This window comes from Natator depressus, chromosome 13, assembly GCF_965152275.1.
Source record: "Natator depressus isolate rNatDep1 chromosome 13, rNatDep2.hap1, whole genome shotgun sequence".
Lineage (NCBI taxonomy): Eukaryota > Metazoa > Chordata > Testudines > Cheloniidae > Natator > Natator depressus.
The window spans coordinates 32,691,247-32,763,335 of record NC_134246.1 but is presented as its reverse complement, the minus strand read 5'-3'; the positions used below and the strand labels follow the sequence as shown (position 1 = coordinate 32,763,335).

At 47.4% G+C, this 72,089-nt stretch overlaps 1 protein-coding gene and 3 pseudogenes across 1 annotated transcript; all 4 read right to left on the bottom strand.

The window, feature by feature from the left end:
* Positions 1 to 22,620: 22,620 nt before the first annotated feature.
* Positions 22,621 to 24,157, bottom strand: LOC141997910 (olfactory receptor 11H4-like; annotated as a pseudogene).
* Positions 24,158 to 37,369: 13,212 nt separating this feature from the next.
* Positions 37,370 to 42,421, bottom strand: LOC141997689 (olfactory receptor 11H6-like; annotated as a pseudogene).
* Positions 42,422 to 48,508: 6,087 nt separating this feature from the next.
* LOC141997572 (olfactory receptor 11G2-like) lies at positions 48,509 to 49,450 on the bottom strand. The gene has a single exon (XM_074969964.1). It carries the CDS (start codon positions 49,436 to 49,438, stop codon positions 48,509 to 48,511), a length of 930 nt encoding a protein of 309 aa, XP_074826065.1. The 5' UTR covers positions 49,439 to 49,450.
* Positions 49,451 to 56,707: 7,257 nt separating this feature from the next.
* Positions 56,708 to 58,146, bottom strand: LOC141997299 (olfactory receptor 11G2-like; annotated as a pseudogene).
* Positions 58,147 to 72,089: the final 13,943 nt, after the last annotated feature.

Sequence of the window (72,089 nt, the reverse complement as noted above, 5' to 3'; positions counted from 1 at the left end):
GCTTTTTACCCTTTTCTGCCACGAACAATCTAGGTGTGCACTTGGAGTTCTCACTCAGATGCACGGAGAAAAGAACCGCCCAGTGGCTTATTTCTCTGCCACTTTAGACCCTGTTGCCCAAGGCTTACCCCCCCTGCCTGCGTGCTATGGCTGCTGCAGCGCGCCTAGTCAAAATGTCTGATTCCCTTGTTCTCCGCTCTCCTCTTACCCTCCTGGTCCCTCACTGACCTCACCCTGCTCCAAGACTCTGCCCCAGAAACCGAGAAAGAATCCTGGGTTGCCCAAGGTTGCTCTCTACATCCTGATTCTTTTTGGCGCTCGCTTACTGGCACCTTTGTAGCCCCCTTTTCACTCTACCCATCTCTGGCTGCCCTGCTACATGGTGTTTCGCATGTCGGAAAGGAGGGGATGGTCTCTGCTGTAACTTAGACAGGATGGTGGGCCCCCCATTTTAGCTCTTTTGCAGCCCACCACTGTGCAGCCTGTAGCATTTGCCAAAGCCATAATATTGGTAAATCTGTAAAAGTGGCCCAGGGGTTCCGGGGCCTGCCTCAAGCACCGTTCTTGCATTGGCAACTTGATTTTGTACAAATGCCTAAGTGTCAACAATATGAATTTATATTGGTTATGGTATGTTTATTCTCTGATTGGATTGAAGCCTTTCCTTGTCACAAGGCTGACCACTGTCTGTTGCCAAATGTTTGTTAAATCATATTATGCCTGCCAAGGGAATTCTTGCTACTCTGTCCAGTGATCGGGGTACACATTTTACTGGACAACTTGTTCAACACTTGGACCATATATTGCATATCAAACACCTGTTGCACTATCCCTACCACCCACAGAGTGCAGGTGCAGTTGAAAGACGAAATGGTGTACTTAAGAATAAGCTTGCTAAAATTTGTGACTCTACAGGATTAAGCTGGCCAGTAGCCTTACCATTAGCCCTTATGGACATGAGATCCACTCCATCCCAAAGGCATAAATTAAGTCCCTTTGAAATTGTTATGGGACGCCCTATGCGAGCTATGACTACCATTACTCCCGTTCCAGATTTGAACTTGACTCACAGTGCGCTCCTTCAGTATTGCAAGGGACTAATGCAAGCTGTAAGTCACTTTCATTCACAGGTTCGAGTCGCCTGGCCCATGGAACCCTCCTCCGACGCTTGCCACAACCTCGAGCCAGGTGATTGGGTCTACGTACAGTGCCATCATCGAAAGCACGCCTTGGAGCCCCGGTGAAAGGGTCTTCGTCAGGTACTGCTTACTACACAGACGGCTGTTAAACTATCTGACTTATCACTATCTGGGTGACTTTAATTTTCCTGATATCTGCTGGGAGAGCAATACAGCGGTGCATAGACAATCCAGGAAGTTTTTGGAAAGCGTAGGGGACAATTTCCTGGCGCAAGTGCTAGGGGAGCCAACTAGGGGGGGCGCTTTTCTTGACCTGCTGCTCACAAACCGAGTAGAATTAGTGGGGGAAGCAAAAGTGGATGGGAATCTGGGAGGCAGTGACCATGAGTTGGTTGAATTCAGGATCCTGACGCAGGGAAGAAAGGTAAGCAGCAGGATACGGACCCTGGACTTCAGGAAAGCAGACTTCGACTCCCTCAGGGAACGGATGGGTAGGATCCCCTGGGGGACTATCATGAAGGGGAAGGGAGTCCAGGAGAGCTGGCTGTATTTCAAGGAATCCCTGTTGAGGTTACAGGGACAAACCATCCCGATGAGTCGAAAGAATAGTAAACATGGCAAGCGACCAGCTTGGCTTAATGGTGAAATCCTAGCGGATCTTAAACATAAAAAAGAAGCTTACAAGAAGTGGAAGGTTGGACATATGACCAGGGAAGAGTATAAAAATATTGCTCGGGCATGTAGGAATGAAATCAGGAGGGCCAAATCGCACCTGGAGCTGCAGCTAGCAAGAGATGTCAAGAGTAACAAGAAGGGTTTCTTCAGGTATGTTGGCAACAAGAAGAAAGCCAAGGAAAGTGTGGGCCCCTTACTGAATGAGGGAGGCAACCTAGTGACAGAGGATGTGGAAAAAGCTAATGTACTCAATGCTTATTTTGCCTCTGTTTTCACTAACAAGGTCAGCTCCCAGACTGCTGCGCTGGGCATCACAGAATGGGGAAGAGATGGCCAACCCTCTGTGGAGATAGAGGTGGTTAGGGACTATTTAGAAAAGCTGGACGTGCACAAGTCCATGGGGCCGGACGAGTTACATCCGAGAGTGCTGAAGGAATTGGCGGCTGTGATTGCAGAGCCCTTGGCCATTATCTTTGAAAACTCGTGGCGAACGGGGGAAGTCCCGGATGACTGGAAAAAGGCTAATGTAGTGCCAATCTTTAAAAAAGGGAAGAAGGAGGATCCTGGGAACTACAGGCCAGTCAGCCTCACCTCAGTCCCTGGAAAAATCATGGAGCAGGTCCTCAAAGAATCAATCCTGAAGCACTTACATGAGAGGAAAGTGATCAGGAACAGTCAGCATGGATTCACCAAGGGAAGGTCATGCCTGACTAATCTAATCGCCTTTTATGATGAGATTACTGGTTCTGTGGATGAAGGGAAAGCAGTGGATGTATTGTTTCTTGACTTTAGCAAAGCTTTTGACACGGTCTCCCACAGTATTCTTGTCAGCAAGTTAAGGAAGTATGGGCTAGATGAATGCACTATAAGGTGGGTAGAAAGCTGGCTAGATTGTCGGGCTCAACGGGTAGTGATCAATGGCTCCATGTCTAGTTGGCAGCCGGTGTCAAGTGGAGTGCCCCAGGGGTCGGTCCTGGGGCCGGTTTTGTTCAATATCTTCATAAATGATCTGGAGGATGGTGTGGATTGCACTCTCAGCAAATTTGCAGATGATACTAAACTGGGAGGAGTGGTAGATACGCTGGAGGGGAGGGATAGGATACAGAAGGACCTAGACAAATTGGAGGATTGGGCCAAAAGAAATCTGATGAGGTTCAATAAGGATAAGTGCAGGGTCCTGCACTTAGGATGGAAGAATCCAATGCACCGCTACAGACTAGGGACCGAATGGCTAGGCAGCAGTTCTGCGGAAAAGGACCTAGGGGTGACAGTGGATGAGAAGCTGGATATGAGTCAACAGTGTGCCCTTGTTGCCAAGAAGGCCAATGGCATTTTGGGATGTATAAGTAGGGGCATAGCGAGCAGATCGAGGGATGTGATCGTTCCCCTCTATTCGACACTGGTGAGGCCTCATCTGGAGTACTGTGTCCAGTTTTGGGCCCCACACTACCAGAAGGATGTGGATAAATTGGAGAGAGTCCAGCGAAGGGCAACAAAAATGATTAGGGGTCTAGAGCACATGACTTATGAAGAGAGGCTGAGGGATCTGGGATTGTTTAGTCTGCAGAAGAGAAGAATGAGGGGGGATTTGATAGCTGCTTTCAACTACCTGAAAGGGGGTTTCAAAGAGGATGGCTCTAGACTGTTCTCAATGGTAGCAGATGACAGAACGAGGAGTAATGGTCTCAAGTTGCAATGGGGGAGGTTTAGATTGGATATTAGGAAAAACTTTTTCACTAAGAGGGTGGTGAAATACTGGAATGCGTTACCTAGGGAGGTGGTAGAATCTCCTTCCTTAGAGGTTTTTAAGGTCAGGCTTGACAAAGCCCTGGCTGGGATGATTTAACTGGGAATTGATCCTGCTTTGAGCAGGGGGTTGGACTAGATGACCTTCTGGGGTCCCTTCCAACCCTGATATTCTATGATCTGGCATCACAGCGTGGATACATGCTTCACAGTGTAAGAAGGCACCATCCCCAGAGAACCAATCATCATCTCAGGACAATGCAGAGTCAATTTTGACTCCAGAAGAAGACGTAGAGGAACAGTCTGCAATGCCTTACAATCTACACTCTCGTAACAGTTGCCAGAAGCAGACGAGAGGAAAAAAAAAAAAACCTGGTAGGCATAAAACCGTGACTGCGGTTCCCTCAGTTGCGGTTGTCAGAACCAGAAGAGCCTTGCCTCCAACATGTGCCTCTGCCTGTTCCTTGGCTGCTGGTATCTTACGGTCTGGGGAGACCACAATGACAATTCTTTTATCCAGCAGCAGGTGTGGATAGCTCAGACCCTTAATATTTCTAATTGCTGGGTCTGCAGCCACATCCCAGCCCACTCTCAAACTGGTGTTCCTGTCCTGGCTATCCCACTCAAGTCCCCACACCTCACTGGAGGGCCTCGTCCGTTTAACAAAATATGGAACAGCAATGACACTTGGGAAGCGGTGGGAATAAATGCATCTAAATGGATAAGTGCGGTGGAGGGAAAAGGTCATTGGTGTTGGGTGTGTAATGGGACAGGGCTGGATCTGGGGAAAAGCCGTTGCCTTCAGCTTATTGTGGCCAATGGTGTATGGGATTATTCAAACAAAACTAAAAAGTGGCGAGCTGGGTAAATAACACCACTCCTCGTCAGGAGAATTACCCTGTACCCTTTGGGGGATACTCCTCCTCCTTTGCAAACACCTATATGACAAATGGGTGCAACCAACCCTTCCCGGCCTTAATAGGCCATCACTGGGTGTGTGGGACCAGAGCTTATACCACACTACCAGCTAATTGGTCAGAAATCTGTTATCCCGCCCGACTCTTCCCACAATTCCGAGTGCTAGGAACCTTCCCTCGAGAACACCTCCACAATTTCAGGCAAAAAAGAAGGGACTTAACAGATGCCCAATGGTATGTAAATAACATAAGCCCCTTAACCTGGGAAGAGGCCATTGGCGGTTCCTTCATACCATTAGGGGGAGTAATACACCATGCAAAAAGGCTCCTAAGGTTACAAGCAGTAGTTGAAATAATGGCAAATGAAACCGGAGAAAGTTTAAGAGCCCTAGCCAGAGAAACAGGGGCAATCCGACAGAAGGCCTTCCAAAACCATCAGGCATTGGACATAGTGCTGGTGGCAAAAGGAGAGACTTGTGCTCCCACTGGAAAAGACTGCTGTTTGTATATACCAGACAACACTAATGAGGTAATAGATCGTGCTAGCCACTTAGAACAAATCGCATATCTTCCCCACGAAGAGCCAAGTTCTTTATGGAAGTGGCTAAGTAACCTTTTCAATTTCTCTGGCATAGGAAACTGGTTGTTTCAGGGAGCCCTAACTCTCCTGTTTGGAATCCTAATAATTTTTGTATGTTTTCAGTTACTTTCCTGTTGTATCCAAAATTGTGTCAGGCATGCTACACAGATAGCTGCCCCAAACCAGAGTGCTAATTTGATTATTTTAAATATCACTGAGGAACAAAGAGATAAAGAACGATTGATATGTGGAACCCAGTCATTGTTGGTCATTGCGTAGCATGACCAAAAGGAGGGATTGTGAAAGTAGAATGAATTATATTGAAATTATAATTCATTAAAGAAATGCTACTTGAAGGGTTTGTTGAAATATAGTTGTCAGGAAGAGAAACATTAAGGAGTGTGAGACAATGGGTCCTCAAACTAATTAACTTAGAGCTCCTACTGAGCTAGGAGATTGGTAAACGTTACTATGCAAATAAGATATGTATGTATATTTGTCAGTTTCTGCTTCCTTTTGTCTCTTATGTTAAATTGGCTTTGGCTTATTTGTATAAATAAGTTAGCTTGAGCCTCAGAGAGGGACTCACATATCTGGGTGCATTGGCAAAGCGCTTTGCTAATAAACAGAGTGGTCTGACAAATGATGTGAGTCCTGAATCTGACTTTGACAGTGACAAGAACCAGGGAAGTGAAGGGAAAGCCTGTGACGTTGCACCCCATAATACTTTTTAGAAATATGCTTATGTGTGTAAATATGACATAACTGGATTATGTTTTATGCTAGATATGCCATATAACATATCTTTGCAAAGGTTATGTTCTACTGAATGTATCCATCCTATTTGTATGCATGTATCATACAAGCAGTACGCCTTCTCACTCTTATGATTCTCATGATTCTAGCAGCTTCTTAATTGGCTCCAGGTGTCCTAATTAATCTGCCTGCCTGAATTTGTTCCAGCAAGTTCCTTCTTGTTCTGGAACTGCCCCTGTTACCTTACCCAGGGAAAATGGACCTGCTTAATCTGGGTCTAATATATGTGCCTTCTAACACTCTCCTGTAGCCATCTGGCCCGACCCTGTCACAGCCATTAATGGTGGTTTGGAATCTCGATGGCTCCCATTAACCAGGACAATTGGTTGTAAATGGCTCTGTTTACTTGTAAGACTTCCTGTATACCTGTGTGCCAGCGAATGGGTAATGAAGTTTCACAGGACCTGTGATCATGTCGCCTGAAGTGGAATCCATCTTTAACCTGGTGCTTTTCCTTTTAGAAGGAGGGGTGGGAATCCAGAGAGAGACAAAGGACTCCCGCCTTGTGCCAAAGCTATTGAAGTGGGGAGAACAGACAAAGTGGTTACTGGTTTCTTATTTTCTGTTTGTTTATTTTGGGTGAGGGACATAATCACAATAAAGCAGGAAACTACCAGTGAGGCAGCTACAAAATTAGAGCTGGCCAGACTGGAAGCGGAAGAAAAGGCAAAGGACCGCAAGTTTCAAATAAGGCTCAAAGAAGCAGCTGAAGCCAGGGAGGAAGCTGCTCATAAAAGAGCCATCGAGTTAAAAGACAAAGAGCTTGAAGCCCAGAAATCTCCCAGGAGGAGAAGGAAAGAGAGAGGCAGCTAGTCCTGGAGTTAAAAGACAGAGAAATACAGGGCCAAATTGAGACCCAGTAGCATGAACTGGCTGTAATGGAGTGAAAGAGATAAAATCCTTCAGCAGCTGGCTCTACTTCCCCAAAAATCCACAAATGGGAACAACTACGCCAGCAGTATGATTAATCCAGTGATACTGCCGAATATTTCATCACCTTTGAGAGACTGTGCACTCTCCATGCGATTCCTGAAGATCAAAAAATGACCACTTTAGTTGAAAAAGTGTCTGGGAAAGCTCTGGACATATTCAATAAGATGCCTATTGCTGATGCTTAAAACTACGGTAAATTTAAGGAAATAGTTTTAAAACAATTCCACATTACACCAGAAACCTACAGGGTAAAATTCAGGAGTCTTAAGAGGGGATCTGGATTGAGTAATGTGGCTTATGTAAATGAAATGAGAGATTTGTAAGAGGGGAAAAGGCATTAATTACAAGCTTGGAAAAATGTGTGATTTGGTTACTCAGGAACAGTTCCTGAATATGTGCAGTAATGATGTAAAACAGTATTTGTGGGACAAAAAGGTGGATTTGGAGGGTGAATTAGCTGGGTTTGCAGACTCTTACGAGCAGTCACAAGCTGCAATTAAGCATAAACCACCGGCAGAAGGGTACGGGGCGGGGCGGGGCAGCAGAATCACCATTTTACCCCTGGGGAAAAGGAGGCGGGGCCTTCACCTCCCCATTCCCCTGTTACTCGTCCCCAGTCTCCAGTACACGCAGAGGAGCCCAGAAGGTGCTGTCATTGTAAGTCCACTGAGCACCTGAGGAATAAATGTCCTTGGCTGAGTGGAAACAGGCAGCAGGTAATACATGAAGCTGCTGCTTCTCAGAGCCCAGGGGTATCCCAGGCTACTGCCACTTACCACACAGGATTTGTAAAGGTTGTTTTTGCACAACCAGGCAGTAAGCATATGCATGCTGTTAAGCTTAATGGCAAAGTGCTCCAAGGATGGAGAGACACTGGTGCAGAAATTTGTGTGGTCAGGAAGAACCTGATCAAGGAGAAGAATTTGTTACCAGGAAAAATGGCAGAATTAGAATGATGGGAGGTTACAAAGTCCTTGCACCTTTAGCTAAGGTACACATGGAAACTGGTGATTTGCAGGCTGAACTTACTGTTGCAGCAGTGGCACACAATTTTGCACCGTTTCTACTGGGGAATGATTTTTTTGATTGGCAGAATCTGTCCCAGGGTTTGTTAGCAGCAAAAAGGAATTTTGTGTTAAAAGCCTCAGAGGGAAGGATGAAGTCACATGTGCTGCTGGGAAAATAGAAGAGTGTCTTTTTAATTTCTCAGTAGCAACAGGTGTGGTCCTAACCAGTTCCTGTAGCCCCAGGGCTCAAGGCAAGTCCCTGTGGGAGGGTCTGGATAGAGCCAGCTCCTATCCTGTGATCATCTCCCTGTGGGAGGGGAATGTTCCACCTTCTAACAGACTGGCCTTCCCAGCTGCTGACTGCCAGGAAGTTACAGGTCAGCAGGGGACAGGTCCTGCCCTGGGGTGCACAGAGACATGTATCCCGAAGATGAAAGTTGGGGTCCTGGTGACCACTGTGTTGGAAACAGACCCCAAGGGCATTGTAGCTGGAAGCAAGCCCAACCTGAGTGAAAGGGGGGTGGGGATTTTGCTGACCAGTGAAGGGTCTGTCATAACTGGTAGCTGTGAGCCCACAGCTAAATCAGGGTCAGCTTCCCTTTTTCAGGTCACAGGAGTGTCTGCCTCAGAGGGGAGTCCAGAGAGGGAAGTCCAGATGGAAGGTGAGGGGTGACAGGAGGGTCTGCCCACCTTTTGTAGGAAGGCTTTTCCCCGGGAGGAGGGTGAAGGATCTGCATCTGAAATGCCAAACCCCTCACTTGTGGATCACGTTTTAAGGGAAGACTGGGGGTCAGATGTTCTGGAGGGGCGAGTCCACCCAGCTAACCTTTTGGAAACAGAGAATGGGGTAACCAAGGGAATCTTACCAATCCAAAGCACTCCATTAAAAAATGTTGTTCCTGCTACCACTGTGAGAGATATCACTGTTTCTTCAAGGCTGTAAGAAGGAAAACTTTGCATTAGGGAAGCTTCACAAGGGGGTGGGGTCCAACACAAAGAGATTCCAGGGGGCAGGCATGGTTGCAGTGCACCCTTTCCTTGCCAAAGCCTCAAACACATGCCTTCTCCAAAGAGGCAGAATAATCTGTATCTGAGCACCTACCATGGTACACAAAGGGATTGGAAAATGGAATAGACACTGAACAAGCCAAACTGTGTGAACAAAGGCTGTCTGACATAAATTGGCTGTTAATCTTGTGTCTTTTGCTATTTCATCTATGGGTTAATACTAATGGTAAAACCTTTAAAGATGTGTAAGATACCTCATTTGTGGAAAATACTTTTGTACATGCTAGGGACAGTAACAAGACAGTCCCACAAGCATGTTCCTTTTCAGCTTATACCTGTAAACAGGATTGGAGCTTGGCACAGCAGCAGAAGCATAACAGGCCTACGCTGCTGTGTGGAAGGGGAAACTGAGGGACTCTGCCTCATGGCATTGGTGGCTGAATGCCAAGACACCTACATGTTAACAGATAGTGCTGTCTGCATTCTGTTAGCGATGCTACACGCCAACGTGTTTTCAGGCACCCAGGTACCAGTATCTTACACATCTTTAAAGGACTTTGCTAGGTCACCTGTGAATGACATCACAGAGTTTAAAGGTACTGGAAGAATGCGTAACCAAAGACAAACAGGGATTTTACAAGTACTGACTCTGCCATGGACAGTGTCCACGTCTCTGGCAGTAAGTTCAGGAGGAGGGTGTGATGTTGCACTCCATATTTTTATAAAAATATGTATAAGTGTAGATATGATGTAACTGGAATATGCTTCATACAAAAGGTCTCTTGTAAGGTATCATTACAAATCTTATAATCTACTGAGTGTAGACATCCTATTTGTTTGAATGTATCATTCTTGTATCTGAAACTAGAAATATGAAATATAACTCTGAGGTCCTACTGTCAGCTCATTAACCAGGACAATTAGTTGTAAATGGCTCTGTTTACTTGTAAGACTTCCTGTATACCTGTGTCCCAGTGAGCGGGTAATGAAGTCTCACAGGACATGTGATCATGTCACCTGAACTGGAATCCATCTTTAACCTGGTGCTTTTTCATTTAGAAGGAGGCGTGGAAATCCAGAGAGAGACAAAGGATTCCTGCCTTGTGCCAAAGCTATTAAAGGGGGTAGAACAGAACAAAAGGGGCTGCAGTCATGAGAAATCCCCTAGTTACCACCTGAGCTGCAACTAACAAGAACTGTACCAGGGGAAAGATTGGGCCCAGACTAGGAAGGAGTCTAGTCTGTGAAAGAAGCTTATTGGAACATCTCTGAGGGTGAGATTTACCTGTATTCAGTTTCTTAATGTATTAGGCTTAGTCTTGCATGTTTTTGCTTTATTTTACTTGGTAACTTACTTTGTTCTGTCTGTTATTACTTGAAACCACTTAAATCCTACTTTTTATTCTTAATAAAATCACTTTTGTTTATTATTGAACCCAGAGTAAGTGATTAATACCTGAGGGAGCAAAGAGCTGTGCTTATCTCTCTATCAGTGTTATAGGGGGCGGACTTTTTATGAGTTTACCCTTTATAAGCTTTATACAAAGTAAAACAGATTTATTTGGGGTTTGGATCCCATTGGGAGCTGGGTTTCTGGGTGCTGGAGACAGGAGTACCTGCAGAGTGGCTTTCAGTTAAAGCCTTCAGCTTTGGGGACGTGGTTCAGACCCTGGGTCTGTGTTGCAGCAGGCTAGCATGTCTGGCTCAACAAGGCAGGGTTCTGGAGCCCCAGGCTGGCAGGGAAAATGGGCTCAGAGGTAGTTTCAGTACGTCAGGTGACAGTCCCAAGAGGGTCTATGTGACTGAACCCATCACAGTGGGAATGGACTGGAAGACCCCTAGATGTCCCTTCCAACCCTACAGTTCTATGACTCTTTGTTTTATATCAGCGATGGTCTCAGAAGTTTGTTTTCTCCTTTTATTTATTTTAAAATTTCAACTATTTTTTTCAACACTCAAAACATCCCAACCACCTCAAGTCAGAAGCTAGCAAAAGATGATGCACAAAACTCCATTAAGCATCTTCTATCTTGTGAAGAATACTGGGGCTTGTTCTCAACCATGCATGCAAAATGTATGTACATTGCTATCAAGGACATATTTCTTTGGGGTGTTGAGCACGCATCTCTCATTGATCTCCCTGGGAAATGGTGAATCCAGCAGTTTGCAGGGTGAGGACTTATGGGCCTGATTCTCCACTGCCTTGCAGCTGGCATGGGCTTTTCCATCTCCCTAAAGCGGGTATTGAATGCTACAATAAGAATGTGACAGTTTGTTATATTTATTTGAATAACAGTAACATGTACAGGCACCAATCAAGATCCCAGTCCCAGTGTGCTCTGTACAGTCACACATGAGAGATAGTCCTTGCCTCTGAAGAGTTACAGTGTAAACAGACAAAGGGTGGGAGGGGAAATAAAACCAGAGTGGGGAAGGGACTTACTCATAGTCACACAGCAGGTCAGTAGCAGAGGAATCGAATGCAGATCTCCTGACTCCTAGCTCAGTTCCCCTATATGCTGGACAATACTTTGCAAAGGTGTAAATAATTACACCAAGGTGAAAGACGGGGGGTTGTAACCTAAGCCAGAGCTTCGCGAACCAGCTGAGCGGCGGCGAACCAGCTGAGCAGCGGGGGACAGCAGAGCAGCACACAGCAGGAGTTTGCCTGGGAGTTCGCCTGGAGTGAGCCCAGTGAGGCTTACAACTTGCCAACTTCTCCGAGGAAGCTCATAGTAGGAAGGTGATATGGAAGGGGGGGGGGGGTTCAGCTGTTGTGACCTGCACTGGATGTGCCATGTTTGTCTTTCTTCCACAGGACAGAAGCAACTTTGTCTGTACAAAGTGCAAGCTGGTCTCCATATTGGAAGAGAAGATTGAAGGTCTGGAGCAACAGATAACGACCCTGCGTTGCATACGAGAATCTGAGGATTTTCTGGACAAGCGTCAGGATATGGTTCTACGGGCGCAAAGCTCTAAAGATTTAGAGCAGGTTGCACAGCGGAGCCAAGAGGCCAGTGAAGAAGCTTGGCAACATGTGACCTCCAGAAGAAGAAGGGGGAATGTCCGAGTTCCAGCAACGCAGACACAGGTAACTAACCGCTTTCATGTTCTTTCCACAGGTACCGTTGCGGAGAGTGGACCAGACAATACGTCTGGGGGGAGAAAGCAGGAGACTCCGCTGGTTGGAAGGCATGAGATGCAATGTCCTGAGGTTGGGGGTTCCACGACCACCACTCCCAAGAGAAGGAGGCGGGTGGTGGTGGTCGGGGACTCTCTCCTCCGGGGGACTGAGTCATCTATCTGCCGCCCTGACTGGGAAAACCGAGAAGTCTGCTGCTTGCCAGGGGCTAAGATTCGCGATGTGACGGAGAGACTGCCGAGACTCATCAAGCCCTCGGATCGCTACCCCTTCCTGCTTCTCCACGTGGGCACCAATGATACTGCCAAGAATGACCTTGAGCGGATCACTGCGGACTACGTGGCTCTGGGAAGAAGGATAAAGGAGTTTGAGGCGCAAGTGGTGTTCTCGTCCATCCTCCCCGTGGAAGGAAAAGGCCAGGGCAGGGACCGTCAAATCGTGGAAGTCAACGAATGGCTACGCAGGTGGTGTCGGAGAGAAGTCTTTGGATTCTTTGACCATGGGATGGTGTTCCATGAAGGAGGAGTGCTGGGCAGAGACGGGCTCCATCTTACGAAGAGAGGGAAGAGCATCTTTGTGAGCAGGCTGGCTAACCTAGTAAGGAGGGCTTTAAACTAGGTTCACCGGGGGAAGGAGACCAAAGCCCTGAGGTAAGTGGGAAAACGGGATACCGGGAGGAAGCACAGGCAGGACCATCTGTGAGGGGAGGGCTCCTGCCTCATACTGAGAACGAGGGGCGATCAGCAGGTTCTCTCAAGTGCTTATATACGAATGCACAAAGCCTTGGAAACAAGCAGGGAGAACTGGAGGTCCTGGTGATGTCAGGGAATTATGACGTGATTGGAATAACAGAGACTTGGTGGGATAACTCACATGACTGGAGTACTGTCATGGATGGTTATAAACTGTTCAGGAAGGACAGGCAGGGCAGAAAAGGTGGGGGAGTAGCACTGTATGTAAGGGAGCAGTATGACTGCTCAGAGCTCCGGTACGAAACTGCAGAAAAACCTGAGTGTCTCTGGATTAAGTTTAGAAGTGTGAGCAACAAGAGTGATGTAGTGGTGGGAGTCTGCTATAGACCACCTGATCAGGGGGATGAGATGGATGAGGCTTTCTTCCGGCATCTCGCAGAAGTTACTAGATCGCACGCCCTGGTTCTCATGGGTGACTTCAATTTTCCTGATATTTGCTGGGAGAGCAATACAGCGGTGCATAGACAATCCAGGAAGTTTTTGGAAAGCGTAGGGGACAATTTCCTGGTGCAAGTGCTAGACGAGCCAACTAGGGGGGGAGCTTTTCTTGACCTCCTGCTCACAAACAGGGAAGAATTAGTGGGGGAAGCAAAAGTGGATGGGAATCTGGGAGGCAGTGACCATGAGATGGTCGAGTTCAGGATCCTGACACAGGGAAGAAAGGTAAACAGCAGGATACGGACCCTGGACTTCAGGAAAGCAGACTTTGACTCCCTCAGGGAGCAGATGGGTAAGATCCCCTGGGGGACTAACATGAAGGGGAAAGGAGTCCAGGAGAGCTGGCTGTATTTCAAGGAATCCCTGTTGAGGTTACAGGGACAAACCATCCCGATGAGTCGAAAGAATAGTAAATATGGCAGGCGACCAGCTTGGCTTAATGGTGAAATCCTAGCGGATCTTAAAAAAGAAAAAAGAAGCTTACAAGAAGTGGAAGGTTGGACATATGACCAGGGAAGAGTATAAAAATATTGCTTGGGCATGTAGGAATGAAATCAGGAGGGCCAAATCGCACCTGGAGCTGCAGCTAGCAAGAGATGTCAAGAGTAACAAGAAGGGTTTCTTCAGGTATGTTGGCAACAAGAAGAAAGCCAAGGAAAGTGTAGGCCCCTTACTGAATGAGGGAGGCAACCTAGTGACAGAGGATGTGGAAAAAGCTAATGTGCTCAATGCTTTTTTTGCCTCTGTCTTCACTAACAAGGACAGCTCCCAGACTGCTGCGCTGGGCATCGCAACATGGGGAGTAGATGGCCAGCCCTCTGTGGAGAAAGAGGTGGTTAGGGACTATTTAGAAAAGCTGGACGTGCACAAGTCCATGGGGCCGGACGAGTTGCATCCGAGAGTGCTAAAGGAATTGGCGGCTGTGATTGCAGAGCCATTGGCCATTATCTTTGAAAACTCATGGCGAACGGGGGAAGTCCCGGATGACTGGAAAAAGGCTAATGTAGTGCCAATCTTTAAAAAAGGGAAGAAGGAGGATCCTGGGAACTACAGGCCGGTTAGCCTCACCTCAGTCCCTGGAAAAATCATGGAGCAGGTCCTCAGAGAATCAATCCTGAAGCACTTACATGAGAGGAAAGTGATCAGGAACAGTCAGCATGGATTCACCAAGGGAAGGTCATGCCTGACTAATCTAATCGCCTTCTATGATGAGATTACTGATTCTGTGGATGAAGGGAAAGCAGTGGATGTATTGTTTCTTGACTTTAGCAAAGCTTTTGACACTGTCTCCCACAGTATTCTTGCCAGCAAGTTAAAGAAGTATGGGCTGGATGAATGCACTATAAGATGGGTAGAAAGTTGGCTAGATTGTCGGGCTCAACAGGTAGTGATCAATGGCTCCATGTCTAGTTGGCAGCCGGTGTCAAGTGGAGTGCCCCAGGGGTCGGTCCTGGGGCCGGTTTTGTTCAATATCTTCATAAATGATCTGGAGGATGGTGTGGATTGCACTCTTAGCAAATTTTCGGATGATACTACACTGGGAGGAGTGGTAGATACGTTGGAGGGCAGAGATAGGATACAGAGGGACCTGGACAAATTGGAGGATTGGGCCAAAAGAAACCTGATGAGGTTCAATAAGGATAAATGCAGGGTCCTGCACTTAGGACGGAAGAACCGAATGCACAGCTACAGACTAGGGACCGAATAGCTAGGCAGCAGTTCTGCGGAAAAGGACCTAGGGGTTACAGTGGACGAGAAGCTGGATATGAGTCAGCAGTGTGCCCTTGTTGCCAAGAAGGCCAATGGCATTTTGGGATGTATAAGTAGGGGCATAGCAAGCAGATCGAGGGACGTGATCGTTCCCCTCTATTCGACATTGGTGAGGCCTCATCTGGAGTACTGTGTCCAGTTTTGGGCCCCACACTACAAGAAGGATGTGGATAAATTGGAGAGAGTCCAGCGAAGGGCAACAAAAATGATTAGGGGTCTGGAACACGACTTATGAGGAGAGGCTGAGGGAACTGGGATTGTTTAGTCTGCGGAAGAGAAGAATGAGGGGGGATTTGATAGCTGCTTTCAACAACCTGAGAGGTGGTTCCAAAGAGGATGGTTCTAGACTATTCTCAGTGGTAGAAGATGACAGGACAAGGAGTAATGGTCTCAAGTTGCAGTTGGGGAGATTTCGGTTGGATATTAGGAAAAACTTTTTCACTAGGAGGGTGGTGAAACACTGGAATGCGTTACCTAGGGAGGTGGTAGAATCTCCTTCCTTAGAAGTTTTTAAGGTCAGGCTTGACAAAACCCTGTCTGGGATGATTTAGTTGGGGATTGGTCCTGCTTTGAGCAGGGGGTTGGACTGGATGACCTCCTGAGGTCCCTTCCAACCCTGATATTCTATGATTCTATGATTCTATGATCCGCTTCATTTGGGAGACAACAAAATGTGTGAGGAGCAATGTCTATTGAAATGAGTTGGAATGCCCACAAATGCTGACTCCTATCCATGCTGTTACTATCAGTGAATAAAAGAAAATAAATGTCTCTAAGGTATAATCTTCCTCTGGGTCTCACAGTGTAAATCAAGCTCCTAAGGATGGGCCATTGGGCAAGACCTGGCCACTGATCTGACCCTTTGTGTGATTCAGGCAGGGCAAAGAGTCCTTATATAAGTGGTAACTGGCCTTTGAACAGTGCCCCTGTCAGGGGAAGATCTTGACTGATAGAAAAGTGGTAGAGATGCCTCCCACCCCATCGCCCCCATCAGGCCCCTCAAGAGGTCACACATTGGGATTGGTTCAGGGACAAACCAGGGTGTCACCAGAGCACCAATACATTCCACTAGGGGTGGTTGGGAAATGGAATTGTGTGGGAAATACTTATATTTCAAAATCTGGTTTTGTTCTGAAATGAAAAGTCTAATGTTTAAATTTAATACAAAATGGAAATTTTGAAAAAAATCATTTTGGAAGCATCTAAACATTTTATTTTGATAACGTTCAAACATAATATTATATAGAGTACTACACCTAATATATGCAATATTAAATATAAAAGGCCATTTTAAATGTAGTGTATATAAAATATAATATGATAGTAAATATAGGATAAATCTCTAAACAATAAAATCAAAACGAAAAGTTTTGACATTTTGAAAACAAAACGTTTCAACATTATCAGCACAAAATGTTTCCGCATTCTCAAAATGAAATGAGAAAGATGAAAGAATTTGTGTTGACTTTCTCCTGAAAGTCCATTGAAATCAACACATTGCCTTGTAGAAAATGTCACTGAAATCAACACGTGTGTGTGTGATAGCTGTCATCTTGGTTGACACTGTGTTTGAACTGAGGAACCTCCAAACCTAAAAGCATTATTGGGTAAGAACCCTCCTTCCATATATAACCGGTATGTTTTAACCAGCTTTCTCTTCCACCAGTTCTTAGCTGAGCACCTGGTGCAGTCCCTTGAGATGGTTGGCTCAGTGAGGGCAGCAGCAGGTTTGGCTGGTTTCTGCTCCAGTTGCAGAGGGTAACCAGTGGGGGGTGAGTGTCAGGACAGTGGTCACGGGAAGATGGAAAGGATACAGATTGTGCATCTCTGAGATCCTGGAAAGGGGTGGACAGCAAGTGGGAAAATAAGGGAATGAGAGAAGAAGAAGAAGTGAGTGAGGCTCTCAGCTACCACAGTGACGAGGGTGGCATGAAACATAGATAGGTAGATAGTAAAATAGATAGATGAGATTATTTGTGGGGAGATAATGAAGGAGAAAGAAGGGGTAATAATGTGGGAGTACATAGAGGCAGTATCAGTAAGCGAGGAGCAGATCAAAATGGAGGATACATAGGATGAAGGGGCAGTAGAGGGAAAGGGCTTTGCAGTGATGGGATAAAATTGGACAGGACGGGGTGGGACGGCGAAGGGCAGGGCTTTCTTCTATATCCTATTAGTTCTATGATGGTAGCACCCAGAGTCTCCAAGTGAGATCAGGGCTCCATTGGTCTGGGTTTTGCACAGACACATAGTGAGAGATAGTCCCTGCTCCCAAGAGCTTGCAATCTAACGAGGACAAAGGAACAATGAGGGAAATTGAGGCATAAAGAGATTATGGGATTTCCCTCAGATCACAGAAGGAGTTTGTGGTAGAATCAGGAGTTTTACCCAGGTCTTCTGAGTGCCAGTCCAATGCCTTAACTCCCGGATCATCCCTTCCTCTCATCATTGTATTGTAGGCCTTGTGCAGCCAAGCAGTGGCTTCAATTTTCTAGCCACCGACCCCGTACTGCAACTGCTGACTGAGAGAGGAAAGATTCTATATCACATCCCCATACACTGATGAAATGTCCTCTTCATTCAGTGTTTAAATCCACAGGTATAGCTAGGGGCAGCCCTAGACTAGCTGCCGGCAACTGGCGTCTAAGTGAACCATGCAATCCCCAAACCTCAAGGGCAGATCTAGGCTGAGGTTTTTAGTAAACTGGGAAACATTTTGCCCCTTTTTTCCTTTTAATGTTTTTTAAGCAATTTTTTTAAAACAGAGGCTTATTTATTCTGTTTGTCCGTCCATCCGTCTGTCCAACCAATGTTCTGGGATCACAAAAAATAGAGACACAAAATTTTCAGAATAGATTTGTACATGACAGCTAGATGATATTTCAGTCGAATTTCAAATAAAAATGCATTAAAAATGTTAATTATAATTTTTATTGTTTCAAATCTAAAATCATCCATTATGCTATCGTGCTTTAACTGCCATTACCACCACATCCAATATAAAAATAAATAAGAAAAATCTTCAATGAACTTTAACCTGTATTTACAAAACACTCTGAATAAAAAACACTCTGGGCTCTTAAAACATGACTTTTCTTGCTTTAAGTTTTGAAAATTCAGTCACTAGTTCTTTTAGATCCAGTCTTCCAGCTATTTCATGCTCTGTTGACATTGTGGCAAGTCCAACAAGTCTCTCTTGCACCATTGTTGAACGCAGATATGTTTTTATCAATTTTAACATTGAGAAGCTACGTTCCCCACTAGCTACAAAAACTGGCAAAGTTAAAAGAATGCATGGAGCTATAAAAATGTTTGCAAAACTGTCTGTGAGTTTATTTTCACAAACAAACTTCAGTACTTCTTCAGGAGTGGAATGTTATGTGGTTGATGTCATTGGGGCCAGAGAAGGGCAGCCTATCCATGACCAGACTGTGGACCAGGATAATCAAGAAACCTCCAGCCCAGGAAGCCACCAGGAGATTGAGGCAGGTCTGGCTGTTCATGATGCCTGCATATCTCAGCAGGTTACAGATGGCCAGGTTACAGGCAAAGGACATGACTGCCAGGATCAAAACCTTGGTGAATCCTAGGAGGAAGCAGAAAAAGGATTGCATCAGATGGCTTATGAAGGAGATGGTCCTGGTTCCCAAAACAATGTTCACCCGCATCATGGGCACTGTGGCAGAGGTGATCATGAGCTCCAGGAAGGAGAAGTTGCTCAGGAAGAAGTACATAGGCAAGCGAATCTGATGGCTATTCAGCACCAGGGCAATTGTGAGGTTTCCTGCCAGAGTCAGGGTGTACATGAAGAGAAAGACAGTAAACAGCAGGAGCTCAATGGAGCGGATGCTCTCAAAGCCCAGGAGGATGAATTTGCTCACAGTGGTTCTGTTACCTGGGTGCATTATGTCACCTTTGGAAATAACATAGGGAATGGGTGCCCATGAATGGGATTCAAAGATGCTAGCACACTAAACAAGGAGCCAGTGAACCTAGCCAATAGGAAATTCCAAGGAGAGATATGTGACCTAAGCCTTGCACCTCAAAGGGAATTTGGCACCTAGTCTGAGCCATAGGGAGGAGCCTATATGCACTGACAAGTCACAGCTGTGATCACTGCAATCATAATGGTGCATTTCAACTATCCCCATGTTGAGTGGGTACTTGTCACTTCAGGACAGGATGCAGAAAGGAAATTTCTAGACATGACAAATGACTGCTTCTTGAAGTAGCTAGTCGTAAAACCCACAAGAGGAGAGGCAATTCTGTATTTACTCCTAAGTGGCACACAGTATCTGGGGCAAGAAGAGAATATAGATGAACCGCTCGGTAATAGCGACAATAATGTAAACAAATGTAACATCCTTGTAAGGGGGGAGGATGCAAAAGAAACCCACCACAGTAGCATTTAACATCAGAAAGGGGAACTACCCAAAACTGAGAAAAGTAGTTAAATGGAAATTAAAAGGGACAGTCACAAGAGTGAAATGCTTACAGGATACATGGAAACTATTTAAAAACAACATAATAGAAGTTCAAACTAAATGTACACCCCCAAATAAAAAAATAAATCAAGAGGATAAAAAAATACCACTATGGCTAAACAGCAGAGTAAAAGAGGTGATTAGAGTAAAAATTGGAAGTCAAATCCTAGTGAGGAAAATAGAAGGGAGCATAAACTCTGGCAAGCCAGGAGTAAAAAGTATAACAAGGAAGTATAACAAGAAAAAATTTGAAGGGTAACTATCTAAGGACACACACACAAAATACCTCTTCGTTTTTAAGTACATCTGAAGCAGGAAGACTGCCAGACAGTAAGTGGGGCCACTGGATGATAAAGGTGCTACAGAGCACTCAAGGAAGACAAGGTGGTTGTGAAGAAGTTAAATGAGTTCTTTGCATCGATCATCACTGCAGAGGAAGCAAGGGAGTTACACACCAAGCTATTCTTTTTAGGAGACAAATCAGAAGAACAGTCACAGACTGAGGTGTCAATCAAGGACATTTTGGAACAAATTGAAATGAAACAGTAATAAGTCACCAGGACCAGATGGTATTCACCCAAGAGTTCAGAAGGAACTCAAATATGAAATCGGAGAACTACTAACTATGGTATGTAATTTATCACTTAAATCAGCCTCTGGACCAGATGACTGGAGGGGTAATGTCTATTTTTAAAAAGAGGCCCTAGAGGTGATCCTGGCAATTACAGGCAGATAAGCCTAACTTCTGTACCAAGCAAATTGACTGAAACCATAGTAAAGAACAGAATTATCAGACACATGGATAGAACATGATTTGTTGGGGTAGAGTCAACACGACTTTTGTAAAGGGAAATCATGCCTCACCAATCTATTACAATTCTTTGAGGGAGTCAATTCATATGTGGACAAGGGTGATCCAGTCGATATAGTATATTGGACTTTCAGAATGCCTTTGAGAAGGGCCCTCAAGGGGAAAACACTTGTCCAGTTTTAAACTGGAAAGTTCTTTTTCTTCAGCTCTCAGAAAGCAGTGGGGTCTAGTAGGCTAGAGGGGAGGGATGGGTTGTCAGCACTCCTGGGATCTATCCCTAGCTCTGGAAGGACAGTGGGTTCTAGTGGGTCACAGCTGGGACAGGGGAGGAAGGGTAGTCAGCACTTCTGGGTTTTACCCATTGGTTTGGGAGGGGAGTAGGCAGTGAGGCAAGTAAGCTGGTACAGTTAGGTACACAGGACGATTAGGACTTTTTTGCCGGTATGCCATACTGGAAAGACACATTCGGTATCCACTGAACACCATGGCACTCCCAGGAACCACAGCAGCGAAAGGAGCAGAACAGGGGGGGGGGGGCAGCCCACCGGCAGCTCCTCCGGTACGGCTGTACCACCCACAGCCCTTCCACGCAGCTGTGTCTCCTGTCTGAGGTCTGTACAACCCAGCCGGAGGACAGGGCTGGGGGCAGTACAGCTGCACTGGAGGAGCTGCCAGCCCCATATGCTGCTCCTTTTGCCGCCACAGTTCCTGGGAGAGCCCTACGGTTCAGCGGATACCGATTTCTATCTGCAGATATCCGCATCCGCAGTATAAATTTGTATCCATGCAGGGTGACTCGTAGGAGGGGCACAAAAGGCCAAGTGACCCTCCCAAGGCTCAAGGCACTCTCCCAGGCAGCTGCTGTGCTGCAGCAGGCAGCAACCAGGAGTGACTCCAGGGCCTGGCTGCCAGGAAGAACTTGCCGGGGGGGCGGGGGGGGCAGGCGCAGTGGGAGGACAGAGCCCCCCTCCCTCCAGGTAACGTAGGATGGGGAGAGGACAGAGAGAGCTCGGGGTCACTGTTTCAGGGACGGGCCAGAATCACGTGGGGGGGGTCATGTGGAGGGGTCACATGAGGAGGTCACGTGCCCCCTTTAGCTGGTGCCCCCCTTTGTGTCCCTCCCATGAGTTGCTGTACCGGTAAGAGTTAAAATCTACTTGCACCATGGGAGTAGGAAAGTGGGTTCCAGGGGGTTAGAGCAGGGCTTGGGAGTCTGGACTCATGGGTCAGAGTTTAAGGCCAGAGGGAACCACCAGATCACCTAGTCTCACCTTCTGCCGATCACAGGCCACCAACACGACCCGCCGACTGAATTAGACCAAAGTAGGACAGCTCACAGGAGACCAAACTATTATGTGCCACAGGCAGAGAACAGCAGGGACCGACGTGCACCAAGAGAGATACACCCAGATAACCCTGGCGAGTGAGCTGCACCCCATGCTGCAGAGGAAGATGCAAAACCCCCAAGTCACTGCCAATCTGACCCAAGTGGAGGGGGGCAGAATTCCTTCCCACCCCACATATGGTGACCAGTTAGACCCTGCGCATGTGAGCAAGAACCAGCCAGCTGAGCACCCAAGACAGAATGCTTTGTGGCATTTCAGAGTCCTGGCCCACCCTGTCCGGTGTCCCATCTCCAGCAGTGGCCATCCCTGATGTTTCAGAGGAAGAAAACACCACCCCACAAAATAAAAATAGAATATATCTCTTCCATAAAACTAATTGTTTACCCTGACAGCTCCTATTTAGAGGTGGTTTCAGACGGTTAGAGACCTCCTCATTTCTGTCCCTTGCTATGGGAGAGGAGTGGGGTCTTGTGGGTTGGATTGGGGGAAATTGGATTCCTGGGTTCTATCCCTGGCTCTGGGAAGTGAACAGGATTGAGTGAGTTAGAACATGGTGCTAGGACTCCTGGGTTCTATCATTGCCTGTTGGAGTGGGACGTGATTCATTACACACAAATATAATGTCGCCATGATTTTGGTCCCAGCTGCACAAGTGTCCATCTATGGACATCACTGGAGTTTCAAGGAGAGCAGAACTTTTCCATCTGGCTCTAAGTGTGAACACACATTTATCCAGGTAACAATCGAGATGCGAGTGAGCCTCCCAGCATACACACTCAGTTTGCTCTCCTGCCCTCTGTAACCACACATTGAGCAGAGTTCCTTTCCTCCAGCAAGGACACATACACCCCCACACCTCCCGCCAGCCCCCCATGCGCTGGTTGTATCATCAATAAATGTTTATATTACGAGTGACCCCTATAGAACATGCAAAATGCTGTATGTGTTCTCCCTGCAGGATTACAGCCAGCATGCCCTAGAGGGGAAGGGCCCCATAACCCATTTCCCACCCCCTGACTGGCCAGTCCTTGCAGGCTGGGGCGAGAGCAGAATACCCTACTGCTCCCCCAGCAGGATCCTCCTCAGAGCCTTCTTCATCTACTTGTTTCTCAGGCTGCAGATCAGCGGGTTGAGCAGTGGGGTCCCCTCAGTGTAGAAGAGCATCACAACCTTCCCATCACAACTTTCACAACGGGTTGACGTAGGTGACCATGATGGAGCCGTAGAACAGGCCCACAATGGCCAGGTGTGAGCTGCAGGTGGAGAAGACCTTGTGCTGCCTGGCCCCTGAGGCAGCATCAAAACTGTTCTGAGGACTAGCCCATAGGAGGCCAAGATGAGGAGGACACTGGTGAAGATCATGAGGGAGGTCTGGGTGAAGAAGGTCTATTCAGTCTGGGGAGCTGGGGTGCAGGAGGCAGCCAGCAATGGGCCCGGGTCACAGAAAAAATGATCCAGGGTGTTGGGGCCGCAGAAGGAGAGCTGGGAGATGAGGATGATGGGCATCAGGAACCACAGGAAGCCGATGAATCAGCAGGAGGCCACCAAGGCCCAGCAGAGCCAGAGGGACATAAGGAGAGGAGAGCGCAGGGGGTGGCAGATGGGTAGGTACCTATCCAAGGCCATGGATGAGAGTAAGAGGCATTCAGCAGCCCCCGTGGAAAAGAAGAAGTAGAACTGCACAAAGCAGGAGATGGGGACAGCGGGGGACACCAGGTCAGAGAGCATCCGTGGCACCGTGGATGTGATGTAGCAGATCTTTGGCCAGGCAAAGTTCCCCAACAGGATGTACATGGGCAGGCATTGGAGGTGGGGGTCCCGCAGCACAGCCCACACAATGCACAGGTTCCCTACCAGCGTCCCAGCATAGGCGGAGGAGAGAAGGGCACAGAGGAAGGTGTGGCTCAGCAGGCCCAAGGAGGGGAAACCTAGCAAGATGAACTGGGTCACCAGGATGGTGCTCTTGGCTGGATTCATCAGGGGACCTTGGAGGTAAATGGAAACGATCAACAGGACGCCAAGGTTCTACCCAGAGATCTGGGTGGGGAAGTGTCTTTAGAGTAGTAGAGAACACGCACACACACACACAGAGTCACTCTCAGTCTCTCTTTCTCATACATATCATATGTCAAACACTGCCTGGTATCTGACACTCAGGCTGGGTTTATTCTTCCTTTGGAAACCCTCAGTACTGGATAAAGATCCTGCATTGAGCCATTTGGCCAGCTATCCTGCTTGGGCAATGAACTCTTGCTTCTCCTTCCATAGCTGGATCAGCTCCTTTGGACCAGTCTAGGATCACAAACCCCATCAGTTCTGGTCAAAACAGCAGATGATGCTCAGAGAAGCTGGGGGAGCTGATATAATGTTCCCTCCTCCCCAAACTTCAAGGCTAAAGTGAAATTGACTGGGCTAGGACTGTATCTTTAGGCACCTAAATGCATTTTGGAAACGAGATGAGACTCCTAAGTCACATTGGAAAATGTTACCCCAAACCTTTCCTCTTGTCTAACTAATGAGTGATACAGAGCTGAATCAAGAGGGTTTTTTAAAAATTCCTTGCCTTGAGTTTGGACTGATCTAAGGATGACATCAGTCATGGATTGGCCTAACGGCTCTGAAGAAGGAAAAGCTAGATCTAATATAGAAAAATCTATATTAATATAGCAATAAGATTAAACTCTACAAACAATCAGTACATGTATGAATGAATTTGTAGAGTCAATTGATAATTATACTATTTATTGATTATTTTATTATTTATTAATAATTGAGGTAACCCCTAGGAACCACAGTCACAGACCAGTTTTCAGAGTAGCAGCCGTGTTAGTCTGTATCCGAGAAAAGAACAGGAAGACTTGTGGCACCTTAGAGACTAACACATTTATTTGAGCATAAGCTTTCGTGGGCTACAGCTCACTTCATCGCATGCATAGAATGGAACATATAGTAAGAAGAGAGATATATATATACATACAGAGAAGGTGGAAGTAGCCATACCAATTGTAAGAGGCTAATTAATTAAGATGAGCTATTATCAGCCGGAGAAAAAAAACTTTTGTAGTGATAATCAAGATGGCCCATTCAGACAATTGACAAGAAGGTGTGAGGATACTTAACATGGGGGAAATAGATTCAACATGCGCAATGACCCAGCCACTCCCAGGCGCAGACCAGTCACAGACCAGGACCTCATTATGCAAAGTGCTGCACAAACACCGAAGAAAAAGACAGCCCCGGCCCCAACCAGTTTACACAATATATTTTCCAAATAAGATCAAAATGGTCGATTGAGTTACAGTTTATATTAAATTTGAGACTCAGAATGTAAAATTAATCATTGCATGCTATATAAATTCCTAGATTTGATTAACATGTAAAATTAATACCTATAATACAATTTTGATAAAAAAAACAAATAACTACCTAAGATATCAATTCCTATATTTAATTAAAATAAATCAATAACTATATATGCTATCCCTTACTACCTTCAATTTAAATAATAAATAATAATTAGATATTATCTTTATTTAAGTTTTGAAATAAATTAAGAATTAGATATTTTGTTCATTCCTACATCCAATGAAAATATTCACTTATTAATATTACTGAGTTAGTCATTAACATGACATACATATGTATGGCTTTCTAGATTCACTACACATGTTAAATTAATATTTACTTATCCTGTTAATTCCTAGATTTAATTAAAACCTTAAATTAATAAGTATATATTGTGATGATTTCCAGATTTGTTAAACATATTACATTGGTAATTACATAGGAAATGAATTCCTACTATGTTTACAATAATTAATATTCATAGATTCTTATTTTTCATTAACATAGTAAATTATGAATGATATATTACATTTGTCCATGTTTGATTAAAATCTTAAATTAATAAGTACATTTTGTACTATTTTACAGATTTGATTAAAATACTAACTTAATAATGATACATTGTAACTCCCGGACTTGGTTAAAATATTAAACTAATATGTACATAATTTTCTAGGTTTGATTAAAATATTCAGTTAACAGCTACATATATTTTTAGATTTTGCGATTCAAATATTGAACTAATAATTCTATATCTGAAAAATTTCAAGAATCAGTTAAATATTGGGTTAAGAACAGTATATTGTGCTAATTTCCATGTTAAAGTCAAATATGAAAGTAGTAAATATATATTTTATTAATACATAGATTAGATTTGTAAGATTCAAAGTGAGATAGGAAATGTTAAATCAATAGATATATTTTCTATGTATTTCTAGATTTCATTGTAATAGTCCCACATAAATTCTGGGATCCAGACAAACCCAGAGAATTATCTGCTCTGATCATTGGAGTACAGAGAATATACAACAGATCAGAATCTCTTTAGAAAGTTGATCTACAGAGGAATGGTAATGGATTTTTTCTTTTCTTGCTTCTTTATGAAAGAGAAAAAAATGTCCACCCACAATGTTTTAAAGCATTTTCTCCTTCTATTAAACATAGACATATCCAGTGCTTCATTTGTGCCAGAGATTGCCAGGGCTGAGCCCCGGCACCTCTGGGCTTGGCGGTTCATTGCCCCAGTACCTCTGGGCTTGCCGCATCAGTTATGAAATTAAAAGAATTGCTTGAGCCCCAGTACTTCTTTCATTACAAATTAAGGATTGGACATATCTATCTCTGTATCTATCTATCCTCACAATTACTTTTTAAAAATTATCTAGCAGTCTGCCTGTTAGTCTAAAATGTAAATCTACTTTTTGCTGAAGAACTATTGGACAGTATAAGAAAGTTTACTGGGCTCTCTTAACAATTTAGGCCTAAGCAACTGGTATAACTTGAATTGGCCTTTAAACGGGTATAATTAAAACAGCGTGTGGACACACTTACTTTGGTCTCAGAGAAGATGATTTCAGGTTAACTAAAACCTATTCCTAACTGATATAAACTAACCCAGAATAATCAGGTTTAAACTGAAGTAAGAATATCCACAACACATTTTGCATTCATTTAGCTATATCGGTTTAAATTCACAGTGAGTGATACTGGGTCAGGTTGAAATGGGTAAGGCTGTAAAGCAGGGGTCAGCAACCTATGGCACCTGTGCCGAAGGCGGCACGTGAGCTGATTTTCAGTGGCACTCTGCTGCCGGCTTGGGGTCCCATCCGCCGGCCCCCTGCAAACTGGGGTCCTGGCCACCAGCCCCGGGGACTCCGTTGCCGGTCTGGGGTCCTGGCTGCTGGCCCCGCTGAGCCCGCTGCCACTCTGGGGTTCTGGCCGCCAGCCCCTTGCCAGACAGGGTCCTGGCCGCCAGCCCCACTCAGCCCGCTGCCGGCCTGGGGTACCAGCCACTAGCCCCTGCCAGCTGGGGTTCCATCCACCGGCCCCACTCAGCCCACTGCTGGCCTGGGGTCCCAGCCGCTGGCCCAGGGCTCTACTCCTGGCCTTGGCCTGGCGCTCTGCAGCCGCTCCCAGCTTTGGCCCACTGGCCCCAGCCTAGGGCAGTGAGGGGTGCAGCCAGGGGCAAGAGCAGGCTTAGCTCAGCACCCGCACCTTAAAAATTGTTCCAGTGCCACTGGGATATTTTTAAGTTCTGATTTGCTGCTTATACCATGCCACGTGGAACAGCGCACTGCGTTTGATGGTGTGCGTGCCGTCTGTCACGATTTTTTTTCTCACTGTGAATTGAGGGGTACATTTGACAAAATGCCAGCTCCTAAGAAAGCAAAGTTAGATGTCCATTCATTTCAGCCTTCTTGGACAGACACATTTGGATTTATTCAAAAGAAGGGCCTTGCTGTTCGTGCTTTCTGTTGTGAAAGTGTTGTTTGTCGCACATCAAGTGTTCAACAACATTTTGAAACGAAGCACGAGAAAACCTTTCTTGATGAAGCAGACAAGGCAGAATCGATCAAAAAGACAGTAGCAGGGTAGGAGAAGCAAAGCAGTGTTTTTAAATGCTTAAGTGTAAGTAAAAATCAACCTACAGAACGAAGTTACAAGATTGCACAGTGCACTGCAAACAAAGGAAAGCTGTTTACAGATGGGGAATATATAAAAGAAGTTTTTCTCAGCAGTTCGGAGGTTTTGTTCAATGATTTGCCAAATAAAGATACGTGAGTATCTAGAATAAAAGAACTGCCTGTCTCTGCCAGAACAGTTGAGAGACTCATAAGCGAGATGGCAGAAAACATTACAAAAAGCAGACGACTGCATTAAAAGACACAGCAGTGTTTAGCATTGCAGTTGATGAGAGCGTGGATATAAATGAAGTTCCACGTTTGGCAGTTGTTGCAAGATATTGTGCTTCTGATGAAATCCCAGGGGAACTTTGTTGCCTAAAACCACTGCATGGCACAACAAAGGGGGAAGATATAGTGGAAAGTTTTGTAAACCATTTTAAAGAACGAGGAGTTGACATCAGAAAAATATTTTGTGTGACAACAGATGGTGCTCCTGCCATGGTCGGAAAACAGAAGGGAGTTGTAAAGTTATCTGAAGATCAAATTGGCTGCCCGACAGTCAAATTTCACTGTATCATCCATCAAGAAACCCTGTATGCTAAACTTTCTAATTCAGAGCTTAAGAATGTGATGAATGCAGTGGTGTGAATTGAGAATTTCCTTGTTGCTCGATCTGCTTTGACTCACAGACAGTTTCAAGCACTGCCAGAAGAGATGGACAGTGCTTATAATGACATTCCACTTCATAGCAACATTCGGTGGCTAAGTTGTAGCAAGGTTTTGGTGTGCTTTGTAAACTGTTTTGATACAATCGAGGCCTTTTTGTCTGAAAAAGCACAAAACTACCCCAACCTAGATGAGTGGCCTGGCTGTGGGAGTAATTGATGTGGGGGGGTCAGAAGCCTGGCTGGGATGGAGTGTGGGTGAGGGCCTTGCTGGGGGGATGGGAAGAGTGGGGCTGAGGGGTGTGGCTGGGGGGCTGGGTGGGGTGAGAGGACTGTGGGTGGGGGGGCTGGATGGAGTGAGGATCAGGTGCCTGGTTGTGGTGCTGGATGTAGTGCGATTGAGGGGCCAGCCTGGGCAAGGGTCTGGCTGGGGTGGGGGTGAGGGGCCTGGTTCTGGTGTCTGGGCCAAGTGGGGTTCCGGGGCCTGGCTGGGTGGGGATGAATGGAGGGCGGTGGGCACCTGGGGTGGGTGGACAAATATGGAGAGCTCAAAATGGGGCTGTTCCCCCTACAGAGAGGGACTGATGTGAACAGGCTGCGAGGCATAGACAGGGGACCTCAGAATGGGGCGATCCCCAGCAAGGACAGGGACAGAGATTCCCCTTTTGCCATGCTCTGTCTGCTTAATTTGGTCCCATCTTCCCTTGCACTCAGCTAGACCCATGCTCTGCCCCCTGGTACCCCAATAAACCCACCCAAAGGTCTGTTCCCAGGTTTGAAGAAATCTCACTGGGATAAGACAATGTTTCTCAACCTTTCCAGATGACTGTACCCCTTTCAGGAGTCCGATTTGTCCTGCGTACTCCCAAGTTTCACCTCGAACTGGATAATGGCAAATTATCAATCTACTTACAATCTACTTGATTACAAAATCAGAAATATGAATACAAAAGTGTCACAGACACACTAGTACTGAAAAATTCCTTCTTTCTCATTTTTAGAATATAATTATAAAATAAATCAACTGGAATATATTGTACTTACATTTCAGTGGATAGTCTATAGTAGCAGTTCTCAAATTTTAGCAACTTGATGACCCCCATTTTCATTTAAAAAATGTTGCGGACCCCCAAGCCAGCTTCTAATTTTCTGCAGGGGTACTTAATCCCCACTCAGCCCCAGACCCTGCCCCCACTCCACACCTTTTATCCAAGGCCACCCCATCTCTTCCTGCCCCCATTCCACCCCTGCCCCTCCTCTTCCCCACCGCTTTTCTCCCCCTCCCCTGAGCGTGCCCCATCCCCGCTCCTCCTCCTCCCTCCCAGCTCCTCCTGCACACCGCTGAACAGCTGTTCCTCATCGTGCAGGAGGCACTGTGAGAGAGGGGAAGGAGTTGATCAGTGGGGCTGGCAGCCCAGGACATGACTCGTGGACCCCCTGGAGCTGGCCATGACTCGCAGACCCTGTAGAGTACCCTCACAGACCCCCGGGGGTCCACAGACCCCAGTTTGAGAAACATTGATCTATAGAGCAGTATAAACAAGCCATTGTCTCTATGAAATTTTAGTTTGTACTGACTTCAGTAGTGCTTTATTTATAGCCTGTTGTAAAACTAGGCAAATATCTAGATGAGTTGATGTCGCTCTTGGAAGGCCTCTGCGTACCCCCAGGGGTATACGTACCCCTTGTTGAGAACCACTGGACTGGGAGACCGATACCAAGCACCTGGCTTGTATCTATACGTCTGGCAGGAGAGTGGGAAAGTGGGTCCAATGGGTTAGAGCAATGGGGTTGGGGTCTGGAAACCTGAGTTAGAGTTTAAAGCCAAAAGGGACCAGAACATCACCTAGGTTCATTGTCTGTAGATCTCAGGCTACCGACACCGCCTAGCAACTGAAATTAGACCAAGGTATTACAGACCTCAGGAGGCTAAACTGTGATGTGCCACAGGCAGAGAATAGCAGGGACTGATGTGCACCAGTCCCCACAATGACAGGGAAATGATTAAAGGACATACACCCAGCTAATCTTGGCAACTGACCCACACCCACATGCTGCAGAGGAAGACTGAAAAACCCAGGGTCACTGTCAGTCTGAGCTGGGGGGAAATTCCTGCCCCACCTCACATACGGTGACCAATTTCTGGCCAGTCGGGCTTGCTTGTCTTCATTATACCCAGCTGTAACACAAGGAACCACAAGCTCCAACTTTCTTCTTTCTGGTGGGTGTTCCACCCCTGCTGTGCCCCAAGAACCCACCCCCACTTCGCCCCTTCTCCCAAGGCCCCACCCTTGCTCTGCGCCTTCCCACCCTCTCCCCAAGACCCTGCCCTTTCCCTCCCCACCTGCGCCCCCTTCCCTGAGCATGTCCCACCCTTGCTCTGCCTCTTCCTACCCCAGTCTTCCCTTCCCCCCCAGTGCCTCCTGCCCACCACCAGACAGCTGATCAGAAGGTGGCTGGTGGGTGCTGAGCACCCCCTATTTTTTTGCATGGGTGCTCCAACCCCAGAGCACTCATGGAGTCAGCGCCTATGCAAGGAACCTACAGGCCTGTATCCTGTCAGACTTTAACTTAAGGAAGTTAGCATAAGTATAGTCAAGCCTTCCTGTGATGTCTGGTGTAGATAAATGCCCCACAGTTACCCTTGGATTTGGGGGAACTAGGGATAGCTTGCTTAATGGTAGAAGTTGGAACCTAACAGTAAATGGAAACCATAGGACCATGGAAGTGATAACCGCAAATCTGTCTCAGCAAGAGGCGACAGGCATGGTAATGAGTTAAATGGCCTTAATATATATTAAGATGGTAACCTATCGGATCAGTGCACCCCAATATTAGGGGGGTGAGGAAGTTAGATTTGGATATGGAAGGCTAAGCATAAGCATGAATATTCATGATAGTGCTCGGGGCAAACCAACCAAAATAGGGCAAACCAACCTGAGCTTTCCATCATTTGACCCTTCGGCTCTATTGTTATCTACCATCAATTTTGGGCATTGAGGAACCTCGACCATCGGACTTGTTTGGCATGTCAGAGACAGGGCTGGTCCTTTGTCACTTTCCACCAGGTCCTCAAGGAAGGGTGTAGTATTCAAATCAAAGATCCTATGCTCATACTGATACAACAGATATCCCCCGTACTGTATTATTTCTATCTGTTCATGTGGCTTGGAGCTTTTCTGGCTTTTATACTGATTTTAATAAAGATCTCCAAGGCTTTGCTTTGCTCTACACCTTTAGGTTCCCTACAAGATATTGAACTTATTGGTTTTAGTTCAGGGTAGCCTGATTCTGGGACAAGAACCGTCTGACACCCAGTTCATTAATCAGATCAACTGGCAACCAATACAAGTATTATTGACCATTAAAAGGATCAGGCAACAAGTTTGACCCTGAGCATGTGAGCAAGAATTGCCAGCCAAGCACCTGAGAGAGAGTTTGGCTCAGTACCACATAGGAGCCCTGACCCACCCCACCCAGTGCCCCAGCTCCAGCTGTGGCTGTCCCAGAGCTTCAGAACAAGAAGACAATACAAACAACCCCCTCCCTTCCAAAATAGATATTTTGTGGGGTGGAATCCCTTCCTCACCCCTGCAGGTGACTAACTGAAACCCTGAAGATTTTAGGAACATAAGACATGAACCACAAGGAACCTTCAGGGCTGCCAACACCACCATACAATACCACTCATTAATTTATCTGATGATCCATTTAAACTCATTAATTTCTTTAACCCCCACCACTCCCTTTGGGAGGTTGCTCCAGGACCTTACACATCTGAAGGTTGGAGACCTTCTCATTTCTGTCTCTGGCCATGGGAAGAGAGTGGGGTCTACGGGGTTTGATTGGGGGGGGAGGGGTACTGGGACACCTGGGTTCTAACCCTGGCTGTGGGAGAGAAGTGTGGTCCATAACATACAAATGGATACTCTCATAAAAAACCAACCTTCCACACAAACTTCCTCGTGGCTGGATTTTACTAAAACTAGACAAGCCATTTACAACGCACACTTTACTTCTCTACAAAAGAAAAAGGACACTAAACTTTCTAAACTACTACAGGCTACAAGGGGCCACGGCAATGGTTCCCTCAACCCACCCAGCAATATTGTTAACCTATCCAACTATACTCTCAGCCCAGCAGAAGCAGCTGTCCTATCTCGGGGTCTCTCCTTCTGCCCCTCCACCCCCTCGAACATGATACAGTTCTGTGGTGACCTAGAATCCTATTTTCGACGTCTCTGACTCAAGGAATATTTCCAAAATACCTCTGAACAACATAATGATCCACAGAGGCCTGCCTACCAACATTACAAAAAGAAGGATTCTAGGTGGACTCCTCCTGAAGGTCGAAACAGCAGACTGGACTTCTACATAGAGTGCTTCCGCCGACGTGCACGGGCTGAAATTGTGGAAAAGCAGCATCACTTGCCCCATAACCTCAGCCGTGCAGAACACAATGCCATCCACAGCCTCAGAAACAACTCTGACATCATAATCAAAAAGGCTGACAAAGGAGGTGCTGTTGTCATCATGAATAGGTCGGAATATGAACAAGAGGCTGCTCGGCAGCTCTCCAACACCACTTTCTACAAGCCATTACCCTCTGATCCCACTGAGAGTTACCAAAAGCATCTACAGCATTTGCTCAAGAAACTTCCTGAAAAAGCACAAGATCAAATCCGCACAGACACACCCCTGGAACCCCGACCTGGGATATTCTATCTACTACCCAAGATCCATAAACCTGGAAATCCTGGGCGCCCCATCATCTCAGGCATTGGCACCCTGACAGCAGGATTGTCCGGCTATGTAGACTCACTCCTCAGGCCCTACGCTACCAGCACTCCCAGCTACCTTCGAGACACCACTGACTTCCTGAGGAAACTACAATCCATTGGTGATCTTCCTGATAACACCATCCTGGCCACTATGGATGTAGAAGCCCTCTACCCCAACATTCCACACAAAGATGGACTACAAGCCATCAAGAACACTATCCCCGATAATGTCACGGCTAACCTGGTGGCTGAACTTTGTGACTTTGTCCTTACCCATAACTATTTTACATTTGGGGACAATGTATACCTTCAGATCAGCGGCACTGCTATGGGTACCCGCATGGCCCCACAGTATGCCAACATTTTTATGGCTGATTTAGAACAACGCTTCCTCAGCTCTCATCCCCTAACGCCCCTACTTTACTTGCGCTATATTGATGACATCTTCATCATCTGGACCCATGGAAAAGAAGCCCTTGAGGAATTCCACCATGATTTCAACAATTTCCATCCCAACATCAACCTCAGCCTGGTCCAGTCCACACAAGAGATCCACTTCCTGGACACTACAGTGCTAATAAACGATGGTCACATCAACACCACCCTATACCGGAAACCTATTGACCGCTATTCCTACCTACATGCCTCCAGCTTTCACCCTGACCACACCACACGATCCATCGTCTACAGCCAAGCTCTGCGATACAACCGCATTTGCTCCAACCCCTCAGACAGAGACAAACACCTACAAGATCTCTATCAAGCATTCTTACAACTACAATACCCACCTGTGGAAGTGAAGAAACAGATTGATAGAGCCAGAAGAGTTCCCAGAAGTCACCTACTACAGGACAGGCCTAACAAAGAAAATAACAGAACGCCACTAGCCGTCACTTTCAGTCCCCAACTAAAACCCCTCCAACGCATTATTAAGGATCTACAACCTATCCTGAAGGATGACCCAACACTCTCACAAATCTTGGGAGAAAGGCCAGTCCTTGCCTACAGACAGCCCCCCAACCTGAAGCGAATACTCACCAACAACCACATACCACACAACAGAACCACTAACCCAGGAACCTATCCTTGCAACAAAGCCCGTTGCCAACTGTGCCCACATATCTATTCAGGGGACACCATCACAGGGCCTAACAACATCAGCCACACTATCAGAGGCTCATTCACCTGCACATCCACCAATGTGATATATGCCATCATGTGCCAGCAATGCCCCTCTGCCATGTACATTGGTCAAACTGGACAGTCTCTACGTAAAAGAATAAATGGACACAAATCAGATGTTAAGAATTATAACATTCATAAACCAGTCGGAGAACACTTCAATCTCTCTGGTCATGCAATCACAGACATGAAGGTCGCTATCTTAAAGCAAAAAAACTTCAAATCCAGACTCCAGCGAGAAACTGCTGAATTGGAATTCATTTGCAAATTGGATACTATTAATTTGGGCTTGAATAGAGACTGGGAGTGGCTAAGTCATTATGCAAGGTAGCCTATCTCCCCTTGTTTTTTTTCCTACAAACCCCCCCCCAAGACGTTCTGGTTAAACTTGGATTATTGCTGTGCACATTGTAAGATGAGCTATTGCCAGCAGGAGAGTGAGTTTGTGTGTGTGGTTTTTGGAGGGGTGTGTGTGGGGGGGGGGGTGAGAAAACCTGGATTAGTGCTGGAAATGACCTACCTTGATTATCATGCGCATTATAAAGAGAGGTTTCAAAGAGGGATGGGCTATTACCAGCAGGAGAGTGAGTTTGTATGTGTGTGTGTGGGGGGGGAAGGGTGAGAAAACCTGGATTTGTGCTGGAAATGGCCCTACTTGTTGATCACTTTAGATAAGCTGTTACCAGCAGGAGAGTGGGGTGGGAGGAGGTTTTGTTTCATGGTCTCTGTGTGTATATAATGTCTTCTGCAGTTTCCACGATATGCTATGCATCCGATGAAGTGAGCTGTAGCTCACGAAAGCTCATGCTCAAATAAACTGGTTAGTCTCTAAGGTGCCACAAGTACTCCTTTTCTTTTTTCTATTTACGAATACAGACTAACACGGCTGTTACTCTGAAAAATATAATGTAGAGTAACAAGAAGGGTTTCTTCAGGTATGTTGGCAACAAGAAGAAAGCCAAGGAAAGTGTGGGCCCCTTACTGAATGAGGGAGGCAACCTAGTGACAGAGGATGTGGAAAAAGCTAATGTACTCAATGCTTTTTTTGCCTCTGTTTTCACTAACAAGGTCAGCTCCCAGACTGCTGCGCTGGGCATCACAAAATGGGGAAGAGATGGCCAGCCCTCTGTGGAGATAGAGGTGGTTAGGGACTATTTAGAAAAGCTGGATGTGCACAAGTCCATGGGGCCGGATGAGTTGCATCCGAGAGTGCTGAAGGAATTGGCGGCTGTGATTGCAGAGCCCTTGGCCATTATCTTTGAAAACTCGTGGCGAACGGGGGAAGTCCCGGATGACTGGAAAAAGGCTAATGTAGTTCCAATCTTTAAAAAAGGGAAGAAGGAGGATCCTGGGAACTACAGGCCAGTCAGCCTCACCTCAGTCCCTGGAAAAATCATGGAGCAGGTCCTCAAAGAATCAATCCTGAAGCACTTACATGAGAGGAAAGTGATAAGGAACAGTCAGCATGGATTCACCAAGGGAAGGTCATGCCTGACTAATCTAATCGCCTTTTATGATGAGATTACTGGTTCTGTGGATGAAGGGAAAGCAGTGGATGTATTGTTTCTTGACTTTAGCAAAGCTTTTGACACGGTCTCCCACAGTATTCTTGTCAGCAAGTTAAGGAAGTATGGGCTGGATGAATGCACTATAAGGTGGGTAGAAAGCTGGCTAGATTGTCGGGCTCAACGGGTAGTGATCAATGGCTCCATGTCTAGTTGGCAGCCGGTGTCAAGTGGAGTGCCCCAGGGGTCGGTCCTGGGGCCGGTTTTGTTCAATATCTTCATAAATGATCTGGAGGATGGTGTGGATTGCACTCTCAGCAAATTTGCGGATGATACTACACTGGGAGGAGTGGTAGATACGCTGGAGGGGAGGGATAGGATACAGAAGGACCTAGACAAATTGGAGGATTGGGCCAAAAGAAATCTGATGAGGTTCAATAAGGATAAGTGCAGGGTCCTACACTTAGGATGGAAGAATCCAATGCACCGCTACAGACTAGGGACCGAATGGCTAGGCAGCAGTTCTGCGGAAAAGGACCTAGGGGTGTCAGTGGACGAGAAGCTGGATATGAGTCAGCAGTGTGCCCTTGTTGCCAAGAAGGCCAATGGCATTTTGGGATGTATAAGTAGGGGCATAGCGAGCAGATCGAGGGACGTGATCGTTCCCCTCTATTCGACACTGGTGAGGCCTCATCTGGAGTACTGTGTCCAGTTTTGGGCCCCACACTACAAGAAGGATGTGGATAAATTGGAGAGAGTCCAGCGAAGGGCAACAAAAATGATTAGGGGTCTAGAGCACATGACTTATGAGGAGAGGCTGAGGGAGCTGGGATTGTTTAGTCTGCAGAAGAGAAGAATGAGGGGGGATTTGATAGCTGCTTTCAACTACCTGAAAGGGGGTTCCAAAGAGGATGGCTCTAGACTGTTCTCAATGGTAGCAGATGACAGAACGAGGAGTAATGGTCTCAAGTTGCAATGGGGGAGGTTTAGATTGGATATTAGGAAAAACTTTTTCACTAAGAGGGTGGTGAAACACTGGAATGCGTTACCTAGGGAGGTGGTAGAATCTCCTTCCTTAGAGGTTTTTAAGGTCAGGCTTGACAAAGCCCTGGCTGGGATGATTTAACTGGGAATTGGTCCTGCTTCGAGCAGGGGGTTGGACTAGATGACCTTCTGGGGTCCCTTCCAACCCTGATATTCTATGATTCTATGATTCTAATGTCCCCATCATTTTGGCAACAGCTACACAGATGCCAGTGTCTGGACATCACTAGGGTTGCTCCTGATTGCCAGCAGAAAAAAGGAGAGCAGAATGTTGCCCTTTGTGATTTAAGTGCAATAACACATTTATCTCGCTGCACAAAAATACACCTGCACAAAAAGGGCAGAGATGGGAGCCAGCCTCCCTGCACACACACTCGGTTTGTTCTCCTATCCCCTACACACACACACACTGAGCTGGGCTCATTTCCTCCAGCAAGGACACATACACCACCACACCTCCCTCTGCTCCCATTGTGTTCTGTCTGTATCAACAAACAGTCATTTTTAATATTACAAGTGACCCCTACAGATCATGTAAAATGCTGTGTGTTTCCCCTGCAGGATTAAAGCCAGCACCCCCTGGAGAGGAAGGGCCTCATATCCCAGTGCCTACCCTCTGACCAGCCAGTCCCTGCAGTCTGGGGCCAGAGCAGATCCCCCTACTGCTCCCCCAGCAGGGTCCTCCTCAGAGCCTCCTTCACTTCCTTGTTTCTCAGGCTGTAGATCAGCGGGTTGAGCAGCGGGGTCCCCACTGTGTAGAAAAGTGTCACAATCTTCCTGCTGCTCTCGGAGGCTGACGGGTTGACGTAGGTGACCATGATGGAGTCATAAAACAGTCCTACCATGGCCAGGTGTGAGATGCAGGTGGAGAAGGCCTTGTGCCACCTGGCTCCTGTGGGCAGCCTCAGCACAGCCCTGATGACAAGCCCGTAGGAGGCCAGGATGAAGAGGATGGTGGTGAAGATCATGACGGATCTCAGGGTGGAGCAGATCTGTTCAGTCCAGGGAGCTGGGGTGCAGGAGGCAGCCAGCAATGGGCCTGGGTCACAGAGAAAATGATCCAGGGTGTCAGGTCCACAGAAGGAGAGCCGGGAGATGAGGACGATGGGCACTATGAACCACAGGAAACCAGAGAGTCAGCAGGAGGCCACCATGGCCCAGCAGAGCTGGTAGGACATGAGGACGCGGTAGCGCAAGGGGTGGCAGATGGCCAGGTACCTATCTAAGGCCATGACCAAAAGTAAGAAGCACTCGGTGCTTTCCAGAGAGAAGAAGAAGTAGAACTGCAGGAAGCAGCCGTGGAAGGAGATGGGGAGGCCAAGGGACAGCAGGTCAGAAAGCATCCGTGGATGTGGCGTAGCAGATCACCAGCCAGGAGAAGTTCCCCAGCAGGATGTACATGGGCAGGCATTGGAGGTGGGGGTCCCGCAGCACGGCCCACACAATGCACAGGTTCCCTACCACCGTGTCGGCGTAGGCCAAGGAGAGAAGGGCACAGAGGAGAGTGCAGCTCTGCTGACTCAGGGAGGGGAAACCCACCAGGGTGAACTTGTTCTCCAGGATGGTACCATTGGCTGGATTCTTCAGGGGTCCAAGAGCTGAAAGGAAATAATCAACAGGGTAGCAAGGTTCTATCCAGAGATCTGGGATAGAAGTTGTAGTAGGGAATAGCAGACACACACACACACACAAACACACAAAGTCACAGTCAATCTCTCTCTCTCATACATATCACATTCCAAACTACCTGGGATCTGATGCTTAAACTGGGTTTATTCTGCCTTTTGAAACCTTTTTGGTTGGATAAAGCTCCTTCTATGAGACATTCAGCCAGCTGTTCTTCTTGGCCAATGAACTCTTGCTCCTCATTCCATAGCTGGATCAGCTTCTCTGGACCAGTCTAGGATCACAAACCCCATCTGTGCAGGTCAAAACAGTAGATGATGCTCAGAGAAGCACAGGGAGCTGATTTAACATTCCCTTCTCCCTGCACTTTGATGCTAAATTGAAATTTCTTGGGCTTGGGCTGCATCTTTAGGCACTTAAATCCCTTTCACATTTTGACCTCAAATCCCTTTTGGAAATGGGATTAGACTTAAGCACCTAGGAAAATTTTACCCCAAACCTTTCCCCATATCTAATTAATGAGTGACACACAATTGAATCAAGAGGACTTTTAAAAATCCCTTACCCTTTGTTTGGATCCAAGGACAACATCAGTCATGGACTGGCCATGAAGGCTCTGCAGAAGGAAAATCTAGATCTAATATAGTAAAATCTATATTAATATAGTGATATGATTAAACTCTACAAACAATCAGTAGATGTGTTTTAATGTATCGAGTTGGTTGATAATTATACTATTTATTATTTTATTGTTTATTTATATTGAAGTAACCCCTACGAGCCCCAGTCACAGGCTACAATTTTATTCTGCTAATTGCTGCACAAACACAGAAGTAAAACAAGGTCCCTGCTGCAGACAATTTACACATTATGTTTTCCACATTAGATTAATGTGGTAGATTGATTGAGTTGCAATTCATATTAATTTTGAGACTCAGAATGTAAAAATCCTAGATTTGATTAAAACATACAATTAATAACTATATTATAATTTTATTAAAATAAATCACTACCTAAGATATCAATTCCTATATTTAATTAAAATAAATTAGTAACTATATATGCTAACCATTTCTATCTTCAATTTAAATAATAAATGAATAACTATATATTATATTCATTACTTGTGTGATTAAAATAATAAATTAAGAATTCAATATTGTTTTCATTCCTACATTCAGTGGAAATACTTTCTCATTAATATTAGAGTTACTCATTAATATTAAATCCATACTGCATTGATTTCTAGATTCACTTCACATGTTAAATTAATATTTACATAGGATATGAATTCCTGTTATGATTAAAATAATAATAAATTCTTATTTTTCAAATTTTAACATACTAAATTAGGAATTATGTATTATTTTTGCCTAAATTTGATCAAAATCTTAAATTAATAAGTGCATTTTATACTATTGTCCTGAATTTATTAAAATGGTAAGTTAATAATGTTATGTTGTGGTTCCTAGATGTGGCTCCCCAGGCCACATATCAGTGAGACACTGGGCATCTGAGCAAGGACCACCCAGCCAAGCACCTGAGACAAGGAATGCTCGGTGCCACCTCAGAGCCCTGGCTCACCCCGCCCCCCCACCTCACCTCGTGTCCCATCTCCAGCTGTGGGCATCGCATGGTGCTTCAGAAGAAGCAGCTTAAAAACTAAAAAGGGAAAAAAAAAACCCTCTCCGAATACATGGGGTGGAGGTGTGGAAATTCCTTCCTGCCCCCTGCCAATGGCCGGCTGAAACCCTGAAGCATGAGCTTTAGGAACATAGAACATTAACTGGAAGTGAGCCCCGGGGCTGCTGAGACCTGCCCCGCCACCATCACAAGCAGCCCCATCATACAATCACACTCAAACATTGTGGGGGGGGGAGGGATAGCTCAGTGGTTTGAGCATTGGCCTGCTAAACCCAGGGTTATGAGTTCAATCCTTGAGGGGGCCATTTAGGGATCTGGGGCAAAAATTGGGGATTGGTCCTGCTTTGAGCAGGGGGTCGGACTAGATGACCTCCTGAGGTCCCTTCCAGCCCTGATATTCTATGATTTCTCTAACTCTCTCTAAAAAATAAGTTGCTCCCCCAACAACTCTTAGTGGGGGGCTGCTGCAGAACATCCCCCCTCTGATGGTTCAAAACCTCCTGTTAATTTGCAGCCTGAATTTGTGCATGGAGTGCTTAGTGCTTGGAGCAGGGAAGGGTGGGTGGTGGAACAATGCAGCAGCCACAGAAGAATCAAAGCAAGAATGAAGCTGTAGGTGAAAATTAGGGATCCTAGAAATCTGTCTTCCACAGAAAAATTAGGAAAAACACAAAATTTGCATTTTTGCAGAGAATTTTTAGGTTTTATATTTTGTAAAAAAAATAAAAACATATACAGCAGATGACATTCAATGTTGATAAATGCAAAGTAATGCACAGTGGAAAACATAATCCCAACTCTACATGTAAAATGATGGGGTCTAGATTAGCTGTTACCACTCAAGAAAGAGATCTTGGGGTCATTGTTGATAATTCTCTGAAATGTGCAGCAGCAGTCGAAAAAGGTAACAGAAAGTTGGGAATCGTTAAGAAATTGATAAGTAATAAGACAGAAAATATCATCTTGCCTCTATATACATCCATGATGTGCCCACATCTTGAATACTGTGTGCAGATGTGGTCGCCTCATCTCAAAAAAAATATATTGGAATTGGAAAAGGTACAGAAAAGGGCAACAAAAATAATTAGGGGGAACGGAACAGCTTTCATATGAGGAGAAATTAATAAGATTGGGACTTTTCAGTTTGGAAAAGAGACGATTAAGGGGGGACATGATAGAGGTCTATAAAATCATGACTGATGTGCAGAAAGTAAATAAGGAAGTGGTATTTACTCCTTCTCATAACACAAGGACTAGGGGGTCACCAAATGAAATTAAGAGGCAGGAGATTTAAAACAAACAAACGGAAATATTTCTTCACACAACGCACGGTCAACCTGTGGAATTCTTTGCCAGAGGATGTTGAGAAGTCCAAGACTATAACAGGGTTCAAAAAAGAAATAGATAAATTCATGGAAGATAGGCCCATCAATGGCTATTAGCCAGGATGGGCAGGGATGGTGTCTTTAGCCTCTGTTTGCCAGAAGCTGGGAATGGGCAACACTTGATGATTACCTGTTCTTTTCATTCCCTCTGTAATATCTTGCATTGGCCACTGTCAGAAGACAAGATCCTGGGCTAGATGGACCTTTGGTCTGACCCAGTCTGATTGTTCTTATGTTCTTAGTATCCTCTTTACCAGAGTCTCCATTATCCAGCTCTGTGTATTAACTGAACCAGGGATGAAGCTCTACGGATGATTGCAGTTTTTGATGATCCAATCTGGCTCCGGTCCCTATTAGATTGGATAAGCATGGTTACATTTTACTGGGGATAGGGAAACTAAAATTAAGTGTTCCATTTTAATCATGGAAAAGCACAGATTTTTATGTTTTTTTATCACAGAATTTGGGGTTTTTATCAAGGAAAACTAGGATCCCTGGTGAAAACCCACCTGTCAGTGATAACTCATCCTCCTCTCTCCCTGCCTCTTTTTTGAAGGATGCAGGGTGAGAGCGGTGTGATATCCGCTCTCTCAACTGCTGGGTCCCTGGGACTTGGTCTCTGGAGTGTTTAGGAGCAGCCAGATCTGGATTTGATCCCTGAAAGATCTGTGGACCCCCAGGGGAGTGCCAGAGAGAGCCCACCCAGCTTCACACACACACACACACACACACACAGATTTCCCCACACACATACACACAGCCCCCAGTCCCCACAAACAGGCCTTGGGGGTGTCAGGATGAGGCCACATTGAAAGACCCAGCACCAGCCCCTCGGTTACATGTTGAATCCCGGCCGGGGCTGGCATTACTAAGGCTGTGCTCTGTCTTCTCCCAGGTGCTGGGTTCTCTCGCTGTCTCCACACACAGATCAGGGGTCATTCCCTCCCTCAGACAGCATCAGGGACATACCGTGCCCTTCAGCACCAAGCGAGCCATCCGCTTGCGGCGCCCTTTTGTGGCTGCTCCCCTGCCATCCTTCCCCAGAGTTGGCTGCATCTCAGCACCAGGCAAAACATCTCCATGCAGTGTCGCTGCGTGGCTGTTACCAAGCTACCTTGCCCCAGAGCTGGCTGCATCTCAGCATCAGGCAAAACATCTTCATGCCATGTCACTCTGCGGCTGTCACCCAGCTGCCCACCCCAGAGCTGGCTGCATCTCACCTGTGCTGTGTACATTGAGTCAAATGGCAAAGATGTTTTATGAATACAGGCCAAGTGCAGACCTCGTGCTGTGGGGGCGATGATGTGTTTCTCCTTTGTCAAACCAAGGCAAAAGCATAATCCATTATGGGATCCCCATTGAGTGGGCCCTATACTCAGCCAGCACCTTATTAAACATTTTTCTTAATTAACTAGAAGGTCTCACACATCCCTGCTTCCCTAGGCCAAACTGTTCACCCAGCTGGGCCCTGTCCCTACTATGGCTGGCCTCTAGCCCCCACTCTGGCCAGAGCCCAATGGATGAGAGTGAAAACTGGAAAAACTTGCCCCTTAAAATCAGGCTTTTCCAGTTTTTTGCAAAAAAATAAACAGGGTAATCTCCTAGGGGTGGCTGGAGTGGTGGAGAGGGGCCTGGTGGGGGTGGGGGGAGCTGAATGGAGTGGGGGTAACAGTCCAGGCTTGGGGGCTGGATGACATTGGGATGATGAGCTGGGATGATGAGCCAGGCTGTGGGGATGGAGGGAGTAGGGGTGAGGGACCTGACTCTGGGGGTGAATGGTGTAGAGGTGGGATGGCTTGTTGTGGGGGCTGGGCAAAGTGAAGTTCAGGGGCCTTGCAGTGGAGGGAGGTTCTGGAAAGAGTGGAGGTGAGGGGCCTGGCTGGGGTGGGGGTGAGGAGTCTGGTTGTGGTGGCTGGACAGAGTGGGGTTCAGGGGCCTTGGTGGGTGGGGCTGGATGAACTGGGGCTGAGGGGCCTGGCTGGGGAGGCGGGGGCTGGAGTGTGGTGAGAGGTGTGGCTCTGGGGTGATGGATTGAGTGGGGGGGTGATGGGTGGCTGGGGGGAGGGCTGTATGGAGTGGGGAGTGGGGGGCTGGCTGGAGTGGGGGACAGGGACATGGCTGGGGGGGTGAGATGAGTGCAGTGAGAGGTGTGGCTTGGGGGTAATGGATGGAGTGGGGGTGAAGGCTGTGGTTTGTGTAGCCGTGCTGGGGGATATAGCTGTGGGAACTCAGAACGTGGCAATTCCCCCTGTGGAGAGCCACCTGGGGTGGAAGGCATATATGGGGAGGTCAGAACAGGGCTGTTCACCCTAGAGAGAGGGACTGGTGTGGCTGGGGTGCAAGGCATAGATGTGGTACCTTAGAATGGAGCGATCCCCACTATGGAGAGGAACAGAGATGCCCCTTTTCCCATGCTCTTTCTGCTTAAGATGGTCCCACCTCCCCTTGGACTCAGCTAGACCCAGGCTCTGCCCCCTGGACCCCAATAAACCAACTCCACAGGCTGATCCTGGGTGGGAATAAATCTCAGTAGGACTAGGAGACCCTTACCAAGCCCATCAAGGCCCCCTCCATCTGGACCTCTTCCCTATCACTGCAGGGCAGTAGTGACACCTGCCTGCTCTGTGCAGTGGGTCCTATGTGTTATGAGTGGGTTGGTTCCCAGCCGAGCAGGGATCCATGTGAATCTGAGCCTCAGTAGCTCTGCTCATTGCCAGAGACCAAGAGCTGAACAGATCCTGAAGACTCAGCTCCCCTCTCTGCCCGTGCCCCTCAGTCCTGATCACCATTCCCTCTAAGCTGAGCGTGTGTGCGCACTTGCACACAGATCTTAAACCCCGCACAAACAGCGAAACACTGAGCACAGAAATCGGAGCCAGGCCAAAATACCATTTACAGGCGACTTTTGACATTGTTCTCCTGCCATCTATCAACACAGCCAGATTCTACTAGCTGGCAAGGGGGGAAGGGAAAGGAGGGCAATGAATCGTACCCCTCCCCGCCAGCATTTCGAACATGTAATGTTGATCATGTCAGGACGGTCGGGACCCACACATCTCCACTTTCCTGCTTTTTTTACCCCAGATGCATGGACATGATCGGAGCTATGCACAAACTTCTGGTATCCTGATCTGAATGATCTCCCGTTTGCCCTTTTGCTGCGTCATGCTCTTAAGCGCATTGAAATGATAGTCATATAATAAAAGTTTTAATTTTAAATAAACCAGTCTGGTAAAAATCAATTCCAAAATGTCACTGTCTAGAGGTCTAATGTGTAAGAGAACAACAACTTCATTTAAATCTGGATGGCTGGATGAAACTATAGAGACGGTTATACCGAAGTCACATAGTGTAATGCTTCTTAAACTTTGTGAAATATTCACATATGATGAGGACAAAGAAGTGGTTTGTGCATATTATTGAGATGCCAGAGCTTTGGGAGAATTTTCAACCGGAAGAATGTGGAACGATGTATGGAAGTTGGATTTCTTAAAGAGTCATCTGTCAAATCCCTATATTCAAAATACAAAGACTTTGTTCCTGAAGAGATTGTTATAGTCAGTCGGTACAATGACTTCAAGTTTGCAGTAGCCAAAAGAATCAAAAGCCAATTGGTTTTAAATTTCCCAGATATGGTGACGTTTGCTCACCAGAACGAATAGTTTCAGGATCTTGCAAAGTTGATGGATATTGGAGGAACATTCCTAGCATCAAGTGCAGACTGTGAGCATGGCTATAGCTTAATGAACACTCTAAAAAACAAACTACGGAATCATTTACAAGTAGATCATTTGGACATGCTGATGTGTATTAAGAGTTACCAGCTGGATGGAGGACTGATAGATCTGGACAGAGTTTATATTGAATGGGCAAATGAAAAAAGATTGCAGGGAAAAACAGTAAGGTTAGTTTAGCAGTCTTGGACATTTCAACCAATAAGGAAATTAAAATGCATTTGTAATTGCATATCTTATTCTTGGCTGATAATTATTTATTGATATTTTTTTAGGAAAATTTTAAATTTAAAACCCAAACTCTTGTTTTTCTTTTTTTACTTATGATGTCTCTATCTGAAAACCCATATAAATTGACATAATGGCATACTTATTAAATTGTCTTTATTATATGTTTATCAAAATCTTTTTGGACATGTGTATAGAATGAAAGGTGAAAGTGGACACCAATGAGCAGAAGCCTATGGACTGATAATGATCATGATTAATATGTGCCTGATATATGCTCGTGATTGTCTATTAAAAAGATCATAAAGCGTAATGCTTAAAACTAACTTGTGCTTCATGAAGAATGGTTAAATTTCCTTTTTCTAAGTATTTAAAAATGACATTTATAAAATAACATGGTGTAAAACTATTATTATTACAAATTGCAAATTAAAACTTTTTAAATGTATAAGCATTTTACTCGTTTGCGCTTATTTGCCTCATGGCGCACAAATTTGAACTGTGCTTCAAAAATTTGCACAGAAGAAATTTTTTGCACACATGGCCTGTCAAAAATCCTGACCCACAGCTCCCACCCCTCGCTTAGCACTGGGATCTGTGCTGAGCTCTCTGACGAGATGAGATAACTTTTGCTTTGAATTGCCTGGCTCCAACTTTTCAAGCAGGAAGCAGTATCAAACTCTTTAATTGGCTTTGCCAGCAGCCCAAATCATCAATACCCAGAGCGAGAAATATTCAGACATCAAAACAAGCTAATTCCGCCAGGGGATTTGCAGTCTGAACTGTATGATTTATTAAGTGGCTCTAAGTCCCATGAAAGTTAGACAACCATCAGAGAAGGACAGCCTCTGTTAATGCCAAGAGTTGACACATCACAGGCAGAGGGTGTGAGGTCAGTGGTCAGAAGGCTGTACTGGAAACCAGGACTCTGGGGTTCTGTTACCAGATCTCAGAGGGCAGTGGGGTCCAGTAGCTTAGAGTGGGGAGGGATGGGTTGTCAGCACTCCTGGGATCTATATATTGCTCTGGGAGAGAAGTGGGAAAGTGGGATCCAGTGGCTTAGAGCAGGGTGTGGGAGTCTGGACTCCTGGGTTAGAGTTTAAGGCCAGAGAGGATCACCAGATCATCTCGTCTGACCTGTAGATCACAGGCCACTGACACCACCCAGCAGCTGAAATTAGACCAAAGTAGGACAGTGCTTGGAAGGCTAAACTGTGATGTGCCACAGGCAAAGAATAGTAGGGATTGATGTGCACCATTCTTTAAGGCCCCCGCAATGGCAGGGAAATGATTAAAGGAGATACACCCAGCTAGTCATAGAATCATAGAATATCAAGGTTGGAAGGGTCCTCAGGAGGCCATCTAGTCCAACCCCCTGCTCAAAGCAGGACCAATCCCCAATTTTTGCCCCAGATCCCTAAATGGCCCCCTCAAGGATTGAACTCACAACCCTGGGTTTAGCAGGCCAATGCTCAAACCACTGAGCTATCCCTCCCCCCATGGCAACTGACCTGCACGCACAAGCTGCAGAGGAAGATGGAAAAACCCACGGTCACTGCCAGTCTGACCAAAGGGGAATTCCTTCCCACCACACATATGGCGACCAGTTAGACCCTAAGCATGTGAGCAAGAACCAGCCAGCCAAGCACTCGAGACAGAGAATGCTGCCTCCGAGCCCTGGCCTACCCCATCCAATGTCCCATCTCTAGCCCTGGCCTACTCTGTCTGATGTCCCATCTCCAGCCGTGGCCATTCCTGATGCTTTGGAGGAAGAAAATGTCAATAGAAATTTTTTTTGGTGGGGGGAATCCCTTCCCGACCCCTGCAGGTGACTAGCTGTAACCCTGAAGCATGAAGCTGGAGGGCAACAAAAATTATTAGGGGGCTGGGGCACATGACTTATGAGGAGAGGCTGAGAGAACTGGGCTTATTTAGTCTGCAGAAGAGAAGAGTGAGGGGGGATTTGGTAGGAGCCTTCAACTACCTGAAGAGGTGTTCCAAAGAGGATGGAGCCAGGCTGTTCTCACTGGTGGCAGATGACAGAACAAGGAGCAATGGGCTCAAGTTGAAGGAGGGAGGTCTAGGCTGGATATTGGGAAACACTATTTCATTAGGAGGGTGGTGAAGCACTGGAATGGGTTACCTAGGGAGGTGGTGAAATCTCCATCCTTTGAGGTTTTTAAGGCCTAGCTTGACAAAGCCCTGACTGGGATGATTTAGTTGGTGTTGGTCCTGCTTTGAGCAGGGGGTTGGACTAGATGACCTCCTGAGGTCTCTTCCAACCCTAATCTTCTATGATTCTATGAGCTTTTAGGATCATCAGACATGAACCAAAAGGGACCTTATGGGTTGCCAAGCCCTGCTACCCCCTCCTCCCAATCACAAGAGACTGAATCAGAAAATCCCACACATAAATTTGTCCAGCTCATCCTCAAAATGAATGAAGTTGATTACTCCCGTAACTCCTGTTTGGAGGGTATTCCAGAATCCAATTCCTCTCATTGTTAGAGAGTGTCTTCTTCTTTCTGTTCCCTTTCTATGGGAGGGGAGTGGAGTCTAGTGGGTTAGATCTGGGTGCTGGGACTCCTGGGTTCTATCCCTGGCTGTGGGAGGCAAATGGGATTGAGTGGGTTGGATCGGGAGATAGGGGGTGTCTGGGACTCCTGGGTTCTATCCAAGGCTGTGAAAGGGGAATGAGGTCCATAAAAAAACAATATACAGCTGTCGTGATTTGCGTCTCACCTGTCCGTCTCTTGACATCACAGGGGTTGCTCCTAATTGACAGCAAAGAAAATGAGAACAGAATTTTTCTCTCTGGCTTTAAGTGTGAACATACATCTATCCAGGTAACAATCTTGAAATACAGCTGCACAAAAAGGGCAGAGATGTGAGCCAGCCTCTATACACACACACACACGCAGCAGGGCACATACGCCCACCTCCCCCCCCCCCCCACACACACACACACAAATCCCACCACCCAGCTCCCTTTGCATTCTGGTTGTATCATCAAACAGGCATTTTTTATACTGGGAGTGACTCCTACAGATCATGCAAAAAGCTGTGTGCGTTCACTCTCCAGGATTGGAGTGAGCAACCCCTAGAAGGAAAAGAACTCATATCCCATTGCACACCCCCCTGACCGGCCAGTCCCTGGAGGCTGGGGCCAGAGCAGAACCTCCTACAGCTTCCCCAGCAGGGTCCTCCTTAGAGCATCCTTCATCTCCTTGTTCCTCAGGCTGTAGATCAGTGGGTTAAGCAGGGGGGTCGCCAGTGCATAAAAGAGGGTCGCCATCTTCCCGCTGCCCCCTGCAGCTGACGGGCTGATGTAGGTGACCATGCCAGAGCCCCAGAAGAGGCCCACGACGGCCAGGTGCGAGGAGCAGGTGGAGAAGGCCTTGTGCCTCCCGGCCCCTGCGGGCAGCCTGAGCACTGCCCTGACGATTAGCCCGTAGGAGGTCAGAGTGAAGAAGGCAGCACCAAAGATGATGAGGGAACTCAGGATGTAGGTGGCCAGTTCAGCCTGGGGAGCTGGGGCGCAGGAGGAAGCCAGCAGTGGGCCTGGATCACAGACGAAATGATCCAGGGTGAGGATGCAGAAGGAGAGCTGGGAGATGAGGATGACGGGCACTACGAACCACAAGAAGCCGGTGACCCAGCAGGAGGCCGCCAGCACCCAGCATCTGTGGGGGGACATGAGGACGGGGTAGCGCAGGGGGTGGCAGATGGCCAGGTACCTGTCCAAGGCCATGGCCGCGAGGAAGCAGCACTCGGTCGTCCCCATGCAAAAGAAGATATAGAACTGCACAAAGCAGGCATGGGAGGAGATGGGGACCCCGGGGTTCATCAAGTCAGAGAGCATCCGGGGCATGGTGGTCGTGACGTAGCAGATCTCCAGCCAGGAGAAGTTCCCCAGCAGGATGTACATGGGCAGGCGTTGGAGGCGGGGGTCCCGCAGGACGGCCCACACAATGCACAGGTTGCCTGCCAGCGTCCCAATGTAGGTGGAGGAAAAAAGGGCACAGATGAGATTGCGGCTTAGCCGGCCCAGGGAGGGGAAACCCAGCAAGATGAACTTGGTCACCGGGATGGTGCCATTGACTGGATTCATCCGGGGGCCCTGGAGCTGAAAGGAAACAATCAACAGGATTCTAAGGGGCTGCTCAGAGATCTGGGACTGGAGAGGGGTCTAGTGGTTACCGCAGTAGGGACTCGCGCACACAGCCACAGTCAGTCTCTTTCATACATCTCACATCCCAAACTCCACCTCAGAGCCCTGGCCCAGCCCACAACATCCCATCTCCAGCCATGGGCATAGCCTGGTGCTTCAGAAGAAGCAGATTTAAAAACCAAACAAACAAAAACCTCTCAGAACAGATGGTGGAAATCCCTTTCTGGCCCCTGCCAATGGCCAGCTGAACCCTGAAGCATGAGGTTCAGGGACATAGAACATTTACTGGAAGTGAGCCCCTGGGCTGCTGAGCCCTGCCCTGACCCCACCATCACGAGCAGCCCCATCATACAATCACACCCATATATTTGTCCAGCTCACCCTTAAAACTAATTTGCTCAACTCCACAACTGCTACTGGGAGGCTGTTGCAGAACATCCCCCCTCTGATGGTTAGAAACCTCCTGCTAATTTCCAGCCTGCACTTGTGCATGGCTGGGTTAGTGTTGGAGCAGGGTGGTGCGGGCGGCAGAACAGTGCAGCAGCCAAGGAAGAATGGGAGCAAGAAGGAAGCTGTGTGTGAAAACCCACCTGGCTGTGAGATCTCAGCCTCTTCTCTCCGCCTCTGCTGTGAAGGGAGCTGGGCAAGAGGGGGCTGATATCTGCTCTCTGACCCACTGGGTCCCTGGGACTTGGTCTCTGGGGTGGGTAGGAGCGGCCAGGTTTGGATTTGATCCCTGTATGAGTGCCTGGGAGAGCCCCGCCAAGCCTTCCATACAGCACTAATACAAACATCCCACACCGATTTCCCCTCCCACATACACACAGCCTCCCCCCCACACTTGCTCTTCCTCACACACATCCCCACCCCCCAGCCCTCCCACAATACACACACACACACACACAGAGACCTCCACACACACAGCTCCCAACTCGCACAAACAGGCCTTGGGGGTGTCAGGATGAGGCCACATTGAAAGCTCCAGCACCAGCCCCTCGGACACATGACAAATTGAAGCCCAGGCTGGCAGTACTAAGCCAGTGCTCCATCTTCTACCAGGTGCTGGGTTCTCTCGCTCTCTGCACCCACTGAGCAGGGTTCATTCCCTCCAGTAGACAGCAGCAGGCACAGACACTACACCGCAGTGCCAGGCGAGCCATTTCCTTGCGGCATCCTTTTGTGGCTGTTCCCCTGCCATCCTTCCCCAGAGCTGGCTGCATCTCAGCACCAGGCGAGCCATCTCCATGCAGTGTTGCTGCGTCGCTGTTACCGAGCTACCTCACACCAGAGCTGGCTACATCTCAGCTGCAGGTGCGCCATCTCCATGTAGTGTCACTCTGCGGCTGTCACCCAGCTGCCCCATCCCAGAGCTGGCTACATCTCACCTGTGCTATGTACATGGAGTGGAAGGGTGAAGATGCTTTATAAACACAGGGCAAGTGTAGACCTTGCAATGCAGGGAGATGATGTGTTTCTCTTTTGCCAAGCCAAGGGAAAAGCAAAACTCCGAGCTTCCCATAGTGTGGGTCCTATACTTAGCTGGCACCTCATTAATCATTAACTAGAAGGTTGCACACTTCCCTGCTTCTCTAGGTCAAGCTGTTCACCAGGCTGGGCCCTGTCCCCACTATGGTCAGCCCCAAACCCCCACTCTGGTCAGAATCTAATAGATGAAGGTGAAAACTGGAAAACTTGCCACTTAAAATCAGGTTTTTCCAGTTTTCGCCAAAATAAACAGGGTAATCTCCTGGGGGCTGGCTGGAATGTGGAGAGCAGCCTGGCGGGGTGGGGTGGGGTGGGGCGGGAAATGGGGGGTTGGGCCGAGTATCAGCGAGGAGTGTGGCTGGGGGGCTGTAGAGAGTGGAGTTGAGGGACCTAGCTGGCGGTGTGGGCTTGATGGTGTGCAGCTGGGGGGCCTGGCTGGGCGCCTGGACAGATTGAGTGTGAAAAGCCTGGTTGTGGGAGCTAGACAAAGTGGGGGTGAGGGCCTGGCTGGGGGAACTGGATGGAGTGGGGTGTGAGGAGCCTAGTTGTGGGGCTGGAAATAGTGGGGTTCAGGGGCCTTCCTGGGGGGGGGCTGGATGGAGTGGGAGGTAAGGGGCCTGGTTGTGGAGGCTGCACAGATTGGGGTTCAGGAGCCTTCCTGCAGAGAGGGGGTGCTGGAGGTGAGTGGCATTGCTGGACGGGGGTTGGATAGAGTGGGGGTGATGGGCCTGGCTGGGTGCCTGGATGGAGTGGGAGGTGAGGGGGCCTGGCGATGGAGAATGGATATCTTGCGGGTGAGGGCATGACTGGGGGGTCTTGATTGGAGTGGGGGAGGGGCCTGGATGTGGGGGCTGGGCAGAGTTGGGATGAGGGGGCTGGGTGGGGGACTTGACGGGGTGGGCATGAGGGGCCTGCCAACGGGCTGGAGAGAATGGGTGTGAAAAGCCTGATTAAGGGAGCTGGACAAAGAGGGACGAGGGGGCCTGGCTGGGGAGGCTGCATGGAGTGGGGGTCAGGGGCTTGGTTTTGGGGCTGGAAAGAGTGGGGTTCAGGGGCTTTCCTGGGGGGGGGTGGATGGAGTGGCTGTGAGGGGCCTGGCTGAGGGGTATTGGCTGTAGTGGGTGTTAGGATATAGATATTCAGGCCTGTCCGTAAAGGCCTGTACTCTAAGAATTTAGGTGCATTCTTATCACTTGGCTAGTTCTAGAGGTATAAAAGAAAGAATCAAAATCACTGTCTGCCGGTGTAAGGTCCTTCTCTTACTGTGACAGTCTGAGGCCCTGTTCTTTGGCTAAGGCCTTTGGCTAAGCAACAGAGGCAGCCATATGCTGGGAAACGACCGGTCACATCCTCACATTCCAAACCCGTCACATTGAAATCAGGTGCTATTGGGCTGTTAGGAATACAGTCCTGTCCTGATAATGCCCATCGCCTCCAGAGAAAGGGAAGTGCCTAGAAGATGTAAAAGGAAACTTAGTTTGATAGCATCCTGTCTGGCAAGAACTCACTTATCAATAGCTGGGATGTGAAATCCTCACTTCTGTATTGTTTTTGTCATTATAGTTCCCACTTTGCCATTGTTTGTCTGTATAATCTCTGTCTGGTTCCATGATTGTTTCTGTCTGCTGTATAATTAATTTTGCTGGGTGTAAACTAATTAAGGTGGTGGGATATAATTGGTTACATAATCATGTTACAATATGTTAGGATTGGCTAGTTGAATTTCAGGAAAATGATTGGTTAAGGTATAGCTAAGCAGAACTCAAGTTTTACTATACAGTCTACAGTCAATCAGGGTGGGTGAGTGGATGGCTGGGGGGGCAATGGGAACAGGGAATGGAGGTAAGGAAATTGGAATCATGTTTGGCTAAGGGCAGGAATGGGAACCGGGACACAGGTGTAAGGCTCTGTGGTGTCAGAGCTGGGAAGGGGGACACTAAGGAAGGAAACTGGAATCATGCTTGCTGGAAGTTCACCCCAATAAACATCGAATTGTTTGCACCTTTGGACTTCGGGTATTGTTGCTCTCTGTTCATGCGAGAAGGACCAGGGAAGTAACTGGGTGAAGGAATAAGCCCCCTAACAATGGGGGGTAAGGGGCTTGGGTAGCAAGGCTGGCTGCAGTGGGAGTGAGGGGGTGACTGGAGGGGCTCGACGGGTTGGGGTAAGGGGTCTGGTTGTGGGGGGTATGTCTGGGGGGCACTGGATGGAGTGGGGGTGAAGTGCCTGGTTATGGGGGCTGGACAGATTGGGGTTCAGGGGCCTTGCTATGGAGAGGGGGTCCTGGAGGTGAGGGGCCTAGCTGGACAGGGGTTGGACAGAGTGGGGGTGATGCCTGGAGTGGGTGAAGGGCCTGGCTATGGGGACTGGATACAGTGTGGGTGAGGAGCATGTCGGGGGGGAACGGTTGATTGGAGTGGGGGGAGGGCCTTGAATGTGGGGGCTGGGCAGAGTTAGGGTGAGGGGTCTTTTTGTGGGGGTTGGACAGAGTAGGGTTCAGGGACATTGCTGGGTGGGGCAGGACAGAGTGGGGGTGAGGGGTCTGGATGGGGGGCCTGGGTGAAGTGGCAGAGAGGGATGTGTTTGTGAGGGTGGATAGAGTGGGGTTCAGGGGCTTTGGGGCTGGAAGCAGTGGGCATGAGGGGCCTGGTTTTGGAGGCTGGAGGGAGCAGGGGACAGGAGCCTGGCTGGAGATTGGGGGGGTTGGATCAAATGGAGGTGTGGGGCCTAGATGAGGTGGCTGGCTAGAATGGGGTTCAGGGGCCTTGCTGGCGGGGCTGGATGAAGCAGGGTGATGGATGGAGTGGGAGTGAGGTGACTAGCTGTCGGGGAGGGGGGGGCTTGATGAAATGCAGCTGAGGGATCATCTGGCAGGGGAGCTTGAAGGAGTGGGGCTGAAGGGCCTGGATGGCGGGGAGCTGGATGGAGTGGGAGTCAGGGGCCTGGCAGTGGGGTGGGGTGGGGGGTGCTTGATGACATGCAATGGTGGGGCCAAGCTGGAGGGGGTTGGACAGATTGGGGTGATGAGGGGCCTAGCTGTCTGGGCTGGAGAGAGTGGGGTTCAGGGACCTTGCTGCGGAGGAGGGCTGTTGGACAGATGGGAGGTAAGGGGCCTGGCTTGCGGTGGAGGGGGGGCAAATTGGGAGTCAGAGTTCTGGCTCGGGAGACTTGACAGATTGCAGGTGAGGGACGTGGGGTGGGGCTGTATGGATTGGGGGAAAGGGGCCTGACTGGGGGGACAGGACAGATTGGGGGTGAGGTGCCTGGCTGTGGGTGCTGGATGGAGTGGGCGACAGGGCCCTGGCTGGTGGGGCTGTACTGAGTGGAGGTGAGGAGTCAGTATGTGGGAGCTGGTTGGAGTGGGGATGAAGGGTGTGGCTTGTGTGGCTATGCTGAGGGGTGTAGATGGGGGAGCTCAGAACATCGTGATCCCCCCTGTGGAAAGGGACTTGGGCACCTGGGGTGGGGGGCATATATGGGGAGCTCAGAATGGGGCTGTTTCCCCTACAGAGAGGGACTGGTGTGGCCGGGGTGCAGGGTACCTTAGAATGGGGTGATCCCCACTATTGAGAGGGACAGAGAGTCCCCGTTTCCCATGCTCTCTGCTAAAGATGGTCCTACCTCCCCTTGCACTCAGCGAGACCCAGGTTCTGCTCCAATATACTAACCGAAAGGGCTGATCCCAGGAGGGAAGAAATCTCACTGGGACTAGGAGACCTCTAGCAAGTCCATCAAGACCCCTCCACCCTCACCTCTTCCCTGCTGTATCACTGCCTACTCTGTGCAGTGAGTCCCATATAGAATGTGTGGGTTGGTTCCCAGCAGAGCAGGGGTCCAATTGAACCTGATATTCAATAGCTCTGCTCATTGCTAGAGACCAAGAGCTGAACAGATCCTGGAGGCCCAGGTCCCCTCTCTGCCCGTGCCCCTCAGTCCTGACCCTCAGCCCCACCCCTCTCCTAGCACTGGGATCTGTGCTGAGCTCTCTGAGGAGATGAGATAACTTTTGCTTTGACTTGCCTGGTTCCAACTTTTCAAGCAGGAACCAGCAGCAATCTCAGCTTAGCTCTTTAATTGGCTTCGCCAGCTGCCCAAGTCATCAATACCCAGAGCAAGAAATGTTCAGACATCAACACGAGCTAATTGCAGTCTGGTCTGTGTGATTTATTAAGTGGCTCTAATTCCCATGAAAGATACCAGAGGGACACCCCTCCTGGACAGCCTCCGTTAATGCCACGAGTCGACACAGCACAGGCAGAGGGTGTGAGCTCTAGTGGTCAGAGGGCTGGTCTGGGAACCAGGATTCCTGGGTTCTTTTTCCAGCTCTCAGAGGGCAGTTGGGTCTAGTGGCTAACAGCAATGTGGAGAGGGGGTAGTCAGTGCACCTGGGTTGTATCTATACCTCTATTCGACATTGGTGAGGCCTCATCTGGAGTACTGTGTCCAGTTTTGGGCCCCACACTACAAGAAGGATGTGGAAAAATTGGAAAGAGTCCAGCGGAGGACAACAAAAATGATGAGGGGACTGGAACACGACTTATGAGGAGAGGCTGAGGGAACTGGGGATGTTTAGTCTTCAGAAGAGAAGAATGAGGGGGGATTTGATAGCTGCTTTCAACCACCTGAAAGGGGGTTCCAAAGAGGATGGAGCTAGGCTGTTCTCAGTGGTAGCAAATGACAGAACAAGGAGTAATGGTCTCAAGTTGCAGTGGGGGAGGTCTAGGTTGGATATTAGGAAAAGCTATTTCACTAGGAGGGTGATGAAGCACTGGAATGCGTTACCTAGGGAGGTGGTGGAACCTCCTTCCTTTTAGGTTTTTAAGGTCAGGCTTGACAAAGCCCTGGCTGGGATGATTTAGTCGGGGATCGGTCCTGCTTTGAACAGGGGGTTGGACTAGATGACCTCCTGAGGTCCCTTCCAACCCTGATAGTCTATGATTTGCAGTCTGGTCTGTGTGATTTATTAAGGGGCTCTAATTCCCATGAAAGATACCAGAGGGACGCCCCTCCTGGACAGCCTCCGTTAATGCCACGAGTCGACACAGCGCAGGCAGTGGGTGTGAGCTCTAGTGGTCAGAGGACTGGCCTGGGAGCCAGGACTCCTGGGGCTCCTTTTCCAGCTCTTAGAGGGTGGTTGGGCCTAGTGGATAAGAGCAATGAGGGGAGGAGGTAGTCAGTGCTCCTGGGTTCTATCCCTGGCTGTGGGAAAGGAGTGTGGTCTGTAACATACAAATATAATGTTGCCATGATTTTGGTCCCCGCTGCATATGTGTCAGTTTCTTGACATCATCAGGGTTGCTCCTGACTGACAGCAGAGAAAAGAAGAGCAGAACTTTACTCTCTGGATCTAAGTGTGATAACTCATTTATCCATGTAACAATTGTAAAATACAGCTGTACAAAAAGGGCAGAGATACGAGCCAGCCTCCCTGCACATGCACTTGGTTCGCTTTCCTACCCCCTGCACACACACACTCAGCCGGGCTCATTTCCTAGAGCAAGGATACATATACCCCCACACCCTCCCCATTTCCCCTTGTGTTCTGGGTGATCATCAAACAGCCATTTTTTATGTTACATGTGACTCCTGCAGGTCACGTAAAATTCTATGTGTGTTCCCCCTGCAGGACTGGACCAAGCACCCCCTGGAAGGGGAAGGCCTCATACCCCATTGACCAATGCCTGACAGGCCGGTCTTTACAGACTGGGGCCAGAGCAGAACCCCCTACCGCTCCCCCAGCTGCATCCTCCTCAGAGCTTCCTTCATTTCCTTGTTTCTCAGGCTGTAGATCAGCAGGGTTCCCACTGTGTAGAAGAGAGTCACCACCTTCCTGCTGCTCCCCGAGGCTGCCAGTTTGACTAGATAGAGACGTAGAATAGGACCATGATCACCAGCTGCAAGTCCGTGTGCTGCTCAGTCCCTGAGGGCAGCCTCAGCACTGCCCTGTCAACTAGCCCACAGGAAGCCAGGATGAAGAGGATGGTGGTGAAGATGATGAGGGTGCTCAGGCCTGTTTAGTCCAGAAAGCTGTCGTGCAAGAAGCAGCCAGCAATGGGGCCAGGTAGACCTATTGCCTATAGCTGACCAGTTAGAGTCAGAGTCCAGGGAGTACCTATGCCAAGGAGCCCAGACCCCCGATGTCATATGGGCTGAAGCTTCAGGAAGCCCAGTAGGAAGTGACCCAGGGAGGTGGGGTACGTGGTATCTCCTACCCGTGTAAAGTCAGCGTGTTGCAGTTGGATTCTTTGCTGACCCAGTGGCAGACCACTCTGCCACTCCTTGGGTCAGAACCCGGTGGAGCTGGATGGACTCAGGTCCCCCTACCCCTGCCACCCCCCCGCCCCCCTTTTGGTGACAGCCCCCAGGTTTGGCCATTAGGACATGCTGCCCTGCATTCAAGGGTGCCTATATTGACTCTAGCCACTAGCCACACCACCCTAGGCTGGTAGGCAGCCATATTGTCTCGCACCAGGAGGCAACGCAACCCATAACTCAAGGGCCGCTGCTTTGATTCTGCCATTGGGCCACACTTTTCTGAGGTCCAAGACAGTCTGGCAGACTGTAACCATGGTGTCAGGGCACCCACAATCCACTCTGAAGTGGGACAGGATGTGCATACACCACCACAGGGCCCCAGAAGGAGAGCTGGGAAATGAGGACTATGTGCATCATGAACCACAGAAAGCTGGAGAGCCATCAGGAGGCCTTCAGGGCCCAGCAGAGCTGGTGGGACATGAATACAGGGCAGCACAAGGGACAGTAGATGGCTAGGAACCTATCCAAGGCCATGTCCGAGAGGAAGAAGCACTCAGTGGCCCTGTGGAAAGGAAGAAGCACTCAGTGGCCCTGCATGAAACAGGAACGGAAGGAGATAGGGATGCTGCAGTACACCAGGTCAGAGAGCATCCGTGGCATTGTGGTTATGACATAGTAGATCTTCAGCCAGGAGAATTTCCCCAGCAGGATGAATATGGACAGGCACTGGAGGCAGGGTCCTGCAGGATAGCCCATACAATGCACAGGTTGCCTGCCAGTGTCCCAGCGTAGGTGGAGGAGAGAAGAGCACAGAGGAGAGCATGGCTCTGCTGGCCTAGGGCGTGGAAACTGAGCAGGATGAACTTGTTCATTGGGATGGTGCCATTCGCCGGATTCATCAGAGGGCCCTGGAGCTGAAAGGAAACGATCAACAGGACTCCAAATTTCTACCCAGAGCACTGGGAGTGGAGAGGGGTCTAGTGGCTACAGCCATGGGGAATAGCAGACACACAACCACACACACACATTGTCTCTCTCTCATACATACCACATTTCAAACTCTGCCTGGGATCCGATACTCAAGCTGAGTCAGTTCTTCCTTTGGAGACTCTCAGTGTTGGATAAAGATGGATGAGGGTGAAAAGTGGAAACTGGAAAAACTCGCCAAGGATTTGGGGTGAAGGGCCTCACTGAGGGTGTTTGGATGGAGTGAGGCCACTTGTCCAGTTTTACACCAGACTATACTTTTTTTGGCTGCTTTCTCCCCCGTCCTGCTGGGGCAGGACAGTACACTGTTGAAAATGACATCACCCATGCAGCATGAAAAGTGCATAACCACTCTAGTCCCTCATCAAAGGCTCTTAAGCAAACTATGCAGTCATGAGGTAAGCCTCTCATGGATAAGTACCTGGTTGAAAGATAGGAAACAAAGAATTTGAATGAATGGTCAGTTTTCTCAATGGAGAGAGGTAAATAGTGCATCCACTGCTATACCACATATTTATAAATGATCTGGAAAGGAGGGTGAAAAATAAATTGGCAAGATTTGCAGAAAATACAAAATTACTCAAGATCATAGAATCATAGAATATCAGGGTTGGAAGGGACCTCAGGAGGTTATCTAGTCCAACCCCCTGCTCAAAGCAGGACCGATCCCCGACTAAATCATCCCAGCCAGGGCTTTGTCAAGCCTGACCTTAAAAACCTAAAAGGAAGGAGATTCCACCACCTCCCTAGGTAATGCATTCCAGCGTTTCACCACCCTCCAAGTGAAAACGATTTTCCTAATATCCAACCTAAATATCCCCCACTGCAACTTGAGACCATTACTCCTTGTTCTGTCATCTGCTACCACTGAGAACAGTCTAGAGCCATCCTCTTTGGAACCCCCTTTCAGGTAGTTGAAAGCAGCTATCAAATCCCCCCTCATTCTTCTCTTCTGGAGACTAAACATCCCCAGTTCCCTCAGCCTCTCCTCATAAGTCATGTGTTCCAGTCCCTTAATCATTTTTGTTGCCCTCCGCTGGACTCTTTCCAAGTTTTCCACATCCTTCTTGTAGTGTGGGGCCCAAAACTGGACACAGTACTCCAGATGAGGCCTCACCAATGTCGAATAGAGGGGAACGATCACGTCCTTCGATCTGCTGGCAATGCTCCTACTTATACATCCCAAAATGCCATTGGCCTTCTTGGCAACAAGGGCACACTGTTGATTCATATCCAACTTCTCGTCCACTGTAACCCTTAGGTCCTTTTCTCCAAAACTGCTGCCGAGCCATTCGGTCCCTAGTCTGTAGCGGTGCATTGGATTCTCCGTCCTAAGTGCAGGACTCTGCACTTGTCCTTCTTGAACCTCATCAGATTTCTTTTGGCCCAATCCTCCAATTTGTCTAGGTCCCTCTGTATCCTATCCCTACTCTCCAGTGTATCTACCACTCCTCCCAGTTTAGTGTCATCTGCAAACTTGCTGAGGGTGCAATCCACACCATCCTCCAGATCATTTATGAAGATATTGAACAAAAGCAACCTTTGGGGCACTCCGCTAGATACCTGCTGCCAACTAGACATGGAGCCATTGATCACTACCCGTTGAGCCCGACAATCTAGCCAGCTTTCTATCCACCTTATAGTCCATTCATCCAGCCCATACTTCTTTAACTTGCTTGCAAGAATACTGTGGGAGACCGTGTCAAAAGCTTTGCTAAAGTCAAGGAACAACACGTCCACTGCTTTCCCTTCATCCACAGAGCCAGTTATCTCGTCATAGAAGGCAATTAGATTAGTCAGGCATGACTTGCCCTTGGTGAATCCATGCTGACTGTTCCTGATCACTTTCCTCTCCTCTAAGTGCTTCAGAATTGATTCCTTGAGGACCTGCTCCATGATTTTTCCAGGGACTGAGGTGAGGCTGACTGGCCTGTAGTTCCCAGGATCTTCCTTCTTTCCTTTTTTAAAGATGGGCACTACATTAGCCTCTTTCCAGTCATCTGGGACCTTCCCCGATCACCATGAGTTTTCAAAGATAATGGCCAATGGCTCTGCAATCACATCCGCCAACTCCTTTAGCATTCTCAGATGCAACGCATCCGGCCCCATGGACTTGTGCTCACCCAGCTTTTCTAAATAGTCCCAAACCACTTCTTTCTCCACAGAGGACTGGTCACCTCCTCCCCATGCTGTGCTGCCCAGTGCAGTAGTCTGGGAGCTGACCTTCTTCGTGAAGACAGAGGCAAAAAAAGCATTGAGTATATTAGCTTTTTCCACATCCTCTCTCACTAGGTTGCCTCCCTCATTCAGTAAGGGACCCACACTTTCCTTGACTTTCTTCTTGTTGCTAACATACCTGAAGAAACTCTTCTTGTTACTCTTAACATCTCTTGCTAGCTGCAACTCCAGGTGTGATCTGGCCTTCCTGATTTCAATCCTGCATGCCCGAGCAATATTTTTATACTCATCCCTGGTCATTTGTCCAATATTCCACTTCTTGTAAGCTTCTTTTTTGTATTTAAGAGCAGCAAGGATTTCACTGTTAAGCCAAGCTTGTCGCCTGCCATATTTACTATTCTTTCTACACACCGGGATGGTTTGTCCCTGTAACCTCAATAAGGATTCTTTAAAATACAGCCAGCTCTCCTGGACTCCTTTCCCCCTCATGTTATTCTCCCAGGGGATCTTGCCCATCAGTTCCCTGAGGGGGTCAAAGTCTGCTTTTCTGAAATCCAGGGTCTGTATTCTGCTGCTCTCCTTTCTTCCTTGTGTTAGGATCCTGAACTCGACCATTTCATGGTCACTGCCTCCCAGGTTGCCATCCACTTTTGCTTCCCCTACTAATTCTTCCTGGTTTGTGAGCAGCAGGTCAAGAAGAGCTCCGCCCCTAGTTGGTTCCTCCAGCACTTGCACCAGGAAATTGTCCCCTACATTTTCCAGAAAATTCCTGGATTGCCTGTGCACCACTGTATTGCTCTCCCAGCAGATATCAGGGTGATTGAAGTCTCCCATGAGAACCAGGGCCTGCGATCTAGTAACTTCTGCGAGTTGCCAGAAGAAAGCCTCGTCCACCTCATCCCCCTGGTCTGGTGGTCTATAGCAGACTCCCACCACGACATCACCCTTGTTGCTCACACTTCTAAACTTAATCCAGAGACTCTCAGGTTTTTCTGCAGTTTCATATTTGAGCTCTGAGCAGTCATACTGCTCTCTTACATACAGTGCAACTCCCCAACCTTTTCTGCCCTTCCTGTCCTTCCTGAACACCTTATATCCATCCATGACAGTACTCCAGTCATGTGAGTTATCCCACCAAGTCTCTGTTATTCCAATCACATCATAATTCCTTGACTGTGCCAGGACTTCCAGTTCTCCCTGCTTGTTTCCAGGGCTTCGTGCATTTGTATATAGGCACTTGAAGTAAACTGCTGATCGCCCCTCTTTCTCAGTATGAGGCAGGAGCCCTCCCCTCTCACGCGCTCCTGCTTGTGCCTCCTCCCGGTATCCCACTTCCCCACTTACCTCAGGGCTTTGGTCTCCTTCCCCCGGTGAACCTAGTTTAAAGCCCTCCTCACTAGGTTAGCCAGCCTGCTTGCAAAGATGCTCTTCCCTCTCTTCATTAGGTGGAGCCCGTCTCTGCCTAGCACTCCTTCTTGGAACACTATCCCATGGTCAAAGAATCCAAAGCCTTCTCTCCGACACCACCTGCGTAGCCATTCATTGACTTCCACGATTCGACGGTCTCTACCCAGGCCTTTTCCTTCCACGGGGAGGATGGACGAGAACACCGCTTGCACCTCAAACTCCTTTATCCTTCTTCCCAGAGCCACGTAGTCCACAGTGATCCGCTCAAGGTCATTCTTGGCAGTATCATTGGTGTCCACGTGAAGAAGCAGGAAGGGGTAGCGATCTGAGGGCTTGATGAGTCTTAGCAGTCTCTCCGTCACATCGTGAATCTTAGCTCCTGGCAAGCAGCAGACTTCTCGGTTTTCCCGGTCGGGGCAGCAGATAGATAACTCAGTCCCCCTGAGGAGAGAGTCCCCGACCACCACCACTCACCTCCTTCTCTTGGGAGCGGTGGTCGTGGAACCCCCAACCCTAGGACAGTGCATCCCATGCCATCCCAGACAGTTCTTCCCATGCCTTCCAGATAGATAAATCCAAATCTGATGATTGGAGAGTTACAAAAGAATCTCACTAAACAGGGTGACTGGGACACAAAATGGCATTTGAAATCCAGTGCTGATCATTGCAAAGTACTGCACATTGGAAAATATAATCCCAAATATACATACAAAATGATGGGATCTAAATTATCTATTACCACTCAAGAAAGAGATCATCATGGATAGCTCTCTGAAAACTTCTGCTCAATGAGCAGTGGCAGTCAAAAAAGCTAATGGAATATTAGGAACCATTAGGAAAGGGATAAATAATAAAACAGAAAATATCATAATGCCCCCCATAGAAATCCATGGTGCATTCACACCTTGAATATTGCGTGCAGTTCTGGTCACATCGTCTCAAAATAAAATATGTTAGAATTGGACAAAGTGAGGAAAACAGCAATGAAATGACTAAGGGGATGGAAAAAGACGAGGACTGTTCTTCCTAGAAAAGAGACGACCAAGGGGGATATGACCGAGGTCTATACAATCATGACTGGTGTGAGAAAAGTGAATAAGGAAGTGTTATTTACCCCTTCTCATAAAACAATAACGAAGGGTCAAACAATTAAATTAAAAGACAGGAGGTTTAAAACAATCATAAGGAAGTACTTCTTCACACAACTCACACCCAATCTGTGGAACTCGTTTCCAGGGGATGTTGTGAAGGCCAAAAGTATAACCAAGTTCAAAAAAAGGATTAGATACATTCATGGAAGATGGGTCCATCAATGGCTATGAGCCAAGAGGGTCAGGGATGCAACCCCATGCTCTTGGTCTCTCTAAACCTACAACTCCCAGAGCTGGGACTCAGCAATAGGGGATGGATCACTCAATAATTTCCCTGTCCCATTCATTCCCTCTGAAGCTTCGGGTACTGGCTACTGTAGACAGGATACTGGACTAGATGCACCACTGGCCTAACCCAGTATGGCCTTTCTCATATTATGTTCTTATGCTCACTCTCCTGGACTCAGACAGCTAACCCAGGTCAGCCCTTTCTTGCACAAAAAGAAGGGACGTATGTGCATCATTTTACCCAGAAGCCCAGTGTTTTAAGATGTCACCAAGCATGTTAGAGACCCCAGTTTAAACCTCCAATCTGCCTCATTCTGAGCAACAATGTGAACCCAGGTCACCTACCTCCCACATGACTGTCCTAACCGCTGGGTTGTAGGGTATACTGAGGTGGGTGTCTTTCCTCCCTCCTGTTGAAGTTCCAATTTTTGTAAAATATGCCAGAAGAATCATAGAATCATAGAATATCAGGGTTGGAAGGGACCCCAGAAGGTCATCTAGTCCAACCCCCTGCTCGAAGCAGGACCAATTCCCAGTTAAATCATCCCAGCCAGGGCTTTGTCAAGCCTGACCTTAAAAACCTCTAAGGAAGGAGATTCTACCACCTCCCTAGGTAACGCATTCCAGTGTTTCACCACCCTCTTAGTGAAAAAGTTTTTCCTAATATCCAATCTAAACCTCCCCCATTGCAACTTGAGACCATTACTCCTCGTTCTGTCATCTGCTACCATTGAGAACAGTCTAGAGCCATCCTCTTTGGAACCCCCTTTCAGGTAGTTGAAAGCAGCTATCAAATCCCCCCTCATTCTTCTCTTCCGCAGACTAAACAATCCCAGCTCCCTCAGCCTCTCCTCATAAGTCATGTGCTCTAGACCCCTAATCATTTTTGTTGCCCTTCGCTGGACTCTCTCCAATTTATCCACATCCTTCTTGTAGTGTGGGGCCCAAAACTGGACACAGTACTCCAGATGAGGCCTCACCAGTGTCGAATAGAGGGGAACGATCACGTCCCTCCATCTGCTCGCTATGCCCCTACTTATACATCCCAAAATGCCATTGGCCTTCTTGGCAACAAGGGCACACTGTTGACTCATATCCAGCTTCTCGTCCACTGACACCCCTAGGTCCTTTTCCGCAGAACTGCTGCCTAGCCATTCGGTCCCTAGTCTGTAGCGGTGCATTGGATTCTTCCATCCTAAGTGCAGGACCCTGCACTTATCCTTATTGAACCTCATCAGATTTCTTTTGGCCCAATCCTCCAATTTGTCTAGGTCCTTCTGTATCCTATCCCTCCCCTCCAGCGTATCAACCACTCCTCCCAGTTTAGTATCATCTGCAAATTTGCTGAGAGTGCAATCCACACCATCCTCCAGATCATTTATGAAGATATTGAACAAAACCGGCCCCAGGACCGACCCCTGGGGCACTCCACTTGACACTGGCTGCCAACTAGACATGGAGCCATTGATCACTACATTGATCAAAGAAGAGACAGTGCACACTCCTGCGAGCTAAGCAGAGATTTTTAAGAGCTTAGTATTGTATTTAGGCATCAAAAGTGTTTGACTAAGTGCTACATGACCTTCTAATTAAAAAAAATGTTACTTCAGAACATCAATACAGCACATATTAAACAGATTAAGAATTGGTTAATTGATTGATCTAAAAAAATAGACAAAGCGGGTGAAGCGATATCTTCTATTGGACCAACTTCTGCTTGTGAGAAAGACTAGCTTTCAAGCCATACAGAGCTCCACACAGACCAGAAGAAGAGTTCTGTGTGACTCAAAAATTTGTCTCTCTCAGCAACAGAAGTTGGTCCAATAACAGACGTTACCTCCCCCACCGTGTCTCTCTAACATCCTGGGACTGATATGGCTGCAACTACACTGCATACTTTTAAAAAAAAAAGTCATTAATGAGGACTCATCCTCCAGTGCAGGGGTCGGCAACCTTTCAGAAGTGGCGTGCCAAGTCTTCATTTATTCACTGTAATTTAAGGTTTCGCGTGCCAGTAATACATTTTAACGTTTTTAGAAGGTCTCTCTCTTTAAATCTATATTATATAACTAAACTATTGTTGTATGTAAAGTAAATAAGGTTTTTAAAATGTTTAAGAAACTTCATTTAATATTAAATGAAAATGCAGATCTTATCAGATTAGTGTGATCCTTGCCCTTGCTTTTCCTTGCTGAGTTTTCCAATGTCTGGCATGTATTTGGATACTTTAATGGGTACACAGGCTTCTGAGTTATCAGTTGTTAACTGGCTCTTAGAGGGACAGAGGACAGATTTCATGTGTGAAAATACCTGTTTACACAGGTATGTGGATCCAAATGCTGAAAGCATTGCAAACGCAATTTTCTTCAAACAGTTTAATTTCACTGGCAGGGACGTCCAGCAGGTCAGAATAGAGGCCCCGTGATCTCTCTCAGTAGCTTCAAGTGCGCTCTGCAGCTCTCCAAACTTTGATGCCTACAATTCTGAGCTTTTTAACTGAATGAGCTGCATCTCGAAATCTTCCACACCCATTCACTGAAATACAGACAAATCCAAGTCACTTTCGTTGAACTTTTCAGGTTTAATTAGAAAAGAAAGCATTGGGCCAAATCGCTGGAAATCTTGAAATCTGTCAGAAAATCCTGATTCCAGTTCTTGCATTGACATTCCAATCTCATCAACACTGACAGTGCAATGTGTCGATAGCTCTTGTATGTGTTGGAAGTAGTGCAAAATCGAAGTTCGAATATCCTGAGAAAAAACCGCTAGCTTTACAACAAATGCCTTCCAGGCTTCATAAACATCCAGAGCCATTTGCCCAGCACCCTGGAGACAGAGGTTGAGTTTGTTTAGGTGAGTGGAGATGTCACAGAAACATGAGCTTACACAGCCATTTGCCATCATCTAGGTTGGGGTAGTTTTGTGCTTTTTCAGACAAAAAGGCCTCGATTGTATCAAAACAGTTTACAAAGCACACCAAAACCTTTCCACAACTTAGCCACCGAATGTTGCTATGAAGTGGAATGTCATTATAAGCACTGTCCATCTCTTCTGGCAGTGCTTGAAACTGTCTGTGAGTCAAAGCAGATCGAGCAACAAGGAAATTCTCAATTCACACCACTGCATTCATCACATTCTTAAACTCTGAATTAGAAATTTTAGCATACAGGTTTTCTTGATGGATGATACAGTGAAATTTGACTGTCGGACAGCCAATTTGATCTTCAAATAACTTTACAACTCCCTTCTGTTTTCCGACCATGGCAAGAGCACCATCTGTTGTCACACAAAATATTTTTTCTGATGTTAACTCCTCGTTTGTCTGATGCCACTCCTCGTTTTTCTGATGTCACTCCTAGTTTGCTGTCCCCTGGTTTAGTGAGATTCTTCAATGCTGATGCCACTCGCCATTTTAATCGATGATCTGGAAGTAAATACATCTGCTGATATAACTTGCAGATGATACAAAGATTGGTGGAGTGGTAAATAATGATGAGGACAGGGAAGTGACACAGCGTGCTCTGGATCACTTAACAAGTCAGGCCAACTCACATGAAATGTTCTGGAACACAGCCAAATGCAAAGGTATTCATCGAGGAACAAGAAAGGAAGGTGCTAAAAGGCTCTTTGATCTAGGGGAAGAAGGCAGAACAGGAACCAGTGTCTGGAAGCTGAATCCAGACAAATGTAATTTAGACAAATTTTTAACATTAACCATCACAACAAGCTATCAAGGGAAGTGATGGATTCTCCATCTCTTGTGTTACGAATTACACCTGGTAGGACACGCACACAACTGCTGTGAATTATACCTTGTAGGACACGCACACAAATGCTACGAATTACACCTGGTAGGACACGCACACAAATGCTGCGAATTATACCTGATAGGACACGCACACCAGTGCTGCGAATTATACCTGATAGGACACGCACACCAATGTTGCGAATTATACCTGATAGGTCACGCACAGTTCGAATCTAGGCTGAGGCACAGAAACAAAGTCCACAACTGCAGAGTTCCCAAAAGACACTAAGTTCATTACGCTCGAGGGTGGTGCCCCCCTGCTAGCCAGGAGGGGACCCTGAATACAGATTATACAAAGGTTATATACTTTTTAGCAAAGCATGTTGCCCTCGTGCATCGGAAACCTTAGCCAATAAACAAACCCTTGTCTTATCTACCACCTATCCCTGCTTGGTGCATTCCTCGTGCTATACCAGTATGTTAATTACACAGCATGGTCCTAAAGCCATGCATCAGTAACTTTTATTATCAGGATGGGAGGCCTCACATCAAGGCCAAGAGACAGGGAGTTAGAGACTAACAAAAACCAGATACTGGGAGTCAAGGCAGGCTGGAGACAAGGAGGAGGATTTTCACAGGGATTCAGTATCTAAGGATCACTCCTCCTGGTGTATGATGTGCTGGCATTTAAACAATGGTGGGCCCCAAACCAAAATGGAATCACATGTGCTAACTTTTCCTTAACACTTGATCCCTTCAAATCCAGACGGGATGCCCTTCTAGGAGATGCTGTGGGGTATAGGGGCCATTGAGTCCTCACCAGACCACAGTTTGGGTGGCTTCCCTTTTCTAGCACTCACCGACTCCTTCCCCTGCTTGGGGCATACCAGAGTCTCTCAAAACAAAAACAGTGCAGGGAGGATCAAAGTAAATAAAGGGGAAAGGGGGGTTAGTCTCTTGGTCATTCCTTTAGGGCCCAGCTTGTCTGTAGGCTGGTTCGTGTCCTGCTCAGGATTAGAGTCCATCCTTAGACCCCCACCCAGCCTTTTTGTAACCTTCATTCTGTATTGGGGGCAGACAGTGTCAAGGGCAGCAGGGTCCATGACTCACTCTCCCTTTGCTCATCTGCCCCTGTAGCCAGCTTTCTCCCAGCTATCTGCTCCTACTTGCCATCCCTTCATGTGGCAGGCTTTCCCTTTATGAATCCAGTCCCCCACACCCCTGTCTAACCCACTGGACCCCACTCTCCTCACAGATTTGGGGATATAGCCCAGGAATCTGGACTCAGACTTCTCTTGCTATATCTCACTAGACCCACTCCCCACCTGAAGCCAGAGGAAAGAAGCAGGAGCCTTCCGACTAATCACTACACAAGTCTATCAAAGTTTTGATTTCCTCTCTATTAACTTCCTGATGGGGTTTTCATCTCAGTGTTTCTCAGGGTGTGGATCTTCAGGTTCAGCATTGGAGTGATCACTGTGCAGCACAGACACTGGCTTGTCCATCATGAACTTCTGGAAAGGCCAGTCATAAATAAAAATCCAGGGCCCAAAATGCAATCTCAGCACCTTGATTTGAGTGGCACAGGTGGACAGGGCTTTGTGCTTCCCTTGCATGACGTGTGCCCTTATCTGGACCAAGATGATGGTACAGGATATGAACACGCTATGAAGGCTCCTGTGGTGACCAGCCCACTGCTGGAGACCAGCAGCAGTTTCATCATGTACATGTCAGTGCAGGCCAGTTTGATGACCAGGGGGGCAACAAAGGAGAAACTGTGTAGCATATTGGGCCTACAGAAGGGGAGCTGGATGAGCAGTGTAACCTGGAGAATGTAATGGTCAATGCCACCCGCCGGCCTTGCTGGAGCCCTCGGCAAAACCAGAAGCATGAACCAAAGGCCGTGAACCAGAGTAGGCCTGGACTTGGCAAGGTAGTAGCACACACTAGGTGTCATCAAACCAATCAAGCATATTCCTGACCAAAATACCCAGATTTCTCAGGTAACCACATAAATGCATTCCTAAGAGATGGCACAGGAACACGTGGACACCTCAAAAGATAAGGAGGGGATGAGAGGATAATGGATAAGGATGTTTTATTCAAACTGGCAGGTATCCAGATGAGGATGGTAACTAACAACATCTGCAAAAAGAAAAGGAGTACTGTGGCACCTTAGAGACTAACCAGTTTATTTGAGCATAAGCTTTCGTGAGCTACACGAAAGCTTATGCTCAAATAAATTGGTTAGTCTCTAAGGTGCCACAAGTACTCCTTTTCTTTTTGCAAATACAGACTAACACGGCTGTTACTCTGAAACCTAACAACATCTGGAGTGTTTGTATCTTGTTTGTATCAAGGAGGAAGGTTGTGGTATCTCCATCATTGGAGGTTTTTCAGATTAGGTTAGACAAACACCTATCAGGGATGGTCTAGGTAATACTTAGTCCTGCCATGAATACAGGGGACTGGACTAGGTTACCTCTCCAGGTCCCTTCCAGTCCTATGACTCAATGTATAAAAGGAGAAGTCATAGGAGGAGCATCTTTGGGCAGGTGTAGGGGGACAGGATTCTGGTGTCCTGACTGAACCAGTACTATTCTCATGGGCATACATATGTTAAGTGTTTCTATTAGGCCCTCGTACTGTGCTTTGTCGACAATTAACCGGGCAAAGTGCCCTCCCCACTGTACAGAGCCTGTGGTCTTTCTTTATGCATAACATGGAGATCTGCTGAATCAGCACGCTTCACTCTCTGTGCAGCTAACACCAGAGCTCCAGGAGCAATAGCACCGGTAACATTGCCAACTTAGCAGCCTTAAACAAGTTCAATGAATTCAAAGTGCAAGTCTCTCTCGCCACATGTTCTAGCAGCCTTACTGGCTGAATCTATCCATCAGGAACACCCCTCCAGTCCCAAGCTGTTTCCTTTGTTCTTCAGGTGTTGTGGCTGACATGAGTAGAGATGAAGGGAGAGAACATTTGGGGTGTCTGTTCTCCATTTTTATATTTTTTCCTCCTCTTTGAGAATCATCTCCAGCAGGGGTTCAGGAGACAGAAAGTCTGCGCGACGGGAACTTCCACCTGTTTCTTTGCCAACATGTAAATTCCTTGCTCACATCCTTTTTCCTGCCAAAGAATGGCCGCTTAACCATGTGATAGTCCATTTAATTTCATTGACACCTGGCTGAGGCATCAGTTTGCCTTTTGTTTTTGAGGGACTGGTTTGTGCCTGCTTGGAATATGCCTCAATAATGTTATACAGTAGAATCTTATAACTTTACCTACAATGTTACCACACATATTTTACCATGACAATAATGATCAGCGCATTATGAGTTTTTAAATGATACCTCACAAGGTATACTTTGTACAAAATCCATTCTAGTTTTGTAAAAAGGGTGAACATAGGGATACAGACTGTCACACTAGGCTGAAAGAGGAATTAGCCTCAAAAGTCATCTTATTATATCATTTCTGACCCTTCCACTAACACCGGTATTAGGATGAAAAATCCTCTGGAATCCATCAGAGTTTCACTAGACATGGTCAAGAAAGATGCTACATTGGGCATTATGCACATGTCATTTTGATTCCAAGTGGGATTATGAAAAAGTTCACAGAAGTTTCAGTTTTTGGATTTAAATTTTGCAAGTGTTTTCTTTGTGTGGAGTTAACTGAGTGTTGAGTTGCTGGAAAGCATGTGAGACTCAGAGAAAAGTTAGATGTTTCCTTGACTCCTGAGAGAGAGAAAAACCCAGGACTCCTGGGTTCTCCTTCTCTACCTGGGAGGGGAACATGATGAAGTGTTTTGAGAAGGATAGTGGTAGTCAGAACCCCTTATTTCTTTCCTTGGCTCTGAGAGGGAAGTGGGAATGAGTGATCAGAACACTTGAGTAATGTTTTCCAAAGTGCCTAAGTCTCATTAAAAGTCAATGGGACTTACATCCCTTTGTCACTTAGGTGCTTGTTTAAGAAATGTACGGAGGATGATTAATAGAAAGGCTCCTGCTTCTTTCCCCTCCGGGTGGGGAGTGGGTCTAGTGAGTTATAACAAGAGAAGTCTATGTCCATATTCCTGGACTATATTCCCAAATATGGGAGGAGAGTGAGGTACAGTGTGTTAGACAGGGACGTGCAGGACTGGATTCAAAAAGGGAAAGCCTGCCACAGGAAGGGTTGGCAAGTAGGAGCAGATAGCTGGGAGAAAGCTGGCTACAAGGGCAGATCAGCAAAGGGAGAGTGAGTCATGGACCCAGCTGCCCTTGACATTGTCTGCCCCTGATACAGAATGAAGGTTACAAAAAGGTGGGGTGAGGGTCTAAGGATGGACTCTAATCTTTAGCAGAACACTAAAAAGCCTACAGACAAGCTGGGCCCCAAAGGAGTGACCAAGAGACTAACCCCCCTTTCCCCTTTATTTACTTTGATCCTCCCTGCACTGTTTTTTGTTTTGAGACACTCTGGTATGCCCCAAGCAGGGGAAGGAGTCAGTGAGTGCTAGAAAAGGGAAGCCATCCAAATTGTGGTCTGGTGAGGACTCAATGGCCCCTGTGCCCCACAGCATCTTCTAGAAGGGCATCCCATCTGGATTTGAAGGCATCTAGAGATGGAGAATCCACCACTTCCCTTGGTAGCGTGTTGTGATGGTTAATGTTAAAAATTTGTGTCTGAGCCCTGGTCTACACTAGGACTTTAGGTTGAATTTAGCAGCATTAAATCGATGTAAACCTGCACCCGTCCACACGATGAAGCCCTTTATTTCGACTTAAAGGGCTCTTAAAATCGATTTCCTTACTCCACCCATGACAAGTGGATTAGCGCTTAAATCGGCGTTGCCGGGTCGAATTTGGGGTACTGTGGACACAATTCAATGGTATTGGCCTCCGGGAGCTATCCCAGAGTGCTCCATTTTGACCGCTCTGGACAGCACTCTCAACTCAGATGCACTGGCCAGGTAGACAGGAAAAGAACCGCGAACTTTTGAATCTCATTTCCTGTTTGGCCAGCGTGGCAAGCTGCAGGTGACCATGCAGAGCTCATCAGCAGAGGTGACCATGATGGAGTCTCAGAATCGCAAAAGAGCTCCAGCATGGACCGAACGGGAGGTACGGGATCTGATCGCTGTATGGGGAGAGGAATCCGTGCTATC

What these genes read in the sequence shown, in the direction of transcription:
- LOC141997572 (XM_074969964.1), bottom strand. Translation starts at nt 49,438, where the DNA reads ATGAATCCAGTCAATGGCACCATCCCGGTGACCAAGTTCATCTTGCTG.